Source organism: Thamnophis elegans, chromosome Z (genome assembly GCF_009769535.1).
Source record: "Thamnophis elegans isolate rThaEle1 chromosome Z, rThaEle1.pri, whole genome shotgun sequence".
Taxonomy (NCBI): Eukaryota; Metazoa; Chordata; class Lepidosauria; order Squamata; family Colubridae; genus Thamnophis; species Thamnophis elegans.
The window spans coordinates 128,093,990-128,159,491 of record NC_045558.1 but is presented as its reverse complement, the minus strand read 5'-3'; the positions used below and the strand labels follow the sequence as shown (position 1 = coordinate 128,159,491).

The following is a 65,502-nucleotide window of genomic DNA, read 5'->3' as shown; positions in this document are numbered from 1 at the left end:
TCTATTTTTGGCTCAGGAAAAAAAACCTTCTGTGTAAATGTACCCATTGCATTAAATGAGAATTTCTCTTTTCTTTTCTTTTCTTTTCTTCTCTTCCCTTCCTGTAGGAAGTTAGCACCCATCCCCCTCCTAGAAGAATGAAATATTCTAGAAAATATTAAAAAGGCAGAATATTATACTTCCCTGGATGAGAAAAGATGAAACATGCTCTTGAAAGCAGCTCCCCCTTTTGCTCATGACCCCAGAATGACTGGTGCCAACCTATCTACAAGACAAAAGGTTGGGCCATCTTATCTACAACACAAAAGACATTCACCCTCAGGACATAGTAGGATTAGCCCTCTACCCATCTCACCACATGCCACCTGGGAAGATTACATCACCCAGCAGGATTCAACCAAGCCTGGCACTCAAGACAACCTACAAAGTTGCCCCTGCATGGCCCCATGGGAGTCTGACAACCAATCAGAATACATTTCTTTCATAGGAATAGGAAACAAATTCAAAGCCCAAGATAAATATATCTCACGCTCCACTCCATGCAGTCAGCTATCTAGGACTTCAAACCATGTGATCCTCATTAAACCATCTTTCCAAGCAGTCTTCATGTTTCCAGTGTCTTTCTCCCCACTTGGAACTGGACCCAGATGGACATTTTTTCCAACACTTCCCTTCCCTTTTTCTTTTTTGACTTAGAATGGTTTGATAAACCTATATAAATTGTGAATTGGTAAACATGCTGGCTGGGGAATTCTGGGAGTGGAGGTCCACACATCTTGAAGTTGCCATGGTTGAGAAACACCGGATTAAGGAAACAACGACTTAGCACAAAAGTGGGAAGCTGTTGACAGCTAAAGCCTGCATATTGTTTTTGTGTGAATGTGTGTGTTTCGTCGTTGCTCCGCAGAATGGCAAAATGGGAAACCATTGTTACATCCTACATGGAAGATATAGGGTCTCCTCTCCTGCTTGAGCAGAGGATTGCATTAGAAGACCTCCAAATCATGGGGTCTCTTAATACTATTGGTATTTTTTTCAAATCTGAAAAAGGGGCAAATCTGAAAAAAGCTCATAAGGCAAAAAAAAAAGGTTTATGCTTATAACTTTGCTACACAAAGCAAAATTCAAGAATAAAACCAAGAAAAAGATGCATATTTTAAATTTTAAAAAGTATCTAAAATCAAACAATATATCAGAAATATCTCTATCTAAGAATGGCTATGTGTGTGTGCACGCACGCACGCGCATGTGCGTGCATGGGTCCATGCGTGTGGGTGCATGTGTTCAAGCATAACTCTGGAATGCCTTAAGCAATTTCAACTAAACTTAGTACACAAATGATCTACTCTCTGGAAACAAATACTGTGGGGGTAAGACACCTCTAACACCTCTCAGGGTGTGTGAGTTTTGTTAAGATACAGCCTGTTGTACCTTAAAATGGCTTCTACCATACTGCCATAAAATGGCTTCTGCTGTACAGAAGCCGTGGTTAAATGCAGCACTGCAGGCTGACTGCTAGATCAGCAGTTCAGCGGTTCAAATCTCACCGGCTCAGGGTTGACTCAGCCTTCCATCCTTTCGAGGTGGGTAAAATGAGGACCCGGATTGTTGTTGGGGGCAATATGCTGACTCTGTAAACCGCTTAGAGAGGGCTGAAAGCCCTATGAAGCGGTATATAAGTCTACTATTATTGCTATTATTATTATTACAGTGCTGTGGAGTTACCATGGTAATGGCTTCAAAATACTCCACAAGGGGTCTCCCTTTGGTAAGGGGGAAAAATCCAACATTAGAAATTGGGGCATTCATGGAAGGAGAGTTGGAATAAATAAATACCTGGACAGCACGGAATTATCAGCTAGTTCATTTTTTAAAAGACAACTCCATTTTTGTGTTTTTCACATAAATGGGAAACACTGTGCATAAAGTGCCTCCACTTCAGTGATGAGTTTCAAAAAAAATTAGAATCTCTTCTGTAGGTATGGCCTGCTTTGTGGGAGTGGCTTGCCAGCCATGTGACTGGGTGGGAGTGGCTTGCTGGCCATGTGACAGGGTGGGTGTGGCCAACTTGTAAAATGTGGTTAAACTCACTTAACAATGTAACTTGCTTAGCAACCAAAATGTTGGCTCAGAAACTCTGGCATTTGAAGCACGCAAGTCTTAAAGCTGTCAAGTTACAAGATCCTTGTCCCCCTAACCCTTTAGGAAAAAAAAACCCAGGAGTGTTCAAACTTGACAGCTTTAAGACTTGTGTACTTCAACTCCCAGAATTCCTCCTCTCGCTCTTCATCTTGATGATGTGCAGATAGGCGGGGGGAGGGAGCTGGAACCGGTTCTAAACAGCACTGTAGATTTATGGAACCTCTTCTATAGAAGAGGTTAGAACCGGCAGGAACCCAGCCCTGCCCCACTTGTACATTAAAAGTTCAATGATCGAAATATAGGCAGCTCTTCACTTGCAACAGTTCATTTAGTAACCTCTTGAAGTTACAATGGCGTTATTAAAAGTGACTTAGGACCGTTTTTCACATAACCATTGTAACATCTCCATGGTCACATGATCAAACTTCAGATGCTTGGCAATGGACTCGTATTTATGACGGTTGCAGTGTCCCGGGGTCACGTGGTCCCCTCTTGCGACTTTCTGACAAGCAAAGTCCACGGGGAAGCCAGATTCACTTAACAAACGTGTTAACAACTAATTTAACAGCTGCATTGATTCACTTAACAACTGCAGTGATTCCCTTAACAACAGTGGCAAGAAAGGTTGTAACCCGGGGCACAAGTCACTTAAAAAACGTCTCACGTTGTAACAGGACATTTGGGCTCAGTTATGGTCATAAGACTACTTTTAAAGCACAAAAGTGAGGTAAAATAATGTAAAGCAGTGGTCACCAACTGGTGGTCTGCAAGAAAATTTTGGTGGTTCACAGAAAAATTATTTGCAATTTTTATATTGAACTAAGTCAGGGATCCTCAAACTCTGACCCATGGGACGGATACGTGCAATGAACGCTTGTGTTGCTGCAGAGAGTCTCCCCTTCCAGACTCTTTTTATGTAGGTTGGAGGGGGGCAGAAATTCCAACTTGAGGTCTGCTTTGGCCGCATTTGAACCGCCGAACTGCCGACCTTCTGATCAACAAACTCAGCATCTTAGCCACTGAGCCACCGGGTCATCTTCTTCAACATTAAGAGTCACTATAAATGGGCACACATCCGGAGATATGTTTTCACTGCCCACGTTCAGTAGCCAGGAGGCCTACGAGGAAAGGGAAGATAAAGCTGCAGAGAAATTAGGCAGGTTAAGAAGAATGAGTCAGTTTGGTGTAACAGTTAAGGTGTCAGGCTGGAAACTGGGGGATCCTGAGTTCTAGTCCTTTGTGCTTTAAGCACAAAGACAGCTGGGTGACTTTGAGCCAGTCACTCAGTCTCCACCCTAGAAAAGAGTCAAGGGCAAACCATATCTGAAAAACACTGCCAAGGAAACTGCAGGGAGTTGTACAGACCGATGGTCACCGAGAAAATATTGGTGGCCCTCAGAAAAATTATTTGCATTTTTTATATTGCACTAAATCAGGGGTCCTCTAACTACGACCCCTGGGAAGCATACGTGCAATGAATATTTGTGTTGCTGCAGAGAGTCTCCTTCTTCAGGGTCTTTTTATGTAGGTCGGAGGGCAGCCTCCCTTCAGCCTCCTGGTGTGGGGTTTTGGGCAAAGGCTGGAGGGAAGCACCACTGATGGCAAAGAGCCGAAGGGCCTTGTTCCAATAGGACTGCATCACGGCCTGGAACTGGCTGACCATCTCAGCCCGCTGAGCCTCCAGGCACCAGTACCTGGCCTTGCACTCCCGCAGGTCTTCCCTCTGCTTGGAAAGCCTATGCTCATAGTCCTCAGTGAGGTGCTTCTGCTGAGCCTCCTTCTTAGTCAGATCCAATTTGAACTGAGCTGTTTTGCCAACTCTTTCTCATAGTGGCTGCTTAGCTCCAACAACTGCTTCCTGTTGGGACCTTAAGGAGCCCGGGCAGGGAGGCAAGGAGTGGGTGGGAGGAGAGGAGTGAGTAGAGGCTAGTGAGGCACCCCTCAACTTGAGTGACATTGAGTTGGCCATGCCCACCCATTGACATGACCACCTAGCCACACCAGTGGTGGGTTACGACTGGTATGTCCAGTACGGGCGTACCAGTGCCTGCCAGGAGAACCAGATACCATTCTGGTACACCCACACTTCTTAACAGTATTTGAAGTTTTTGGGCCTTCCACGCAGGAGCATGGAGTGCACGGCACCTGCGTGACTCTCCACTGAGCAGCTGAGGCTTTGCAGAGCGTTGTGGGCGGTAAGTACGTGTGCACATGCGCTGCACGCATTCATGTGGTGGGCACCCGGCCTTGTTTCACTGTACCGGTTGCAACAGGATCTTGAACCCACCACTGAGCCACGCCCACCCAGCCGGTCATTAGGCAGATCATATTATTGGTCCCCAGAAGTTAAAATTATGAATTTAGTGGCCCCTGATCCAAAAGGTTGATGACCCCTGATCTAAAGGACAGTGAAATAAAGGAGTGTCTGTGTTAATAAAGGATGTAGGGTCACTGTATCTGTAAGACATAAAAAAAAATAGTACATCGGTAGAGGTATTGGTAGCGGTATTGGTAGTAAAATAGTACACTAAAAAAAGTTAGCAAAGCTCGCCCACTTCATCGTGTAAATGCACAGGGAGGGAAAAACAGATAAATGTTTGCCTGCGTGCCTGGTGGAGTTTGGTTTTTCAGCTTCCCCCAGATAAAGCTCTGTGGTTTGAGTCCCTTCCTTCTGAAGCAAGGCAAAGGGAGATCTCTGCGAAGGAAGGGATGACACAGGAAGGGATGGTTGACAGCTGAGCAGAAGGGAAAGGAAGGAAAATGAAAAGGAAAAGAAGGATACACACATGCATGCACTTCCAAGTTGGGACTTGTTGGAGCAGGAAAAGCCAGGGGTGTGGTCTTCATTCCTCCAGCAAGTCCCAACTTGGAGGTTGCCTAGAGAATCCAAGGAGTGTGAGTTCATGCCTGCAGGCTGAGCCAGCCTCCCTGACACTCCCCTGCTCTTCCATTACTCAATCTCATTCCAGCTAGTCTAGTCTAGACAAGCAAAGGAAGAGCACTAAGGGAAGCAAACTTTTGCAATGAAAAAGGATTGGTTAGGAAGGCATTAATCCAGCGAAGGCAGGAGACACTGGCCCGTCTGTGAGCTGAAGTGTATGGCTATCCCTCCATGTAGGTATTTTTTTTTAACTTGGGGTGAGAGAATTTTAAGTGGTACTTGAGGCCCAGATCAAGTGAGGGAGGTGGGGGTGGAGAAAGGAAGTGAGGTAGGTAAAGAAGCAGTTCCATTGTATGAAATATTGGGGTGGGATGGGGGGTTCCTTGAATTGTTCTGTTTGGAGATTTGGAAATGAAAGGGGTTAGCAGAAATGTATGATAAGAATCCGAGAGAATATTTATGTTTGCCAGTTATGCTGCTATCCAAGCAGTCGCAATTCATCTTAATTTATAGATAATGGTAATAGCAGTGGAAATCACATGCAAAGGATTAAAGCAAAATTCCACAAGGGAGGGAGGGAGGAGAAAGAGAGAGAGAGAGAAAGAGAAAGAAAGAAAGAAAGAAAGAAAGAGAGACAGAGAGACAGAGAGACAGAGAGAGAGAGGGATGGAAGGGAGGGAAGGATGGTGGGAGGGAGGGAGGAGGAAGGAAGGAAGGAGAACGAGAGAGAGAGAAAGAAAAAGGAAAGAAAGAAAGAAAGAAAGGAAAGGAAAAAAGGAAGAGAGGAGTGAGAGGAGAGGGAGAGGAGAGGATCGAGAGAGAGAGAGAGGAAAGCGATCCGCCAGTTAGTCAGTCATTCAGGAAGAACGAAGCAATTAAAGAAAGAAAGAAGAAAGAAAGAAAGAAAGAAAGAAAGAAAGAAAGAAAGATTTTATTTTTCCATATTCTGGTTAGCATTATCATTTATTTGTGCATTTCAACTGGGAGACGCAGAAAGGTAAGAGACCTACATTCCACTGCAACGGAAACTTTCTATGGAAAATTCAGGCATTAAGGAGGAAAGAATTTGAAAATGAAATAACAGGAGTCAGTAAGGACTTTCCCGCTTGATAAATACTAAAGTGGTGGAACACTGTGCTGGATCTGGATTGCTTTGTTTCAAAACGGATAGCAAATTCAGAAAATTGTTGGAGCTTCTTTGATAGGTGGGAACACTAAAGAGATTTCAAAAAGGAGATCCGCCACAACTTAAAATTTTTTAGTCAAACGGGGAAGTAAATAGACGAAGAGAATAAAAATAGAGCGAAAATGATGGGTGAAGTGTTTTTCCTCCCTCGTAAAAGAACTTCACAGCTGTCAAATGCGAATGATTGGCAGAGAAATAAGCAAGATAAAATAGAACCCCTATTTCCTCACACAGATACTTTAGTGCGCTCTGAGTTTGGTTGTTTTCTTGCAGATGTTTCATTACCCAAGCTAGGTATCATCATCAGTGTTAGTCATTATTCATGACTAGTTATTATCAATCCCTATCACCAGCAGTCATGATGTTACCCAGTTTGGGCAATGAAATGTCTGCAAGAAAATCACCAAGCTCAGAGAACACCAAGGACCCATCATTTCAATGCCAAACTACAATTATTCTCCTTTATTAGTCACACAGAATGTGCTGAGGCAGTGAAACTCATGGCTACTGGACATGCAATAGCCAGGATTTTTAAAAAGGTTAAAAGATAAAGGAATCTCTGCAGATTTTACTCCACTAGTCATTGCCGACTATAGGGGATGGGGTGCTATCCCAGTTTCAAGGCCATTTGTTGTGACCCACCAGTGGCCAGCAGAGCTGGCAGCAGATTCAGACAATGAGGAGGTTGGGGAGGAACATGGACCAGTCCTGGAGTCTGGGGAAGGCTCTGATGAGTGCTCTGTGTCGGAGGCAGAGAGGGGGGTCAGGGCCATCTGACAGTTATCAGCTGCCTTCAGAGTCAGACACCAGTGAGGCAGATGAACAGCTTGAGCCTGTCCCCAGTGTGCGCATGCACAGAGTTGCCAGATGAAGGGAACAGCTAAAGAACAGGGTCAACTTGGGAGTAAGGCCACAGGGGGATGGTGAATAGCTCTTCCCAGAAGAAATAAAAGAGGAGCGAAAGGGGAGTGGAATTTGCAGGAGAAAATTAGTTCGCTTAATTGGTTCATGACTCTCCGAGACTCCTTGCCAAGTTTTGTAGATATCGACTTGTCAGTTCTCCAAGCCAGATAAGGTCTGTGACTGTAAATCCTCCCTTGAAAGACTTTGCTGGATGTGAATGAGCAGAATTCACTGTCAATTAATAAAAGGGTTTTTTTTTTTGTTGGGACCAGAAGTTTGCTTCATGCTCTTGGGAAGCCTGGGTCAGAATACCATTGAGCTAGTTCTATCTGAAGATGCTTTCTATGGTCATGTGATCAGCATGACATCACAGAGAGCTGCTACCTTTGTTGAGGACTCAGAAAGTCCTCAACTTACGACCTGGTGCCCCAGCCGTGGTTTGTTGCTAGCTGCCAGGTCGTAAGTCGAGGACTTTCTGAATCCTCAACAACCTTCCCAATGTAGTGGCATCTATTTATCTACTCACATTCACATGTTTTTAAAGGAATTGGGGTGAGAACAGAAGCTCATCCTATCTCATGGTGCTTGGGTCTCTAACCTGGGCTGCCAACTTTCGAAACGACCCTAGTATCTTAACTGTTGAGCCACCAGACTCAAAATAGTAAAAGGTATGGAGGCAAATGTTTATGGAGAGTCTTAGTCATCCAGGTAATGGTTGTTCCGAAAGGTGCTTTTTCAAGAAGCAACTGGACTTCCTTTGTTTTATCCCTGAAGAGGTTTCGCTTCTTCTTGGGTGAGAATTGAATTGAATTGAATTGGTTTATTTATAGGCCGCCCTTTTCCCTGAGGGGACTCAGGGCGGCTAACAACTCATAGGAAGGGGGATACAGACAATAACATATAACATTACATATAATTAAAAAGTAAACAACATTCATCCAACATTCGGGTGGGGGCAGATCAATCTCTACCCCCAGGCCTGGCAGGATAGCCAGTTCTTGAGGGCTGCGTGGAAGGTCTGAAGGGTGGTGAGGGTACGGATCCCCACGGGGAGCTCGTTCCAGAGGGTCGGAGCTACCACTGAAAAGGCTCTCCTCCGCGTAGTGGCCAGCCGGCACTGGCTGGCAGATGGCACTCGGAGGAGGCCTAATCTATGAGATCTAATCGGTCTCGAGGAGGTAATCGGCAGGAGGCGGTCTCCCAAGTACCCAGATCCACTACCATGGAGGGCTTTATAGGTGGTAAGAAGCACATTGAAGCGCACACGGAGATCAACAGGTAGCCAGTGCAGCTCGCGGAGGATAGGTGTTATGTGGGTGAGAAGTGAAATACCTTCAAAGAAAAACCAGAAAGTCCAGTTGCCTCTTGAAAAAGCCCCTTTGGTATGGGGGCAAAATTCAAGAAGCAACCAGAAGTCACCCATTTGTGTAAGAAATCCATTATGAGAGGTAGCACAATCAAAAAAACAAACAGAACAAGAAAAGAATATGGCCAACATGTCCCAGAGATTAGATCTTGCAAGACCACCAAAGGTGCATTTCCACCTTTGGCTCATTGCAACTAGGTGACTGTGTTGGCCCAATGGTTAGAATGCAGTATTGCAGGTTAATTCTTCCCACTGCCTGGAGTTTGATCCTGACCGGCTCAAGATTGACTCAACCTAAAGAGCAAGAGATGATGGATAAGGGGGAAAGGTTAACAGAAGAGAGGTATAATTGTAGGCTAAATATTAGTACATATAGTGTGTGTGTGTGTGTGTGTGTGTGTGTGTGTGTGTGTGTGTGTATACATATATACATATATACATATATACATATATACATATATACATATATACATATATACATATATACATATATACATATATACATATATACATATATACATATATACATATATACATATATACATATATACATATATACATATATACATATATACATATATACATATATACATATATACATATATACATATATACATATATACATATATACATATATATACACACACACACACACTGAATTAGATCAGTAGATGGGAATGTGAAAGTAGATAATTAAATAAATACTATTCATCTTGAATGTAATTTAAACAATGTTGGGAATTTAAAATGTTAATGATTGGGAAAGGGGAATTCATGAGATATTTTCTGGGAAGAAAAAAATAGGGTAAATAAGTGAAAAAACTAAAAAAAGGTGAAATACAGGGCGTTCAGTGATGTTAACTCTGTGTAAAAATTGAATAAGAAATGATAAAGAATTATGTAAAGAGAATAATACTGTGGAAGTTGGAATAGCAAAGCTATGGTTAAAAATGGTTAATTTGTAAAGATGAATTAATAGTAATTAGTTGAAGACAAAAAGAAAAAGGTGTTTAGTAATGATATGCAAGCTTAAATGAATTAATGGAAAAAGATTATGTAAAAGAGATGAATATTGATAAAAGTGGGAAGATTAGAATATATTGAAACTATGATTATAAACATGATGCATAAGATGTGACCTGGCCCACACTCTGTCCATAAAGTATGTATGATGGAAAAAAATTGCAATAAAACTTGTCTTTAAAAAAAAAAGATTGACTCAACCTTCCGTCCTTCCAGTATAATGAGAACCCAGATTTTGGGGGGGGCAATATGCTGATTCTATAAACCACTTAGAGAGGGCTGTAGAGCACTATGTAGCAGAATATAAGTCTAACTGGTATTGCTAGTGCTAGGAAGCAGAACGCTGAACAAAATTTAGTTTTGGTGGTAGGGTGTAAGCATAATCCGTCTCTTGACATCTCAAACTTCTCCATTCCTTCCTTATTAACAGGGCGCCCCCACTCCATTTGCTGAATGCAACCATCAATGATTGCCTATTCACATCAGGAAACAGCACCCTCGTGAGCTCCGCCACCTCCAGCATCGCTGGCATTGTGTTTCTCCTCCTGGCTGCCCTGATCGGGCTACCTGGAAACTTATTTGTGATTTGGAGCATCCTATGGAAAATGAAGCCAAGCCATCGCTCAGTCACCTGCCTTCTGGTCCTAAACTTGGCAGTGGCAGATGGAATAGTTCTTCTCCTGACACCCTTCTTTGTCCTCTTCCTTATCTTCAAGACCTGGGTGTTTGGCTTGGCCATTTGCAAAGGGGTGTACTACCTGTGTTGCATCAACATGTTCGCTAGCATCTTCATCATCACCCTCATGAGCGCAGATCGCTGCTTGGCAGTCAACCAGCCCTATTATTCCCAAGCCATACGGAAGAAGAACCTGGTGGTCAAAATCTTGGTAGGGATATGGGTGGGGGCCATTTTGTTGTCTCTGCCAGCTTTCTTCTTCCGCCAAGTCTTGCAGGAACCCTCACGAAAACTTCTCATTTGTGAGCCTTGTCACTCCAGGAAGAGCCTGACCATCTTCCACTTCACCCTGGAGTCAATGGTGGCCTTTGTGATTCCATTCACCATTATTGTTGGCTGCTATTCCGCCATTCTTGTTCGCCTCAGGGGCGTACGGAAGAGAAAAGGGGCTCGGACTGAGAAACTGATCGTGGCCATTGTGATCTGTTTTGCTGTCCTATGGATACCCTACCACATCATCAACATGATCCAGGTGGCTTCCAATCTAACCTCAGGGAAAATGGCAGACCGACTGGGACAGGCCTGGAAGAATGGGCGAGCAGGAGCCACAGCCTTAGCCTTCTTGAGTAGCAGTATTAACCCGGTGCTCTATGTCTTTGCCGCTGGGAATCTCATTAAGACTTCGGGTGCCAATTTCATTGCTCAGTTCTTCGAGGGGGCATCTGAGGGGCTTGGTCACAGGTCTCAGTCTCAGAAAAACTTGGACAAAGACTTAATACCAGCAGCTGGGGCATCCATGAACCTGGACCAGCAGTTATTGGGAAACTGTGATAGGGTCGACAAGGACAGAGAGTGTAGGCTGAAAGATGGCACAACACATAACATTTCCTAGACTGAGTCACTACACAAGAAATTCCAAAACTGCCTTAGGCAGGACCAGTTCCTCCAGCATATGACTGTCAACACTCATTGGGTAGTTCTTCAATATTTCACACAGAGGCTTTACGAAGTCAAGAATTGAAGCTGGGGTCATTTGCCTGCGAAATATGGATTGCAGTTCTGCTACTTGCCTGCTCTCCGTGCAAAACCCAGATTCAGAGAAAAGCATCAGTAACATTTCTACACTACATGACATATGCAACTATTTTTCCCCCTCTCTTCCACCTTTCCCCTTTGCACCAAGGTTAACGGCAGTGTTGTTTATTTCGTTGCTAACTTGCTTTTTCATTGTCTCTTCTTGCCATTCCATTTGAAGAAATGCAATACATTGATTTCAGAAGTGTTTGTGTGTGTTTGTGTGTTTTTAATTTTCATAGCTAGGCTTTAGGCTCAGTGGTGGGATCTTACCAGTTTAACAACCGTTTCGGTGATCGCACACTTTGCATGCACGCGCATAGTTTTGAGAAACAGTACCTTCCGCTTTACTTCTGGGGAGGAAAACAGCTGAGGCGCAGAATCCTGCTCTGCCACGCAGCTCAGCTAAAAATATATAGGTGAGTTAAGCGCAGGGGCAGGTGAGCAGGCCCACTTCATTGTCGGAGTGAACAGGCTTGCTCCCAGCTGATGGTCGGAGCTACCTGTTCACCTGATAGAAACCCACCCCTGTTTAGACTTGACTCTTATGAAAAAAGCAAAGACCTGTGGTTGATTTTGTGCATGTACAGGATGTTTATCTGTTAATAAATAAATTGTTCATGAATGGTTGGATGCCAGTAGCCTCCCTCCCTCTCTCCCTCTCCCCCCCTCTCTCCTTAGAAATTGCATACAGGTTTTTTTGCAGGGAATATTTGGATGAGAAAAAAACTACTATAATTCTCAAATATCTTAAAATTAAGTGCAAAGTGAAAAAGGGGAAAAAAGATTGACGGAAGCTAGTTGAATAAACTGATACACACAAGCATATAAACATGAACTTGAGTGTATGGGCTGATGATTTAAAAAAAAAAAACATACTAGGTTTTTTTCACCATGGAATATTTGCAATTAGTCTTCTGATAAGCTAAAAGGAATCAGGAGAATTTTTGCAGTAAATTCTTTCACTATCTGCTTGCAGGCGTAATTCCTCCAACATAAGATATTTTCTAAAAGCAGAGAAAGGAATTTGGTCTTTTTTAAGATAAAAGGAGGAGGAGGAGAAGGAGAAGGAGAAGGAGAAGGAGGAGGAGGAGAAGAAGAAGAAGAAGAAGAAGAAGAAGAAGAAGAAGAAGAAGAAGAAGAAGGGGGAGGGGGAGGGGGAGGAGGAGGAGGAGGAGGAGGAGGAGGAGGAGGAGGAGGAGGAGGAGGAGGAGGAGGAGGAGGAGGAGGAGGAGGAGGAGGAGGAGGAGTAAAAACCAAAAATAGAATCTCTTTTTACTTCAGGCAACTTATAACCTCTCCTTATAGTAGCCAGTAGGAATGCAAGAACTGAGGTTGATAATCCCCAGTGCATAAGTACATAGACCAACAATATTTGTCTTGGGTAGTTTACAATAATAAACTGTTTATTATATACAAATGATTGCATGAGTTCCATTTATGCCCTTGTGTCCTTTTAATAATAAGCCAGTGGGAACATTCAGATAGCTGAAAATTAGCATGCCTATCGGTGACAAATATGCTTTTCTTGTACAGGAAGAAGATCTACATTTTTTTTAAAGTATTCAACCCATTTTTATGGGGAGGATATTTGTCTGAAATGCCTGTTAAAAATAGGCCTAGACAAGATAAAGCAAGAACTCTTCCTTGTGTGGGTGCTTGCTGGCAGAAACACAATGTGGTTCACCTCATTGAAGGATGATGATGATGATGATGATGACGATGATGACAATAACATGGTTCTTCTGATGAATGCATTCTTCATTTTTGGTCTTGGGCTCCTCCAACACAGGGAAATAAGTTGAGAGATCTTCATGAGGTCAAGACCCAAAATAAAATCAACTCAAATAATTGAGTTCAGGAGGGTTGGGGAGTGACTGCAATGGATTTAAATTGTCATGTCTACAGGAGGGAACTGTACCTTCATGCTGAACAAAAACAAGTACTCAATGGGACTTCGATTGAGCTTGCAGAATATTTTTTTAATTTATATTTTTATTATTTACATATAAGTACATCGAACACAGTGTGACCGTCCTGGCATCTCTCTCTCTCTTCTCTCTCTCTCTCTCTCTCTCTCTCTCTCTCTCTCTCTCTCTCTCTCTCTCCCTCCCTCCCTCCCTTCCTCCCTCCATCTCCCTCCGTCTCCCTCTCTCTCTCTCTCTCTCTCTCTCTCTCTCTCTCTCTCTCTCTATATATATATATATATATATATATATATATATATATATATATATATATATATATATATACACACACATACACATATATACACATATACACACACATACATAAACACACACACACATATGTGTCAGTCTTGTAAAATTATTTTTGACTATCATTCTAATACATACGTATATAGTATTCCAGGTTTACTTAGCATAATTTTTTCATATTCCGACTCCCAGCTCCTGCTTCTAGCCATTGATAAAATCTGTTCCATATGTCATAATATTCTGTCTCTCCTTTGTCTTTTATTTCTAATGTTAACCTATCCATTTCTGCGCTGACTAATATCTTCCTCGTTATCTCCTTTTCTGAAAGGGTGTTTTCGCTTCTCCATTGCTGCACATACACCACTCTCACTGCGGTCAGGGTGTGTAGTATTAAGTATATTGTCCCTTTGCTATAGCCTTCTGTTATAATACCTAATAGAAATAATTCTGGTTTGAATTCTATACGCCCAGTCATTTTTTCTAGCCACATATGAATTTGTAACCAACATTTTCATGTTTTTTTTTACAAATCCACCATATGTGGTAGTATGTGCCTGGTGTTTGTTTGCATTTCCAACAATTTGGGGATATGTTGCTAAACATTTTAGCCAATCTCGCTACCTGTTCTACAGAAGATTCTTATCCTTTCATGACACATCAAATTGTCTGAGAGTTCAAAACCAGCAGTCTTCAACTTTCAGCCTTGCAAAAGTTGAAGGATGAGGCAAACCCTGATCCTGGAACTCTTGGCATCATCCTGTTTTGCGAAACAACAAAGGTGGGGGGCAGGTAGCTCTATGAACCCAATTTGAAGTGATGCCATCATAGCAAAGCTTTGCGCAACTCTACCTCGTCCTGCCTAATTATGGAAAGAGACGCTCACAGATTTTATGAATGCATTCAGATTGCCCCTCACACCCAAACACACCCTTTCTAATTTGTCAACTTGCTTAGATTTTACAGATGTCCCTTTAAAAACTCAGGAAATCCTGCTTAGACTTGTAGCTTAGAGAAGGCTAATTACATGAGGTTGGAACAAAGAAAAAAAAAAACCATCTCTCCCAAACTGGAAAGAAAGATGCCGGAAATGACATGGAAGCTGATTATAAATAAATAATCTCTTTATTGGTGAATAGAACCAACACACACACACAACGTGGGTGTGCTGGGACAGCTGACAAAATGGAGTTGAGAATGGGTGGGGTTTTATACCTTCTTGATTCCTATGGGGTCATATTAAGGGTCATAGCTGGCTCTATAAGAGAAATGTAAATCCTACATGTTTCTCTGAGCTAATCTTGTCAATGTTTGGCTTGCCTAATTGTGTTGCTTATCTGGAGTCTCTGTCTGATCCAGTATTTCTGAATAGATGGTGTGATTTATTCTTGCCCTCTTCTATTTTTTTTTAAATCAATTCTCTTAGGATCCCCCCCCCATTTTTTATTTTTTAATATAATAATTCCGTCTTCAATTAAACAGGGTGTCATCTGGGTACAAATATCTTTCTAACATAATAGTCAACATTTACAACAATGTTCATTAAATTAGCATTAATTCCATAATATTAAGATGATAATGTTAAACTTTATAATCATAATATTTGCTTCTCTCTCTTAACATCTCTTCTTTATTTTCTTTTGTTTCCTAGTTTCTAACTTCCATGCTTGTTATCTAACCATTGATAAAATAAAATAAGTCCCATGTCATATAATACCCAGTTTGTTCTTTCTCCTTAATTGCTAGTGTTAGTCTATTCATTTCTGCACATTCTAACATTTTCCTGATCACACTCTCATCTGTCGGGATCTTGTTACTTTTTCAATTTTGTGCAAATACAATTCTCGCTTCAGTTCATATGTGAATAATTAAACATGCATTCCCCTTACTGTAATTTTCAGGTAAAATCCCCAGCAGGAATATTTCTGGTTATAAATCAATATGCTGCTTTATCATTTTTTCCAGCTATGTATATATTTTTGACCAGTATTTTTTTTTTTTTGCTTTTGAGCATGTCCACCACATATGATAATATGACCACTTCCAATGGTGGCACTTCCAGCATTTAGATGACTTACCTTTAAACATCTTTGCCAACCTCACTGGCTCAATAGCCTAGGATTTACTAATGGGTCCCTGTTGTGGTTCAGCAGGTGCCGTTGGAGCTGTCACCAGACTCTGACAGTGAGGGGTCCTCTGAGTCGGCTCTGGAGGAGGTAGAGGACCCTGGATAGGGTTCCAACTCTAAGCAGGGCGCTGAGATGCTGGTTGGCCACCAGGAAGCACCTGAGCCTTGGACCAGTGGGGAGGAGACAAGGGAGAGTGAGCCAGAGGCCAGTAGTGAGTTGTTCCTAGATGCACACCATCAAAGAGCTACTAGGCATCAGGAACAATTGTGCAATTACAGGAGGTAATTGTACTCAGCTGATGGTCATTAGGCTCCTCTCTAAACTATATAGGGAGCTGTCAGACCCTTCGACCAATGAGATTGAATTTCTGTTCCTGCCGGAACAGAGGACCTTGGTGGAAACCATTATAACAGTTGCTAATATCTAACAAACCTGTCTTATTTTCGCAAAAACACGGTAGCTTACTGAGCCAAATATGGTTAATCATTCCCACTACCAGTTGAGATTTCCTCCCACTTAACTGGCCTTAAGGAGATCTGGAAAAATTCAAAGACAACCAAGCCATGACCATTAATGTTGATGTTTGTTTCTGAACCCAAGCCTCAGAGCTGAACTAGCAGCTGTGTAACAGTAGTAGCAACAGAGGAAATTACTTTTCTGTTGTGGCCAGCAGGATCCATTTGAGCTGCACCTGGAGGGGGCCAGGCATCAAGTCAAGGTCCGGATGGACCATAGGAATCTAGAGTTCCTGACAACGGCTCGCAAGTTAAACCAGCATCAGATCCGGTGGTCTTTGTTCTTTGCCCGGTTCAAATTCAGAGTGACCTACATTCCAAGTGCACAAAACTAAAGGGTGGATGCCCTGTCCTGGAAACTGAAGTACTCTGACACTACAGACTCACTTCCACCCCGGACAGTTTTGCCCGTCAAATCCTTCGCTGCAGTTCATGAGCCCATGGACTTACGGTCACAGATACGGGATGCACAGCAGTGTGATGAGTGGGTGGAGCAACAGAGGGCAGAGGTAGGGCTGGCCTCCCCATGGATCTTCGACAATGACCTCTTGAGGTACTGGGACCAGCTCTACATGCCCGCGGGGCCCCTCCGGGGACTTATTCTCTTCCAATGTCATGACAATCTGGCGGTGGGACATTTTGGCCTTTTTAAGACTTTGAACCTGGTCTCCTGTAGTTTCTGGTGGCCCCGCTTGCGACACAACGTACAGATGTACGTCACCTCTTGTGTACAGTGTTGGCAGGCCACGTCAGCGATGGGAGCTCCTCCAGGCCTGCTTCAGCCATTGCCGACCCCGGACAGAACCTGGGGAGCCATTTCCATGGACTTTCTTATGGAACTGCCTCTGTCTTCAGGGTTTACCATGGTCCTTGTGGTGGTGGTGGACATGCTCACAAAGATGGTACATTTCATCCCATGTCAGAGATTGCCGACAGCCCATCCCACATGTTGATCCAGCATGTCTTCTGGCTGCACGGCCTACAGATTGGGTCGTGTCAGACCATGGGAGACAATTCACGGCCCAGTTCTGGAAAGGACTGATGGAGGCTCTGGACGTCCAGGTTTGCTTGTCCTTGGTGCACCATCCCAAAACTGATGGGGGGACAGAGAAGGTGATTGGGATCTTGGAGCACTACCTGCACTGCTTCGTGAATCAGCAACAGAACAACTGGGCAGACAACCTGGCTGTGGCGGAGTTTGCATTTAGCAACTCGCAGCATACCTCCACACGAATGACACCCTTCATGGCTAATGTCAGGTATCACCCTCATTTCTTCCCTCTTACCCCAGTCGACTCCCTGATCCCCACAGCACATGACTTCCTCTCACAGCTCCAGGCAGTCCACCAAGTGGTGCGCTGCTATCTGAATCAAGCGAAGGAGGACTACAAGAGGGTGACAGATAGGTCTTGGCGTGCACTGCCAGAGTTGGCTGTGGGAGATCCTATGTGGCTGTCCACATGGCATCTTCCATCCCACCAGCCAGCTAAGAAATTGGACTACTGGTATCTTGGGCCATTCCCCGTGGAGGCTGTCATTAACCTGGTGGCCTATTGCCTGACCCTGCCATGCTCAATGCGAGTGCACCTGGTGTTCTATCACTCGTTCCTGATCCCTGAGTGGTCAGCTTGTCCTCTCCGCCAACCGTCTCTGCCCCAGCCATCACTGCGTGAGGTGGAGACGCAGCTCCTACATGAAGTGGGCTGGATCTGAGGCTTGAGATGGCTAAAGGGACATTTCCAATACTTGGTGGACTGGAAGGATGACGGGTCGGATGGGGGGACTTGGGTCCATGTGACTGGCATACATGCCCCAGCTTTGGTGCCAGTCTACCATGCACAATATCCCTCGAGGACGCACCCTGAGCGTCAGACCCGGGGGAAGGGCCATGCCATGTGGGTTAGTGTTGTGGCCCAGCAGGATCCGTTTGAGCTGCTGATGGACTCAGATAGTGAGGAACCCTATGAGCCTGCTATGGAAGATGTGGAGGACCCTGGGGAGGGTTCAGACTCAGAGCAGGGACCAGAGAGGTTGGTTGGCCACCAGGAGGTGCCTGAGGCATGGAGCAGTGGAGAAGATCAAAGGCAGTTTGTGCCTGACGCCAGGCAAAGGAGGGCGGAGAAACAGAAGCAGCAGCTCAGGAGGCAGACTCATAAGAGATAATCAAGCCCAGGTGGTTGTTGCTTGGCCCCTCCCAAGAGAGTATATGTGAGAAAATGGGAGGGGTCCTTTTGCAGGACACAACCATTCATAACAGTCTTGAGGAACTCTTATCTGGTCTGTTTTGTATTTTCGTTCTGTTTGGTTTGGGTTGCTGCCAACCCTTCTTGCATGAGAGTGTTGTTTGGGCTTTCAGCCAATGGAGTTGTAATTCCTGTGATTAAGCTTGTGTCTGTGTTATTCACAGGCTGGAGTGGGGTGGGTGTCAGAACACTTTTCTATCCATGTTTGTTAGTTACCCAAATAGTAACTGGGTGATTTTGAATTATGGTCTTACAAGGGTACAACTATCAACATACAGTGTTTCTTAACTTTGGCAACTTTAAGACTTTAAGTTCAACTCTCAGAATTCCTCAGCAGGTTATGGATGAAAGACACTGTCCTAAATTAACTGGCCTTGTAAAAAGTCAGCGCCTACCCCTCCTAGAAGAATGAAATATTTTGAGAAATATTTAAAAAGGGCAGAATGTTATATTTTTCCAAAAGGAGAAATGAAAAAAAATGTCTTTAGAGGCAGAAGGCATCCCCCACTTTTCTTAATAGCCCACAGCAGATGTCAGCACTTAAGAGGAAAAGAGCTTATTGAAAGAGGAAGATAAGTATTTAGGTAGCTCTATTCATAGGCAATGCAAATACGGCAGGCAAAAATCCATTCAAGACAGGCTATTTTGAAACTCCCTGCAGCAAAGTTTGAACAAAGGCAGAATGGTAGGATTAAAAGCAGCCCCCTCACCCAAGATCCAAGACAGGACAAAAGCCATTAAGACACAATAGGAATTTCCCAACATGCTTTCAGAACTCAAGCTCCTTCATTGCACCATCCATCCCAGAGCAGTCCAAACTTCACCTGGGAGCTCAGATAAATAATAAGTCAGAGACTGACCAGATTAGCTCACACAAACATTTATGATTTACATTTCTTCTTTTGCCTATAGAGCCAGTTATGACCCCTATATAACCCCTACATGATCCCATACGAATCTGACAACAGCCAATAGAATACATGTTCTTGCATAGGAATAGGAAGCTCGTGCAAAGGCCAAACAAGGTATAAAAACCTTCCACACTCAACTCCATTTTGTCAGCTGCCAGGAACCACAAACTCATGTGGTTCTGCTTCATCAATAAACCTTTCCAATCAGCCTCCATGTTTCCACTGTCTTTCTCCCAGCTTGGAACTGAACAAGATGGATATTTCTTCCCACAGACTGTCACTGCACAAATCCTATGCAATGCTGGTTGAGAAATACAAGAAGAAAAACTTGCTTAAGGGTAAACTTTTAAAAGAGGGGGATGCAAAAAAAAATGTGTTTCTGCCCTCACTCTGGCCCTACCATTAGGTGTTAAGCTGATGAGTTTGGAAGAAAATTCTGTTTTCGTTGTTTTCTGATTCGGTTTTATTTGTCTGTTTCTTTTCCCCCAGCCAGCCATAAACACCAACATTTTCAATTGAAGGGGAAGTTGGCAACTTTTTTTGATTTCATTTTCTGTGGAGTTTCTGCATCCCTCCTGGATATTTCGACAGTGCCTGCATCTCCACCCACCCACCACAGATCCTGTGAACAGCTGCAAAACATTTTTTGAAGCTTTAGTATGGCTAACCAATGCAAAGGATTGTCTCCAGGACAGGAAGTGAATCAGCTACGATGTGACATAATACCAGTAGAGGGAGCTAATTAATCAATCAGAATAGAGCTGGAAGAGAGGTCTTGGAGGTCTTCTAACCTAACCCCTTGCTCACGCTTGAGACCTTATTTGGGACAAGTGGGTACCCAGTCTTTTCTTAGAAACCTCCAGTGATGAAGCATCTACAACTTCTGAAGGCAAGCCCTTCATGGCAGGGAACCAGATTATCTTAGAAACTGTCTCACTGCCAGTGTTATCAGCCCACCACACTTGATCTGGTAAAAGGAGTCTACTGAGGGCCTGATTAATCATGCTCGCCCCACCTGCCCACCCAATGCTTGCCGCACCCATCCCATCTGTATATATGTTGCCTTTTCCAAGCAGCCCAGCTAATCACCTAAACCCAGTCTGAACATCTGACTGACTGTGCAAATAATGATGATGATGATGATGATGATGATGATGATGATGATGTGAGGCACCAGCTTGATGTAATTGTGGGAAGATGAGAGGCATGGTGGTGCAGTAGTTAGAGTGCAGTACTACAGGCTACTTCTGCTGATCACCCACTGCCAGCAATTTGGCAGATTGAATCTCACCAGGCTCAAGGTTGGCTCAGACCTCCATCCTTCCGAGGTGGGTAAAATGAGGACTCAGATTGTTGGGGACAATGGGCTGACTCTGTAAACTGCTTAGAGAGGACTGAAAAACACTATGAAGCAGTATATAAGTCAAGTGTTATTGCTATTGCTATGCCAGATGTTCAAATGTTAATCTACACTGAACAGGTCTCATCAGAGATGTCAGACAAAGAGTGTCTCTCCCATAAAAAGGTAAACCTTAAATTACAGAAGCCCACATTGGTTTGGCCCTTGCCTGGGTCAACATGGACCACGCAATGAGTTTGAGTTGCTGGATATTTGGTGAAAAATAGGATACAGGACTCAGCAACCAGGACCAGTAGCTCTAGAACTACTGGAAGAAAATGTATTTTACCTGTTGCAAATACAGATAGTCTTCAAGTTACAAGAACAATTGAGCCCCAAATTTATGCTGTTAAGTGGAACATTTGTTATGTGAATTTTGCCCTTTTTTATAAGCTTCTTTGTCTAAGTGAATTACTGCAGTTGTTAAGTTAGTAATATGATTATTAAGTGAATCTGAACTCCCCATTGACTTTGGTTGTTGCAAAAGGAGATCATGTGATGCTGAGACATCAACCATCATGAATATGAATTGGTTGCCAAGCATCTGAATTTTGGTCATGTGACCCTGGGGATGTTGCAATGGTTGTAAGTGTGAAAAATGGCCATAAGTCACTTTTTTCACTGCTGTTTTAACTTTGAACGGTCACTAAATGAACTGCTGTAAGTTGAGAACTGTTTGTATACAGAGACAGAAAACAAAGAAACAATGATCTGTTATTAAAGATCAAGACCATCAAGAAGAGGGCCACCTAAACACCATCAGCATTGACAAATTCACCATGAGTCAATTGCAAAAGGCAGCTCTACTTGGAACAGCTTACATCCTGCAAGGATACCTCTGACATTTTATTTTAAATTTCATTTCATTTCATGTGCAAGATAAACAGGTATAAGTAGAAAAATGGACATGAATAAGGGAAATGAGTACAAATATATGGGGAAAGTAGGACGGGGACAGTAGGGACGCTGCTGCGCTTATGCACACCCCCTTCACGGACCTCTTAAGAATGGGGTGAGGTCCATAGTAGACAGTTTAAGGTTGAAGCTGTGGAGGTTTGAGGATGTAACAATGGAGTCAGGTAGAGCATTCCAAGTGTTGACCACTCTGTTGCTGAAGTCATATTTTCTGCAATCGAGTTTGGAGCGGTTTACCTTGAGTTTGTATTGATTGTTTGCCCGTGTATTATTGAGCTTGAAGCTAAATTAGTCATTGACATGTAGGACATTGTAGCTGATAATTTGTGTAGTAAGCTTAGGTCAGACTGTAAGTGGCGTAGTTCCAGGTCAGTGGTGGGTTTCAAAAATTTTTGGAACCTCTTCTGTAGGTGTGGCCTACTTTCCAGGTCCACTGGTGGAACCATTTGTAACCAGTTTGGTAGATTTGATGAACCGGTTCTACTGAACTGGTGCGAACTGGTAGGAACCCACCTCTGTTCCAGGTTGTCCAAGGCCAAAATTTCAAGTCTGGTGGAATAAGGGATTCTATTGTGAGCAGAGGAGTGGAGTATTCTTCTCGTGAAATACTTCTGGACCCGGTAAAGATTCCCAGCCATCCAGGTCATGGTTGTCCCAAGGGTGCTTTTTCTGGAGGAAACTGGAGTTCTGGAGGCAACAAGAAATCCAGTTGCCTTCAGAAAACGCACCCTTGGGACAACCATGACCTCCTGAATGACTGAGAATCTCTACAGACTTTTAGCTATACAATTTGTGATTAACACCTTATGAATGGTGTGGGGTTAGGAATGGATTTTCAGGGAAAATTTGCAGACTACAGGAATCAGGAGCATTACTCAGGTGACCCTGAGGACACAGATAAACTTCCAAGTGTTTCAACAAGCCCCTAAGAATGCAAATGACCAGCTGTCTGCAAGGAATATATATCCTTCTTTTTCCACTGTCCTGTCAGAGCTGAAGAAGCTTCCTGGATGAGAAGCAAAACGACTTCAAAGAAAGAACAAGAAGTCCAGTTGACTCCAGAAAAAGCACCTTTGGTATCTACATCTGCCTGTTTCTGGTCTTTGGAAAGGACTCAATAGGTGGATAAAAATGTCAAATCCAGTCTTAAACATCTGGCTGACTATGCAATGAACCATAATAGTAAAGCAATCCCAGAGCAATTAGTTGATTATCTGTTTTAGATTCTTAGAAACCACAAAGATGGGTTTTTCTCCATGAAAGCAGAGTACTCTTGATGTACATTTTTAAAGAGGGAAGTAAAGTAAAGAGTGTTGGCAGGAATAGCCAACACTCCAGAAGATAGGCTCAAGATACAGAAGGATCTTGACAAACTTGAACATTGGGCACTATCTAATAAAATGAAATTCAATGGTGAAAATAGTAAGGTTCTATATTTAGGCAACAAAAACGAAATGGACAGGTACAGTATAGGTGGTACCTTGTTCAACAGTAGTAACTGTGAAAGGGATCTTAGAGTCCTAGTGGACAACCATTTCAGTATGAGCCAGCAGTGTGCAGCAGCTGCCAAAAAAGCCAACACAGTTCTAGGTTGCATAAACAGAGGGATAGAATCAAGATCACATGAAATGTTAATACCACTTTATAATGCCTTGGTAATGCCACACTTGGAATACTGCATCCAGTTTTGGTCCCCACGATGTAGAAAAGATGTGGAGATTCTAGAAAGAGTGCAGAGAAGAGCAACAAAGATGATTAGGGGGTTGGAGGCAAAAACATGAAGAATGATTGCAGGAACTGGGTATAGTTTAATTAAAAGAATGACTAAGGGTGACATGACAGCAGTGTTCCAATATCTCAGGGGTTGCCACAAAGAAGAGGGAGTCAAGCTATCCTCCAAAGCACCTGAGGATATGACAAGAAGTAATGGATGGGAACTAATCAAGGAGAGAAACAACTTAGAACTAAGGAGAAATTCCCTGACAATTAGAAAATTAATCAGTGGAACAGCTTGCCTCCAGAAGTTGTAAATGCTCCAACACTGGAAGTTTTTAAGAAGATGTTGGATAACCATTTGTCTGAAGTGATGTAGGGTTTCCTGCCTAAGCAGGGGGGTGGAGTAGAAGACCTCCAAGGTCCCTTCCAACTCTGTTATTCTATTCTATTCTATTCTATTCTATTCTAAATCTCTGTGAATATGTATTTGTACAGCTGTACACTCTGTTAAGGGTTTAAAACAAAATGGGGAAAAAGGAAAAAACAACAACCAGGCAGCTTGAATTCACAAACTCCAGAAGCCAAAAAGTACAAGAAAGAATGCAACATCAGTGCACATGAGCACCCACAATCACTCATGCGCACGCACACACGCACGCACACACACACACACACACACACACACACACACACACACACACACAATCAACCCCAATAGCTGACTTTATCTATAATAACTCATCATTTTTTTAAAGAAATCTCTTACCCAACTTTTCTGAGAGTTGCTATCACTTCCTTTTTAAGTTAGTGGAAGGTGCTATGACCAAAAAAAGAAATTGAGCAAAGAAAAGGAGAAAAAAAAACACCTCCCCAAAGGACAAGACAGAGAGAGAGAGAGGGAGGGAGGGGGAGGGAGAGAGAGAGAGAGAAAGAGAGAGAGAGGGAGAGGCTGTTCTGAAGACAGAAGCAAGAGCTTGAAAGAAGAGCTGAGAAAGAAAATTGAAGGGTAAGCATGCTATTCTCATCTCAATATAAAGAAGTTGTGTGAGACGAGCTAGATTGTGCACAGAGCTTCTGAAGGCTGCTTAGCCACGCTTAGTTGAAGAAGGAGGGTTTTATTTTATTTAGCTTGTCACCTATGTGAAAGATAGCAGAAATAAGAATAAACACGAATAAGAACACACGGAATGTGGGATGTCAAGGAACACTGCTCCTCGGGGAGGAGTGTTGGGTTACGAATAAATCATGGTAGCATTTACAGCTTATACTTCTTTCTAGTTTCCCATAATGGTCTGTGACTTCTCTCATATGACCCCATGACAACTTTATGAGATAAATCAGTCCAGGGCAATAGTGAAAGTCTTTGTGAATTACCTAGTGAGGAAAACTGTTTTATCCCCAGCAATTTCCCACCGCTTCCACATTTTGTACGGTCAGGTTCCTAGAGCTGAGATTTTTGAGGGGAAAATGGGCAGATTCAGATTTATTTGACCTCACAGCTTCACAGTTTGCTCAGCTGGTGACTTCAACTATGTATTTATTGCTGTTGTTGTTGTTGTTGTGATGATGATGATGATGTTTGGTAGGTAAAAGAGCATGTTTGTTAGATCTCCAATGTAGAAAAGTTGAGAGACAACATTTGTTAGGGGTTGAATGTAAAGAGATATCCCCTCCGCTTCTTTCTTTTCCTGAGGTGATCTCTGTTTTTGAAAAGCTGTTCATGAGAAAGCCTCTTCCAATTTTCTGGAAAATGAGGCGCTTCCTTTGCCTACAATAATCATGTCATAATTAGGGCAGTTTTGCAAAACACATCTTTCTGCTTCTCCATAGATGATGTTTTTGTTCTGATTTGGCTTTCTCTGTGGGGATAATCGGTTTAATCTGCATAAATGGGCATGTGAGAGAAATGGGTCTCCAAATTTTGATTGTTGATTTTAGATAAGGAGTCTGCAGATTCCTCAAACCATAATATTAGAAGAGATGTTTTCCTTTCACAGATCAGCAAAATTTTTAATCTTGTGGCATTTTCTTAGCTCATTATTACTTTCTAACATCACCTTTCCTGCATGACAGATATTAACTTAAGATATTGGACATGCATTGGCCCTAATCATCCTCTGTTTTTTGATTAATGCCTTCAGAGGCGGGCAGGCAGGGAAAGGGAAGGGAAATGGAGGGAAGGAAGGGAGGAAAGAAGGAAAAAAGGAAAGAAGGAAAGAGAAAGGAAGGAAGGAAGGAAGGAAGGAAGGAAAGAAAGAAAGAAAGAAAGAAAGAAAGAAAGAAAGAAAGAAAGCCGGTCAGGGTAAGCTTAGCAATGGTCTTCATTTTCTTTCCTTTAAATAAAAGATGGCAGAGTTTAAGGAACTTAATAACACCAAAAGCTCGCTGTCTGTCTTAAACCTTGCACATTCAGCTCTAGATTTGTGTAACATGTTGTTGTTGTTGCCAATTCTTATGCATTAACTATGATTCAGACAACCTGCAGATACAGTTAGTCCTCGATTTATAGCCACTTGGGGCTGGAACTTCTGCCGCTATCATTAAATGTATCATTGCTGTGACCATGCTCAATTTTATAACTTTTTTTTGTCATTAAGTGAGTCATGCAGCTTTTTAGTGAATCAGGTCTCCCCATAGAATTTGCTTGTTGGAAGTCAGTGGAGAAGGTCGCAAGTGGCAATCACATGATCTCAGGACACTGTAACAGTAATAAAATATATTGTTGTTGGCAAGTGCCAGTTGGTACACCATGACAGACATAAGTATAAGGACAGTCAGAAGAAGTATTTTTTTTCAGCAGCACCAGAAAAGTAAGAACAGTTCTTATCAACTGTCAAGGACTGTACTTCAGGGTACAGCTTTAGGCAGCTAAAAAAATCCAATGCAATCCTTGACTGCATATCAAGATCACATAACGTCCTAGTTTCGCTTTACAAAGGATACTGCATCCAGTTCTGGTCACCACAATATAAAAAAGATGTTGAGGCTCTGGGAAAAGTGCAGAGAAGAGCAACAAGGATGATTAGAGTGCCTCAGGCTAAAACATAGATGAAGAACAGTTGCAGAAATTGGGTATGTCTAATCTAGTGAAAAGAAGGACTAGAGATGACATGATAACAGCGTTCCAATATTTGAGGGGTTTCTACAAAGATGAAGGAGTCAAACTATTTTCCAAAGGACCAAGAGGCAAGGCAAGAAACAACGGATGGAAACTAACCAAGGAGAGAAGCAACCTAGAACTAAGGATTACGTTCCTAATCAACCAATGGAATAGCTTGCATTCAGAAGTTATGGATGCTCCATCACAGGAGGGTTTCAAAAAGAGACTGGACAACCATTTGTCTGAAATGGTATAGGATCTCCTGCCTGAACAGGGGTTGGACTAGAGGACTTTCAAGGTCCTTTCCAACTCTATGTTCTATGGTCTCAGCCTTTAGCAACCTATGGTGGGGAGCATACTGAAAAGCCACACACAATTTGGAAATATGTGGTTAGCTTCCCCTAATGCTCATGGGAGCAACTGAAGGTTGTGAAAATACAAGGTACCCAGATGTCAGGAAATTGAAATAATGCGTTTTTCTTGCCCTGTACAAAAGTAACTGTGAAGAAACATAGGCCATTCAAGTCCTAAATGTGCTTTTTTTTCAAGAAGCAACTGCACTTTCTGGTCTTCCTTTGAAAGTAATATATCTGAAGACATTTTGCTTCTCATCTAAGAAGCTCCTTCAGCTCTGACTGGATGGTGGAGAATGGAAAGATTTATACTCCTTGAAGACAGCTGGTCATTTGCATTCTTTTTAGTCAGTTATTAAGGCTATTTGGAAGTTTATCTGGATCCAACACAGTCCTTCCAACAGTTCCAAGAAGGCTCCACACCCATTTGCACTACTCAGGTGACCCTGAGGACATAAATAAACCTCCAGGTGGCCTTAACAAAAGACTTCACTAAAAGAATGCAAATGACCAGCTGTCTGCAAGGAGTATAAATCTTTCCATTCTCCATTATCCAGTCAAAGTTGAAGAAGCCTCTTGGATTATCTTCATAGACATAGGCAGTGGTGAGATTCAAATAATTTAACAACCAGTTCTCTGCCCTAATGATTTCTTCCAACAATCAGTTCACCAGACTTCTCAGAAAGTTAACAACCGGTTCTCCCAAAGTTGTGCAAACTGGCTGAATCTCACCACTGGACATAGGTCATTAAAATTGAGCATTTGCACTCCAGCAGTTTCATTGGGGGGGGGGGTGGTTACCCAATGCACATACTTACTTACTTGGTCAACTGCAGTGATGAAAATTTCTCTGTGGATGCTGTTTCAAAAAGGCAGCCCTACCAGATGGGATAACAGAAGAGAAACTGTTGTTCTAGTTTTGGTTTCTGGTTCTTCAGAATATTGTTTCCCCCCCTTTTTTTTCCTGGGCAAGTGGACACATTCCTAAATGAACAGCAGAGTAGAACTTTTCCTGGTGTTCTTGGAGCCTCACAGACATTTTTGAAAAAGAAAAGTTATGCTGAAGGTTGGCACTATGCTACCATTTGAAGTTTACCTAATTAGAATTTAGAATAACAGAGTTGGAAGGGATCTTGGAGGTTTTCTAGTCTAGCCCCCTGCTTATGCAGGAAACCCTACACCACTTCAGACAAATGGTTGTCCAACATCTTCTTTAAAACTTCCAGTCCTGGAGCATTCACAACTTCTGGAGGCAAGTTGCTCCACTGTTTAATTGTTCTGTCAGGAAATTTCTCCTTAGTTCTAGGTTGCTTCTCTCCTTGATTAGTTTCCACCCATTGCTTCTTGTCCTACCCTTTAAAATAATCTAAGCTTGTGTTTCCCCACCTTAGCAACTTTAAGACTAATGGACCAACTACCAAAATTCCTCAGCCAGCATAATCTAATCTGGTGGGGGACCAGTGAAGGTTATTCTTACATAAGCTTTGATTATATGAAGATTTTGGACTCCATTGGTTGCCAACAAAGAGGCACACTTTTTGGTATCCTTTCACTGATAATAAGTAGTTGTCCAGATATACGCAGATGAGTTGTTGCTTATCACTTGGGTTATGTTGAGAACATGACCCAATTGGAAATGGAGAACAATCTGTTCCATCAATATTAAACCACAATAAGGTACAAACCCAAAAAATGTGTATGCCCTAAAAAAATGCAGTTCCTGTTATTCTAACCTTGACTGAAAGGAAAGGAGGCATCATCATTTTTCTGGAAATCACACAAAATCATAAAATTTCCTTACACTTCGATTTACCTGCTTCATGTAAGGAAGCAAATGAGAGAAAGAGAGAAAGAAAGATAAAAGGATAGGTGGAGGGAGGGGGAAGGAAGGAGAGAAAAGAAAGAAAGAGAGATAGTGAGAGAGAAAGAGGAGAGAGAGAAATAAAAAGGGAGTGAGGGAGAGAGAGAGAATGAGAAAGAGAGAGAGAGAAGGAAAGAAGGAAAGAAAGAAAGTCACTCTAAGAAGCAATTTCATATCCAAAGTCTACTTCCCATTATTTCCACACCATTAAATTGTTGCCCCATTTGTGTAACAACTTGTGTAACTTTGTGTAATTTGTGTAACAACGGCAAAGGAAATTGCTCCACCAGCATAGGAGAACTAGAAGTTTGTGTACTTTTAGCTCACAGTGATGTCGGGTGCCACTGTTTATTCTTAAAACGCTAAACTTCAACTGGGATGGGAAGCCTACCCATAGGGAAAAATCTTCTGATAGGGTGCAGTGGAAACAAAGAACAAAAACAGGTTGCCGTGTCATACAACTAGATCAAAACCAGTTATATTAGAAGAGTTGAGCAAAAGATTTCTGTATTGTTCAGTATTCAGGACTGAAGCTGGGACGATAGCAGGGGTGGGCTGCTACAGGTTCGCCCAGGTTTTGGAGAACCTGTAGCTAACATTTTGGCCAGTTCTGAGAACCTCCAATCCCATCCCTGTCTGGCCCCTCCTACCACTCCACACCCCTCCCCACTCCTCCCAGGAGTCTCCACACAGCCCATTTTGGATGCAAGGTCTGCGTGGAGGCTCAGGGGGGGGGGAAATGGGCCTCCTGGAATGGGTCTATTTCCAGCCTCCGGAGCAATTCCAAAATCCAGGGGAGGCAGTTTTCGCCCTTCCAGAGGCTCGAGGAAAACCTCTGGAGCCTGGGGAGGGCAGAAATGCCCCCCTCCACCATGGTGCAAGAGGTAGACTAGGCCACACCCATCATGGCCACGCCCACCAGGCAACCGGGCAGAGAACCCATTGCTGAAATTTTTGAAGCCTATCCCTGGACGGTAGACCGAGATGGGTGTGGAGGGGGGACACCTTACAAGAAGTGAACAGCATACCACCATCTTGCTGTCCATAGAACTATAAGTAGTCCACACTTACGAACACAATTGGGATTGGAACCCCTGTCACTAAGCGATGAAATCCTTAAGTGAGTTGCACCTGATTTTATGATCTTTTTTGCTGTAGTCATTAAGCGAGCCCAGTTTCGTCCTTTGATTTTACTTGTCAGAAGCCCCTGGGAAAGGGTGGGAAAGGGAAACACGTGATACAAGGACGCTGCAACTACTGTAAATAAAGTTTTTTCCCAAGCACTTGAATTTTGGCTATGCGAGGATGCTTTAAATCAAGTGTGTCAAACTGCTGGCCTGTGGGCCAGATGCGTCACACACAGGCCATCCTCCCCCCCCCCCCAAGCCTCTTGAAGGAAAAAAAAACGTTGTGATATGTCACGTAACAGCAATGTGACACCGCGGGTTTGACACAGGTGCAAAGACTGGTTGTAGGTCACTTTTTTTCAGCACCACTATCAGTTTTGAGAACTTACTCAATTCTGACTGACTCTGGGACTCTGACTCTTTGTATATCTTAGCCTTCAGTCCCCTAATCATCTTTGTTGCTCTTCTCTGCACTCTTTCTAGAGTCTCCACATCTTTTTTTTTCTTCATAAAATGATGAGCAGAACTGATGCAGTATTCCAAGTGTGGTCTTACTAAGGCTTTGTAAAACAGTACTACAACTTCATGTAATCTTGATTTTATCCCTCTATTAACGCAGCCTAGTACTGCATTGCCTTATTTGGCTGCTGCTGCACATTGTTGGCTCATATTCAGGTGATTGTCCACTAGGTAATTACAATTACAACATATTCCCATGGTGGCAAACCTATGGCCTCTTTGAGGGCATGCTAGCTGTCACCCCAATTCAACTCAACTATGCATGCACTTCCCACCAGCCAGCTGGTCTCCTGGTCTCTGACGTGTGTGCACGAGTGTGTGTGTGTCTGTGTGTCTGTGTGTGCAAGGGGGACATGTGTGCATGTGTGTGGGGTGGGGGCATGTGAGGGTGAGCACATGCATGGGGATGGGGCACATGCATGGGGGGGGGTACATTGCGTTTTGGGGGTTTGGGCACTTTGTGCACTTCGTCCAGAAAAGGTTAGTCTTCACTGACATATTCCATCTAGTAGCTTTATAAGAATAGTGAAGGTAGGATGTAAATACATAAATAAATAAATTCCCCCAGGGTAACTGTTGATGAAAATGTAGCATCCACTATTTGTATGTAATTTGTTTTGCAAAGATGCAAACTTCTGGACTTGGAGACTACTGTTCATGCTGCTAAAAATAAAACCCAAACAATACAGCTTATTTCTGAAAAGAATATTTTTGCTTTAAGATCCGTTCAATTAAACCAGATTGCAAACTTGGATAGTTGTAACTCCGGAACAATCAGTAGGATTCGATGTTTATACCTACTGTGACATTTATCCCTACAAATATCTCAGCACCCAATCTCGCCTTGTCCAGGAGTAAACTTAGAACTTGCTTTTAGCTTACCAAACTTTCTTTTTTACTTTTCGTTTTTTCCCCCAATATGGTTCTTCTTAGCAATATTGAGCATGAAATCAATTTTAATTTCCCTTGATGAAGTCCCTCTCTCTTTGTGGGAAATTAACATGGTAACCCTTAACACGAGAGTCTGTGCCCAGCATCTGATAAGCCTATAAAACACATCAAGAAGAGATATGACTCACAACAAATTACCTTACTCATTATGAACTATTAGATGCAGGAAAGTTAAATTGTTGTGTCTCTCTTTCTTCACCAGGGGTGGGATTAAGCCAATTTGGACCGGTTCCGGTGAACCAGATGCTAATTTTGCATTTGGTTCAACGAACCAGTTGTTGCAGGTACTGGCTAACCCTCCCCTCCTAGGAGTCTTCACGTGGCATGTTCATCATGCCTCATAAGTACAAGGGCCACGTGGATGTTCTGGGAGGGTGAAAAATGGGCATACTGGAAGTCCAGAAATGGGCCCATTTCCAGCTTCTGGAAGGCCTCCGGAGCCAGGGGGAGATTGCTTTCACCCGCCTGGAGATTCGGAAAAAGCTTCCGGAGACTGGTGAGAGCAAAAAACAGGCCTACTGGAAGTTCTGGAAGTTTAGAAACTGGCCCGTTTCCAGCTTCCAAAGATTCTCCAGAGCCCTGGGAGATCATTTTCACCCTCCTGGAGTCTCAAGGAAAGCCTCAGGAGCCTGGTTGTTACAATTTTTCAATCCCACCCCTGTTCTTCACTAAGTATTGGCCAGCCAGATTTTTGTTCAGCTTAGGTTTGGTAGGCCTGTCTCAGGAGCCTCCTTATACTTGGAGTTGCCCCTGACTATTCACTCTTACATAAGATATCCTTGAAGTTTCAGGGGGGAAAGAATCATAGAAGTCCTACCACATTCAAACAAAAGCCTAATGCTATTGGACAATAAAACAGAGCACTATAATTGGGCACAAGAAGGAACCTTAATTTCTGGGTGGGTGGGATGATTTTGTTTCTTTTCCCAGTTCTTCCGCTAGCTAGGTTTTGAGACACTTCATTAGGCCATTTGGCAATCCTCCCAACACAGGCCTCTTTTGAATGTTTATTTTAATGTTTAATTTGTTTATTGGAATTTGTCAAACAAAAATGAGAACAAGAATAAGAGAATAAAAATACAATGACAGGGACGATAGGCACGCTAATGCACTTATGCACAGCCCAGAGGTGGTATTCCGCCAGCTCAGATCCGTTTGCCTGAATCAGTAGCGGAAGTCACAGGTGGCCCCACCCACCCACCTCGGATCTATGCCATCCCATTTAGGCACTTTGTTGAAGCCAAAGCGCATGCATGGAAGGCTCAGTGCATGCGTGGACAGGGCGTGCTTACATTTGCTAACTGGTATGGAAGGTAAGTGAATAGCACCACTGGCATGCCCTCTCTACTGACCACTTAAGTATGAAATAAGGTCCATGGAAGTCAATTTGTGACTGAACTGTGAAAATTTGTAGCTGAGACAACTGAATGTTCTTGGCCCAAAAATTATCGTCGTAGAGGACTGAATTACAGTCAGTTGTTGACAAGCTAAGAACTATGTGGCTTTTAAGATGGAGGAAAAGAGTGGTACCTGTTGTGACCCAGCAGGAGCCGTTGGAGCTGCCACCAGACTCCGACAGCGAGGGGCCCTAAGAGTCGGCCCTGGAGGATGTGGAGGACACTGGACAGGTTCCAACTCCGAGCAGGGCGCAGAGAGACTGGTTGGCCACCAGGTGGCGTCTGAGCCTTGGATCAGTGGGGAGGAGACAAGGGAGAGTGATCCAGAAACCAACAGTGAGTTGTTCTGGGATGCACGCCGGCGAAGGGCTACTCGGCGTCAAGAACAACTATGTAATTACAGGAGGTAATTACACTCAGCTGATGGTCATTAGGCTCCTCTCCAGACTATAAAACAGACTGCTTGTCCCACACCCTTCTTGCAGAAGTCAACGCTTTGACTAAAGAGAAACAAACTTGGCAGGCTGGATTGCTGGCAGAGTTTGTCTGAATTGCTCCCAAGGTTTGTTAGCCTTGCTTCCAAGGTCCTTATCTGTTTGTTTACTTGGCTTTCAGCCACCGAGAGTCTGGTCTTGTTATTAAAGGACATTCTCATTAAGCGTGTCTTGACTTTCATTACTGGACAGAGGAGGGGGTCAGAACAGTACCTAGGATTCTAACAATGTTTTCTGCTTCTCTTCTTTTTTTTCACAGTGCCTACTCTACCTTCTGACATCCAAAGGGACCATGGCTAGTTGTATTGAAACCCAAAACATTACTTCCAATTCTACCCGTCCTACCAATCCTTTGGCAGGAGCATCAATAGGCATAGGGGTACTATCGCTTGCCTTCATCGTGGGATTCCCTGGCAATGCCTTCGTAGCGTGGACGGCCATCTGCTGGGTTCACAAGCGGACGGTCACCTGTCTCCTCATTCTCCATTTAGCCATTGCTGACCTGGCGGTGCTCCTCACAGCCCCTCTCTTCCTGCGATTCCTAAGTGCCAAGAAATGGGAGATGGGTCAGGCCGTCTGCCAAATCTGCTATTACATCTGTGGGGTCAGCATGTACGCCAGTGTTTACCTCATTGCTCTCATGAGCCTTGACCGTTGCCTGGCAGTTTCCAAACCTTTCGTCTCGCAGAAAATCCGCACCAGGCGCACCATCCGGCTTTTGGTGTTGGCAATTTGGGTGATGAGTTTTTTCTTAGCTGCGCCTTCTCTCGTCTACCGGAAAGTGGTTACTCGCAACAACACGGAGTACTGCATATTGTGTCACCAAGAAGACAAGGAGTTGGTCTTCCACAACCTCTTCGAAACCATCACTGGGTTTCTGCTGCCTTTTGCCATTGTCGTCTACAGCTACGGGATGATCAGCCAACGACTCAAGGAGACGCGCTTCCGTCAGAAACGCCGGACCAGCCGACTCATTAGCCTCATTGTGATCGCCTTTGCCCTTTTCTGGCTTCCTTACCATATTGTCAACCTTTTAGATGTGATTGGCCTGTGGAGCAACTCGTTAAAAAAAGCAGGGAAGATGGCTAGGCCCATTTTGGTGGCTCTTGCGTTCTTCAGCAGCAGTGTCAACCCCATCCTTTACACGTTCAGTGGTGGCTCCTTAATCCGATCATCTGGTATTGGTTTCATGGCCAAACTCTTCGAAGGAACAGCCTCGGAGGTGTCCAGCATAAAACATGGTACCTTCCGCGACCGAGATCTCAAGACAGAACCCTTAAATAATGGGAAACCGGACTCCTTAACTATGTCTACTAACCCAACAGAGAGTAGCTCACCTCAAGAAGGTGGAAGAAGATTGAAGCTGCTTTCTTCAACTTGAAACAACAGACAAGGGTGGACATTCAGATTTTTTTTTTTTGCCAGTTATTTTTAAGGTCTTCTGAAGTGCTATAGAAATGTTGTTTCTTACTTTTCTCTATATCTTCTTCAATTATATTTTGTACAAGGTAGGCAGTTTCATTTCTTACTCATTTTGTTCTGCAATTCCTTAATTTCAGGGACTAAATATGAGGGTTTTTTTTAATCTGTCATCATATTAAAATATTATGTTTAGGAAGGATTCCAAGGATTGTTGCAAGAATGGTGAAAATCTCTCTGAACATGTGAAAAGATGGATTGATGACTTTATGTTCATTAAGCACTTACCTTTAGAGACCATGAAACTTGCATAGAGTCTGTCCCCACCCCAATTCTACATCTAAAATCAGAGCATGGTTTGTCCAATTTCAGTTTTAGACAAACAAAAACTGTTGTTTCTTCTTTTTTCCACTTTCAAAACAATTGACATAACTTTTGTGGAACACTTCCCTCCCTGTTTTTAAGCATTAGTTAGTTTGCAATTGTCTTGAGAGAAGAAAAATGTGTTTAATGCTTTGTTTACCATTGATATTCTCTCTTGAAACGTTCCCTCTTTCATCTTCTATTTAACTACTTCTGTTAATATTTTTGTTAGTATTATTGAAGTGTTTTGTTGCCCTGAATCTTATTATTTCATCTCTCTCTCTCTCTCTCTCTCTCTCTCTCTCTCTCTCTCTCTCTCTCTCTCTCTCTCTCTCTCTCTCTCTCTCTCTCTCTCTCTCATCTCTCTCATCTCTCATCTCTCTCATCTCTCTTCCATCCATCCATCCATCCATCCATCCATCCATCTATCTATCTATCTATCTATCTATTTATCTATCTATCTATAATGCGGTGGTTCAGTGGCTAAGACACTGAGCTTGTTGATCAGAAAAGTTGGCAGTTCAGCTGTTCAAATCCCTAGCGCTGTGTAATGGAGTGAGCTCCCATTACTTTTCCAAGCTTCTGCCAACCTAGCAGTTCGAAAGCAAATACAAGCAAAAATACAAGCAAAAAAATAGTGACCAACTTTGGTGGGAAGGTAACAGCGTTCCATATACCTTCGACATTTAGTCATGTTGGCCACCTGACCAGGGAGACATCTTCAGACAGTGCTGGCTCTTCAGCTTTGAAGTGGAGATGGGCACCACCCCCTAGAGTTGGCAACAACTAGCACATATGTGCATGGGAAACCTTTACCTCTATCTACCTATCTACCTATCTACCTATCTACCTATCTACCTATCTACCTATCTACCTATCTACCTACCTACCTACCTACCTACCTACCTACCTACCTACCTACCTATCTATCTATCTATCTATCTATCTATCTATCTATCTATCTATCTATCTATCTATCTATCTCTATATTTCAAGAGAAAGAGGGATCATAAAGAGCTTAAGTCCTGAAATCTGCAAAAAAAATGTACCCCTCTAAGTGGCCAATCTGAAAAGTTAATGCTCAAACATTTTGAACTGTATTTCATAGCTGCATTACAATAAAAAGACATTTATTATATATAATTAGCACCTGGCCATAGAGTTACATACAAGGGCAAGTATTTAAAATATAGGATGGTAGTTGGAACTGCATACATTTGAAATTTGGGTGGCATTCATTGTGCAACACTGCAGCAGGATCTTATGGTGGACTATCAACATACAAACATTTTGTTTGCTTGTTGGGACTATGATTAAAAGACATTTTGCTAAAAGGTAATTGAAAGTTTTGAAGTGGAAAGGCAGAAGACCAACACATTGCAAAACAGATTAATTTGTGATCTACCATCCTTCCATGTCCTAAATTACAGGTAGTCCTCAAATTATTGGAATCAGAATTTCAGTACTATTGTAATTTGGTTGCTAAATGAATAGTTGTATGCTGAGGACTGCCTGTCTTTTCTTCAAGGAGGGGTGGAGGGAGGCTGTCTCTTAAACAGCCCTAAAACATGACACAACTTACCATCTAGCTTTGTTATCTTGTTCTTTCCTTGGTAGCAAGCATTGGGACAGCCCCTACTCCCTGAATCGAAATAATCAGCTTATTTACTCCTTCAAGGAGGTCAATGATGCTTTTGAGATTGGATAAAAGTAAAGGTTCCCCTCACACATATGTGCTAGTCCCCTGACTCTGGGGGATGGTGCTCATCTCCGTTTCAAAGCCAAAGAGGCAGCACTGTCCGAGGACATCTCAGTGGTCATATGGCTGGCCAATGCTAAAGGTGAACGGAACACTGTTACCTTCCCACCAAAGGTGGTTCCTATTTTTTCTACTTGCATTTTTACAGGCTTTCGAATTGCTAGGTTGGCAGAAGCTGGGGCAAGTAATGGGAGCTCACTCTGTGACATTGCACTAGGGATTCGAACCACTGAACTGCCAACCTTCTGATCCACAAGCTCAGTGTCTTAGCTACTAAGCCACCATGTCCCCACCTGGAATTGGATAGTAGTTTGATTTCACAAAAACATTTCAGAATACTAAGAGATACTGAAACAAAACTCTTGAAAGCAGCTGCATCTTTCCCCAGGTTCCCATGACCACTGCATGAGACAAGACACAGCTGCATTCAAGAGCTGCAGTTAGGGCCTATCTTTCCCTTCCTGTGCATTGGAAAACATACTTTTCAAATTACAGGTAGTCCTTGACTTACAACATTTCATTTAGTGGCTGTTCCCCAGTGTCTTGTGATCAAAATTCAGATGCTTGGCAACTGATTTGTATTTATGATGATTGCAACAACCTGGTCCCCTTTTCAGGCCATCTGACCAGCAGAGTCAGTCAGGAAGCCAGATTCACTTAACTACCATATTCTTAACTTAACAACTGCAGTGATTCACTTAACAAATGTGGCAAGAAAGGTCATAAAATGGAGCAAAATTCACTTTTGAGAACTGCCTCATTTAGCAACAGAAATTTTGGGCTCAATGTAAGTCGAGGACCACCTGCATTTTCAAACCTTACGCGCCCTCCCCCCCCCAAGGTGCATGCAACACTTTGCAATTTTATCAAAGCAAATAAATATTTATTTTCCTTTGTAAATGAACCCAGGAGACCCTTGGGAAATCTGTTTCTGCACTAACTCTTTGTACATTCTGAAAGCAGACCCCGGGGGGGGGGGAGAAGTGGTGGGTTTCAATTTTTTTAAGAACCTCTTCTGTAGATGTGGCCTCACTTTGTGGGAGTGGCTTTGCTGGCCATGTGACTGGGTGGGAGTGGCTTGCCAGCCATGTGACTGAGTGGGAGTGGCTTGGCAGTCATGTGACTGGGTGGGCATGGCCAACTTGTAAAATGTGGTGAAACTCATTTAACAACGCTCTTGCTTAGCAACCAAAATGTTGGCTCAGAAACTGTGGCATGTGAAGCACGCAAGTCTTAAAGCTGTCAAGTTACAAAACCCTTGCACCCTTTAGAAAAAAACCCAGGGATGTTCAAACTTGACAGCTTTGAGACTTGTGGACTTCAACTCCCAGAATTCCTCCTCCAGTCATGTTGGCTGAGGAACTCTGGCATTGAAGCATGCAAGTCTTAAAGCTGTCAAGTTACAAGACTCTTGCACCCCTAACCCTTTAGAAAAAAAAAAAAACCAGGGGTGTTCAAACTTGACAGCTTTAAGACTTTAAGGTTTACATAGGACTCTTAGAGGTGGGCGGGGCGATTGGTGAGCCAGCCAATCTGTGAGCAGTGGGCGGGGCAAGCGTGGTGCGGACGGGTGGGGGGAGGGAGCTGGAACCGGTTGTAAATGGCACAGTAGATTTGTGAAACCTCTTCTATAGAAGAGGTTAGAACTGGCAGGAACCCACCCCTGGGGGGAGGAAATATTTTTGTCAACTCCCCGATATTTATGTGAATCACGCACATTTATAGAAATTCTTTACGTAACTCCATCAGCAGGTGAATAATTCTGTGGTGGGAATCTGAAGAGATTCTCAGAACGAATGTTTGAAGCCTGACACAGTGGAATTAATTTTCTGATAAGAAGCAACCAGAAATTCTGTCATGGCTGCATCACATCTATCCAAATGTCATCAGCTGACAGCCTGACAGCAGGCTGTGGGGAGGAGAGATTAGAATATAAAGAAGGAGGTGGGGGGAATGGAAACCCAGCTTATCCCTGTGAGAAACCAGTTAAGATCAACTAAGGATATGCAGAGCTGGGGACCGTGGAACTGAGCACCTGTTTCCTAAACAATATACAGGAACATGATTGGACATTTGCAGATAACAAGTGAATAACCAGGGAAAGGTGGGCGGGGGGAGAGAGGAGAGGAAATGTTCCTTTGTGTTGTTTGCCCAGGAAAACTTCAGATTCAGTTTGCGCTACTTCTGCAACCATCTCAGTTTCAGTGAAGTATATTCTTGGCAAAACAAATTGCCAGGAGTCTGCCTTTGCTAGATGACTGAATGGAAGGGTTGACAGATTCATGCAAAGGCCCCATATAATGGACAAACTCATCCTTCGTGGGTATATTGAATGCAGAGCAGTTTTTCAGGAATTGAAATACAGTGACCCAGATGGTTTTGTGCAGAGCTCAGCATGCACATGAGCCAGCAGTGCACAGTGGCAGCCAAAAAAGCCAACACAATCCTAAATTGCATTAACAAAGGGAAACAATCAAGATCAAGTGGTACTAATACCACTCTATAAAGCCCTAGTAAGACCACAACCAGAGTACTGCATCCAGTTTGGTCTATAAAAAAGATGTTGAGACTCTAGAAAAAGTGCAGACCAGGATGATTAGGGGACTGGAAGCTAAAACATATGAAGGACAGTTACAGGAACTGAGTATGGCTAGTCTAGTGAAGAGAAGGACCAGTGGAGACAGGATAGCAGTGTTCCAATATATGAGGGGCTGCCACAGAGAGGGTCAGGCTATTTTCCAAAGTACTTGAAGGAATAATGGATGGAAACTGATCAAGGAGAGATTCAATCTAGAAATAAGGAGGAACTTTCTGACAGTGAGAACAATCAACCAATGGAACAGAAGTTGCCTTCAGAAGTTGTGGGAGCTTCATCACTTGAGACTTTCAAGAAGAGATGGAACTGCCATTTGTCAGAAATGTTGTAGGGTCTCCTGCTTGAGAAGGGAGTTGTACTAGATGACCTATAAGGTCCAACTCTGATAATCTGTTAAAAAAACCTCTCCAGTGGGAGCTGCAAGGGGTTGCCACTTTGCTATTAGGTACAATTCAAGGTGTTGGTTGTCACCTGTAAAACCCCTCGTGGCTTGGGACTAATTTACCTGGTCACATCCACCTGAACCACTAGAGCGGGGAGGCAAGGAATGTTGTGGGTCCTGTTCCCTAAATAAGTACCTTTGGTGGGACCCAGAAGGAGGGCCCTCATTGTGGTGGCTCCCTCTCTTTGGAATCTCATCCCTTCAGAAATTAGGTTGTCCCGGGATTTGACTAGAAGTTCTCCAGCTGGACAGACAAGGAAAGTGTGAGCTCTGAAGAGCCTCACGTGAACTTTGTCTGACAAACCAATGCTGATATCCTTTTTGTATCAGAACCTCCCGGTTGTGTGTGTGTGTGTGTGTGTGAAGAAAGGACAGTGTCTCATTAGACCCAGAGGGAATGCAACAGGTCTCTCATAGGTCAGAGATTTGCTCTCTGAATCAGCGTCGGGGAGGCAGCATGGCAACATAGCTTCACAAGAAGCTGACCAGGCCAAAGCAGCTGAGCAGTAGCGTGCAGGAGACAGGATGAAAAGCCTGGTAAGAAGATCTAATTAACCCACAGTCATAAATCAGAATTTGGAAAATGCAAAAAACCTTGAGAGTATAAATAATATTGATGGACAGATCGGGATTTTGGCAGAAAGAAAGAATGAAGAGGAAAATGGAGGGTTAAATCACTAGCCCAAAAAGAACCATTTGCTTTAAACAATTTGGAGACAGACAGAAGAAAGCAGAGAAGTGAGAAACCCATTCAAACACAAACTTTAAATTTGGATTTGAAAAGATTGTGTTTTTAAAAGAGATTAGGAGGGTGAAATGGAAACCAAAACATACTGATTTGCTTTGTTCGGGTTTTTTCTAACTTATCTTAAGCAACTCCAATTAATGAGAGGTGGAATGTAACAAGGGAAAAAACCCAAGAAAAAGCACTATTTTCTCACTGATAACCTAATCTTGCCTATGTATCAAATGGAATGTGAAACTCTGAGCAGGAAGTTTTAATTAACCAATTGTCATAAATCAGAATTTGGAAAAAGCGGAAGGCAAAGAGAAACATACCGGAAACTTGCTGTGTTCGAGTTTGTTCCAATTAATATATTTTAAGCAACTATAACCAATGGGATTTAGAGGTTAACAAGAAGAAAAATAAAATAAAATCAAGAGCTGGGAAAATACAAAGATTTTTTTTTTTTTGCCGAAGGAAGAACAAAGGATCAAGATGGTTCCCGCCTCTCTTCCTCTCCACATCAGCTGAATTAGCTAAATTTAAGGTGGACCAGAACTCTGAAATAAGAACTGTATAACTAACTGTAATTTTGAAAATGGACATTATGGCAAGATGGGAATTTGAAGAACTACGTGAAATTATAAAAAATATGCATAAATCATTTAAAACAAGTCTAAATAAAATTTTGAAGTTAGATATTGAGAAGAAGCAGGAAGTGAAGGAAGATGTGAAGGAAGAAGAGGGGGGATAATGAAGGGGTAGAAATGGTGGAAAATAAAAAGCAGACAAAAAACTTCATTGGGTTTGACAGTGGCATAGGGAAAACTGAAGGAGGAGAGTAATGCCTCAACAAGGGGAAATATAAAAGATTTCACTGGGTTTGACAGTGACTTGTGGAAAATTGAATGCCAAAGCAAAAAAAGAGAGAGAAGATAGGAATAGAGAAATGGGACAAAAGACTTACTAGGAAAAAAATCAGACAATTAGAAATTGTTATAAGGGAAATATAAGGCTGAGATACGTAGTTTACTCCTATATATGATAATAAAAGTGAGTTGTTAACTGATTGAATATGATAATGGAAAGATAATTAAATAAAGGTCAAAATATGTGGAATGTGGACAAATGTGAAACTCTTATATGGAGAATGTAAAATAGAGGTATGTGTCACTTTTATACATGATAATTAAACTGAGTTGCTAATTGATTGAATATGACAATGAAAGGACAATTAAGTATAGGTTAAATATTATAGAACTCTTAAGATGATGAACAAAGTGAGATGTGTTATTCTATATAGTAGATTAGTGAAATTGTAATGAACAGTAAGGATTGTTATTTAAAGACAATTAAGGGTAAGCAAAGTTAAGATATGGAAAAATGGAGAGGGAACATGAAATATACTTATAATGGAAAATTATTGAGATTATAAAGACAGTATTACAAATTTGGGGCATGTAAGGATGCATAACTATATAAATATAATGATGAGAATAGCTAGGAATCATAACCAGGTCTACATCTTAGCCAAAAATAGGTGGGGGAGGGGATGCTTAAGAATACCATTATTATATATGTATACTTTTTTTCTTTTAAAAAAGGAGGAAGATGTATGTTAAAATTAAATATGTATATTGAAATGGAATTATAAATACCATCAACATAAAACGGAGCTTGATCAGAGGCTGAAATACACCAAGTAAATGGGATGAAGAGTGTGAAGTAGAGGAGAGAGGTAAGGGAAGACGAGAGGGATAGGAGAGAGGGCAGGGGAAGAGAGGGGAAGAAGGGGTGGAAAAGGGAGAGAGGAGAAGGAGAGAGGAAGGGGAAGTAGAGAAGGATGACAGAGGGAAGAAAGGATTTAGGGGAGGAGGAGGAGAGAGGGAGAAGAAAGTGATGGATAGGGTAGAAATCCGGTGTATGGAGAGCAGAAGAGCCAAGAATCGTTTTTGGGAGTTGATGGTAAGATGAATTGATGTAAACATTTAACAATATAATATGATCTTGATTATGTAATAGTATACACGTGATCATTTGTTATGAAAATGAAAAAATAAAAAACTTTGTAAGGAAAGAAATTAGATTGGCCTCCACTTTGACACTCTTTCGTAAAGACCTGCAGAGTTGGTTTTCCAGAAGTGGACCTGGACAGCAGTGGGTTTCACATTTTGTTACCACCAGTTTGTGGGCACATGCACCCCTTCTGTGCCAGAGGTGGGTTCCAGATTTTTTTTTTTTTACTGCTGGTTCGCTCAGAGATGCACTTTGCGCATGTGCGCTCTTGAGGCGCACAATGCGTGCATGCCCAGTAGTGAAAAATTGCTTCTGCACATGCACAGGAGCCAAAAACAAGGTGGCGGCAACTACAACACCACCAATAGAACCAGTACAGTCACATGTCCACCAAAGTTACTACCTATTTGGCCAAACCGTACCCTACTGGTAGGAACCAACCCCTGTTCCATGCAATGCGCTTTGCTTGCACATGCATCTTCCATGCATGCACCGTAAACGTACTTAAATAGGACAGCACAGAGCCAGGGTGGGTGGGCGAGTGGGCGGGCCCAACCGTGATTTCCGCTACTGGTTTGCTTGAACCTGTCTGAACCTGTCTGATTAGCACCTATAGCAATAGCAATAGCAGTTAGACTTATATACCACTTCATAGGGCTTTCAGCCCTCTCTAAGCGGTTTACAGAGTTGGCATATCGCCCCTACAGTCTGGGTCCTCATTTTACCCACCTCGGAAGGATGGAAGGCTGAGTCAACCCTGAGCCGGTGAGATTTGAACAGCCGAACTGCAGATAACAGTCAGCTGAAGTGGCTGCAGTACTGCACTCTAACCACTGCGCCACCTTGGCTCTCGGCACCTGTAGAAGTGGGGAACCCCGAATGAGATGGAGTCCATCAAATGGCTCATTTGACTGTGTTGTCACCCAGGTTTATTGTTTTGTTATTTTCATTTTCTATGCTGTGTTTTTATTGCTTGTCAGCTGCCTAGAGTCGCTGTGAGCATAAATAAATTATGTGTTTCATTTGGCATCCTTCAGGTCCATATATAACTCATCTGTATCTCTTTAAGGCAGCATTTAAGGGAGGTTTTCTTTTTCTGGTAAAAACAAAGCTTTTATACTCCCCTGGCCAAGAACTGCAGTTCTTAGGAGAAAGGCCTGCAACCCTGCAAATGTTTACAGAAAAGAGGCAGCACAAAACCAATTAAATAAATCCTTGGACAACTAAAAAGGTAGAAATAAAATAGATAACACTGTTTATTTTTTGCAAGAATTTAAATATGCCAGCTTTGGTTGTAAAGGACACACACACAGAAAGAGAAAGACATGCGCACACACAGACAGAGTGAGGGTTGGGGGGGCTCTCAGAACTGGAATAGAGAGACGTTTTTTTCCTGGCAAGGCCTCCTTATACATCAGTAAAGGACACTGCATAACACAATTCCTGGAAAACTTACCATAGATTTCAAGTATTTGTTGTTGTTGTTTTTTTTTTTTGCTTTTACTCATTGCAAATGACTGGAAATCTCAGCTAAGGAGATTTCAGGGAGAAGTTGCTTGTGTTGTATTCAGGGCAGGTAAAGATCAAGGCTCCCCTTGCACATATGTGCTTGTCGTTCCTGACTCCACGTTCCTGACTCCAGGGGGCAGTGCTCATCTCTGTTTCAAAGCTGAAGAGCCAGCGCTGTCTGAAGACGTCTCTGTGGTCATGTGGCTGGCATGACTAAACACCAAAGGCACACAGAACGCTGTTACCTTCCCACAAAAGCTGGTTCCTATTTTTTTACTTGCATTTTTCAACAGCCTGGCAATATTTTTAATACAATACAATAGTAGAGTTGGAAGGGACCTTGGAGGTCTTCTAGTCCAACCCCCTTCATAGGCAGGAAACCCTATACCGTTTCAGACAAATGGCTATCCAACATCTTCTTAAAGACTTCCAGTATTGGGGCATTCACAACTTCTTTAGCAAGCTGTTCCACTGTTCCTCTTTGTGGCAGACCATGAGGTATTGGAACACTGCTATCATGTCTCCCCTAGTCCTTCTTTTCATTAAACTAGACATACCCAGTTCTTCATATGTTTTAGCCTCCAGTCCCCTAATCATCTTTGTTGCTCTTCTCTGCACTCTTTCTAGAGTCTCCACATCTTTTCTACATTGTGGTGACCAAAACTGAATGCAGTATTCCAAGTGTGGCATTATAAAGTGGTATTAACACTTCACGTGATCTTGATTCTATCTCTCTGTTTATGTAGCCTAGAACTGTGTTGGCTTTTTTGGCAGCCGCTGCCCACTGCTGGCTCCTATTTAAATGGTTGTCCACTAGGTTTTCCTTTTACCATTAGCTAAGGAATGCTGAAAGTAGTAGACTAGCCTCTGGAAGGTCATGGATTTTCCATTCCTGCTTTAAATCCCGTGCCATAAGTTCACTGTGTGTGTTTGTGTGTGTGTGTGTTTTTGTGTGTGTGTAAAGTTTATGCTGCAATTGTTTAAAACACATTTGCCATCTCCTTCCACTGTACATTGATTTCGATGGATGAAGTGACTGAGAAAAGAGAAAGAGGGAGGGAGGGAGAAGCAGGCGGGCAGGCAGAAAGGAAGGGAGGGAGGGGTGAAAACATCAGTGTTCCAATATTTTAGAGGCTGCCACAAAGAAGAACGAGTCAATCCATTCTCCCACGAACCTGAAGGCAGTCCAAGAAGCAATGGATGGAAACTAATCAAGGAGAGAACCAAGGAGAAATTTTCTGAAGGTTATAACAATTACTCAGTGGATTGACTTGCCTCCAGAAGCTGTAGGTGTTCCAACACTGGAAGTTTTTAAGAAGAAACTTAAATAGTTCCCTGCCTGAGCTGTGTGTGGTTTTTTTTTTTTTGGATTAGAAGATCTCCAAGGTCCCTTTTATTCTTTTACTCTGAAAAAAGGAAGGAAAAGAAAAAAAAGGGGGAGAGCAAGGAGATCCCCTTAGTTGTTAAGCTCATTTTAACCACACAAACCTGCTTTTAAACTTGGCAAACATATGTGAGCATTGCAAAACACACAAACCACAAAAGAAAGAAGAAGTGTTGCTGGGGCACAAAGCAGGAAGTTGACCTAGAAACAAAGGCAGGAAACGGTAGCATTTTCTGTTGTTAATCTACTTCCATCAGATATATCTGAGTCAATACCCAACCAGCTCTAAGCAAAAAGAGAATACCCCCGTTATGCCCGTAGAATAATAACTTCTCTACTGCTCTCATTCTCAAATTATCCTTATATGTTGTTGTGGCCCACCAGCAGAGCTGGCAGCAGATTCAGAGAGGAACGTAGGCCACTCCTGGAGTCTGGGGAAGGCTCTGATGAGGCCTCTATGTGAGAGGCAGAGAAGGGGCCAGAGCTTATGCCAGCTATTAGCTGCCTTCAGAGTCAGACATCAGTGAGGCAGACGAACAGCTGGAGCCTATTTCCAGTGTGTGCATGCACATAGTTGCCAGATGAAGGGAACAGTTAAAGAATTTGGGTTGACTTGGGAGTAAGGCCACAGGTAGACGATGAATGGCCCCTCCCAGAGAAAATAAAAGAAGAGCGAAAGTGGAGTGGAGGTTGCAGGAGACAATTAGTTCGCTTAATTGGTTCGTGACTCTCCGAGACTCCTTGCCAAATTCTGCAGGTATTGGCCTGTCAGATATCCAAGCCAGATAAGGTCTGTGACTGTAAATCCTCCCTCGAAAGACTTTGCTGGATGTGAATGAGCAGAATTCACAGTAAATTAATAAAAGGGTTTTTTGTTGGGACAAGGAGTTTGCTTCATGCTCTTGGGAAGCCTCGGTCAGAACAAATGTCATCTGCCTGTTGAGATATCTGCACAACCCATAACAACACCCATGTCATGTATTCAATCTTCAAAGGCTCTATGAAGCCAATCCTCAATTTTGTTTGAGAGTGGGTTGAGTTTAAAGGTCTTCTGGGCATGATGGTTATGGATTGGTAATACCAGTACAGATCAGATTGAAAGAAGTTTGTGAACAAGCCATCATCAAACACTGCAGATTAGCAAACATGTAGAACACTGAAGGTCTTCAAAGGAGGATCCATTGCCTCCAGGTGGACTGGAGAATTGCAGCTTTCTTTTGTTGGATCAGGATAAAGATCTAACTTGTCTTCTCAAGAGGATCACCCAATGTTCTTAGTGGCCCACATCTGCTCACTTGCAATTACAGTCAAACATTGGCTTGCTGTGGTGATGGAGCTGGAGGTTTCCTCATAGAAGACAAAATGGGACTTCCTTGGACTCTGTCTCTCCCAATTCTCATGGTAGGTGCCTCTTCCGGCAGAACCAAAAAGGTCTGTTTAAATATGACACTTGCTGTCCCCCAACTACCCAGAGGAATTCATCAAGAATTCCAACCCTCAAGAGTCTCATTTCATGATATTTAGCTCAACATTGGTGCTTGGGAGCAAGAACGAGCTGTTTCTGTGCAGACAAAGTAAGTTCTTAGTTCACCTTTGCCCTTGACCTTGATAACTCCACGAAGGGAGCAAGTGTAGCCTAATGTCTCCAAAGCTTTAGCCGTCTCTTCTGTGACCTAGGAGGAGAAAGAAGGAGAATGTAAAGGTGGGTGATATAACCACAGCTAGACGAATGAGTCTTCATTTACATTAGCAATACGTTTGGGGGGAAAAACTCCTGCAGTTGGTATGGGAAGAGATAGTACAGGAGGGTGTGGCCCTCCCAAATTTGGTTTTTACTGGCATAGGGCGGCAGAAGGCTGTCGCAGCCACCACAGGCACCCCCGACATGAATGATGTTGAGCTGGCCGCACCCACCCTGGCCACATCCACAAATACTAAGTTAGGCAGAGTCAAAGAGTCACTGGAATGTACTAACTTGATGTGCGTCAAATTCGATTTCATTGAGGGCTGCATCAAGATTCTTTTTGACCTCAATGAAATCAAGTTTGACACACATCGAGTTAGTACATTCCAGTGACTCTTTGACTCTGCCTAACTTCATATTTTTTTTCATTCTGACTGAAGAAGTTACTTGGATGAGTAATGAAATGAATCAGTATATTAAACTTTGGCCTAGTTGCCACGATTTAACCTTTTTAGATACAGCTATACAGTTATTTTTGTCCTCTCATTTGCCAGTTTTAAATTATTTATTACTGTGCCTTTCCAAATGAATGGTATAACATTTTATTAATAGGAGAAGATACTTTAGATTTTATTTGGCCCGAGAACATGTCAAAAGTTTCAGCTAGAATCCCAAAGACTTCAAAAGCAACAGGATTTTCTTATTTTGCTTTGCTTTTCGTTGAAAACATTTTGCTTCTTGGATGAGAAGTGAAATGTTTTCAAGAAAACAACAACAGCAACAAAAAGAAAGTCCAGTTACCTTTTTGGGGAGGAGGGGCGGGGGGGGGAAGCATCCAGGACAATCATGACCTGGATAATTGAAAATCTTCATAGATTTTCAGGCAAAATGCCACCACAGAAAAATGAAAGCAGGTTCAGCAAGCTATCTACATAGCTGTCTTCTTAGTCAGGTTGGTTCAGGGGTGAGATTCAGCTGTTTCGGACCGGTTCGAGTGAACTGGATGCTAATTTTACATCTGGTTTGCTGAACTGGTAGTTTTAAGGACTGGCTGGCCCTGCCCATGAGTTTCCCAGGAGTCTCCATGCAGCCCATTTTGGATGCCAGGTAAATGCAGGGCCCATGCAGAGGCTCTGGGAGGGTGAAAAATGGGCCTCCCAGAAGTTCCAAAAGTCCAGAAACGGGCCAGTTTACAGCCTCCAGAGGGCCTCCGGAGCTGGGGGGGGAGGCCATTTTCACCCTCCTGAAGGCTCAAGGAAGGCCTTTAGAGCCTGGGGAGATTGAAAAGCCCCCCCCCACCTCAGCAGGGTGCAGGAGGCCAAGTAGGCCAAGCCCACCATGGCCAAGCAGCCGGGCAGAGAACTGGTTGCTAAGAAGTTTTGAATCCCACCCCTGGATTGGTTTCAACTAGATTAAGCAAGTAAAACTAATGTAGACATTAAATGGATTTGTTATGGTGGGGTGAAACAAGGTAAATAATTACAGCCTCAGTGCCATAAATGGAATAGTTGCTTCCTCTTTCTGCAGTCCCTAAAACTCCTTCTGATCCCGCCCTGCTGAATTTCAGCAGCACAATTGTTTAAAGATAGAATGAAAATGGAAAATCATCTCGGGAGCTTAATATATCTCTAGAGATTTTGCTCCTTTTGATTATGGTTGTACTGTGGTTTCAAAGACAACCAAAGAGAGAGAGAGAGAGAGAGAGAGAGAGAAAGGTATTAAATATATTGTCGTTGGTTTAAATTAGAATTGAATAAAAAAGGCAAAAGGGAAGCAATGAACTTGGAGGTGTTAGATAGACTGGTAGCCTGTTTCCGTGGCCCAACAAAACCACGCTCGTCAAAATAGCGGCGACAAATAAGTGCCGACAGGTATGCGTCATCATTAGCGCACCCACATTACCGCGTCGATATCAGCGCGACGCCGAAAGCGCGAAGGAAGAAAGGTTTTTGTATTTTGAATGTTTTGAAACAGTGAAATGTAAATAAAAGTTAGGTTTAGGTTTAGGTTTAGGGGTTAGGGTTAGGGTTAGGTTTAGGGTTAGGTTTAGGTTTAAGTTTAGGGGTTAGGGTTAGGTTTAGGTTTAGGGTTAGAGTTAGGTTTAGGTTTAGGTTTAGGGTTAGGTTTAGGGGTTAGGGTTAGGTTTAGGGTTAGGTTTAGGGGTTTGGTTTAGGGTTAGGTTTAGGGTTGCATTTTGCTGATCACTTTGGAAGGCACGGATTTGCCCTCCGCGCTTATGTCGGCATTTCATTTAGCGCTTCCGACGGCGTGGATTAGCCCTTCGCGCTTATGTCGGCGTGGATAAGGACTTCGCAGTATTGTTGGTGAACCACCTGTTTCCCTGAAAATAAGACTTCCCCGGATAATAAATCCAATCTGGCTTTTCAGCATATGCACTAAAATAAGCCCTCCCCAAAAATATTGCAACACGGCAGCAGCCGCGAGGTGACCACGTTCGCTGCCTCCTGCACCTCAAAAATAATAAGACCTCCCTGAGGCCAAGTGCTTATTTCAGGGGTCAAGACCCTGTCTTATTTTCAGGGAAACGTGGTACAATTACTAATAATCATTCTAATGCATTTCAGACAAGGTCATTCTTTTAACTTTCCTGCAGAAGACAGGAAACAAAGCATGGATTGATTCCACAGAAGATGTATCTGGGGTTTTTTTAGTTGGGGAGGGGGTACTTTCTCAATTATGTTTTTCTTATCTGAATCAAAAAGTGGTCCATTTTGTGGTATCATATTTGCATATACTCTTATCACTTGCAAGCATGTGGATAGTAAACAACTGTTAGTCCGTACGCATATGCCTCCTGACTATAGTAAGTGTAGCTCAGGGGCCTCCCAATCTGGCAACTTTAAGAATTGTGGACGTCATCTCCCAGAATTCCTCATCCAGTAGTTGCCAAGTTTGGAGACCTCTTGTCTAGGTTATTGTGTAGAATATCAAATGATGGCAAGGAATTGACGCAGTTCTGATTTGCCAAGCTGCAGCCCACATGAATGAAGGCCACAAACAAGGCCAAGAAACAGGCCACGCTACTCCAGTCCTTGATGTGTGATTCCAGGTGGGTGGGTGACGCTTCATAAGCACGTCAGGCATAGATTATTTTCTCTCCTACTCTAGTGGCGTGGTCGACCTTGATGCAATCAGCCACAATGTGAACATGCACTATGTTCCTGTAATCTATTGGCATTCAGCTCAAAAACCTTGAACCAAAAGTACAACTGCATTGTACACCTCCCTGTGCAATAAGGATAAAAACAAGATCATTTTCCTATCACCATTTCACTGACAGAGGTAGACATTTTCAATAGCTTGGCAGCCTGTCTCCAGCAGAATTCAGCCAGAGGTTTTTGGGATAAACATATGTAGATCTTCATCTCCCTTCCTTTGATCCATGAATTCCAGGAACAAAGGAAAGGATGCTTCCTTTCCATATTACTATTAGGATGAAAAAGGGACACAGTGGCTCAGTGTCTAAGATGCTGAGCTTGTTGATCAGAAAGCCGGCAGTTCAGTGGTTCGAATCCTTAGCGCTTCATAATGGAGTGAGTTCCCGTTTCTTGTCCCAGCTTCTGCAAACCTAGCAGTTCGAAAGCACGTAAAAATGCAAGTAGAAAAATAGGGACCACCTTTGATGGGAAGGTAACAATGCTCTGTGCATCTTTGGCCTTTAATCATGGCAGCCACATGACCATGGAGATGTCTTCGGACAGCGCTGGCTGTTTGGCTTAGAAACAGAAAGGGACTCTGCGCCCCTAGAGCCGAAAATGACTAGCACACATATGAAGGAGAACTTTTACCTTTATCTTATTAGAAGGAAGAACCATGGTAGATGTTCCTTTCAGGAACTTAGCAATAGCAATAGCAATAGCAGTTAGACTTATATACCGCTTCATGGGGCTTTCAGCCCTCTCTAAGCGGTTTACAGAGTCAGCATATCGCCCCCACAGTCTGGGTCCTCATTTCACCCACCTCGGAAGGATGGAAGGCTGAGTCAACCCTGAGCCAGTGAGATTAGAACCGCTGAACTGCAGATAACAGTCAGCTAAAGTGGCCTGCAGTACTGCACCCTAACCACTGTGCCACCTCGGCTCTTCCGACTCCTGTTATATTTACTATAGGCTTATTTCATCTAAATCTGTTGAATGGTTGCAAAGATAGAATCAGGAGTTCTAAGACCCAAAACACAGAAAAGAGAAATCACAGAAAGGTTTTGTATCTACCTGTATCTTCCCCAGAACTCCTGTGCTCTCCATTCGACTGGCTACATTCACAGTGTTTCCCCAAATATCATATTGGGGTTTCTGAGCTCCAATGACACCAGCCACAACAGGTCCATGGTTGATACCTGCAAAAGTTTCCAGAGTTTAACAGTGGTCATCTATTGAATCAAGCAAGGGTATAAGTCGTGTTAGATCAAAAGTTCGTACCAGCTCTTCATAATCAATTCGCTTCTCACATTTGTGTTGCTATCTCCTTCATTGCTCCATTTCCTAAAGCGAGTGTACATCAACAGTCCAAACTCTGATCCAAAAACCTAGCCTTTGTGCCTTTTCTAGGTTTTGAGGAAGAGGTTTCTCTATAGCAGGGGTGTCAAACTCGATTTAGTTGAGGGCCGCATCAGGGTTCTGCTTGGCCTCATAGAACCGGGGTGGGCATGGCCAGGGGTGGGTGCGGCATGAGTGATGGGTGGGGCCAGCTTGATGTCATTCATGTCAGGGGTACCTGTGGTGGTCAAGTGCTAAGGCAGGATTTCCCTGAGACCCCCCTCACTCTTATAATCTTCCTTCCTTCCTTTTATCTTCCTTCTCCTTCCTTCTTCCTTCCCCTCTTTCCTTATTTTTCCTTCCTTGCTGTCTTCCCATCTTTCTTTTCTTTGTCTTTCCTCTTTCCCTTTCTCCTTTCCTGTTCCTTGTTGCATGCTCAAATGGAAAAAGGAAAACATTTCTCCTTTTGTTCCCTTTTTAGTTTGTTTTGCTAGCTCTCTTCCAGAGAAAATGGAGCTGGGGTGTATCCCCCCCCCCGTGCCCAGTTTTCAGCCACAACAGCCTCCTGCAGCCTTCTGACAGCAAAATTACAGCTCGGGGGGGGGGGGGCTGTGTGTGGCCCCTCCAAGCTCCATTTTTGCTGGCAGAGGCACCATGGACTGGTCATATCCCTCACATCTTGGACATAAATTGTTTCAACTTCTACCCTCAAAACGACGCTATAGAGCACTGTACACCAGAACTATTAGACACAAGGACAGTTTTTATGTGAATGCCATCACTTTGCTAAACAGCTAATCCCCACACCACTGTCGAATTATCTACTAAGACTGTATTACTATTATTCTTTTCTTTCTTCCTAGTAACTATCTCTTTCCACTTATGACTATAACCATATTGCTTGTATCTTTACAATTTATGTTGTTTTATTTGTTTCCTAATATAACTTGATTGCTTATTAGTAACCTATGACTATCTCTAAGTATTGTATCTTATGATTTTTGATGAATGCATTCTATTTTTCTTATGTACACTGAGAGCATATGCACCAAAGACAAATTCCTTGTGTGTTCAATCACACTTGGCCAATAAAGAATTCTATTCTATTCTATTCTATTCTATTCTATTCTATTCTATTCTATTCCTTTACTGTTTCTAGGCCGTCTCCACGGACCTTGAGTTTGATACCGCTGCTCTACAGCACCATGTAAAATTTTAAAACATAATTTGTTCAATTGTAACATAAGCACTTTTTTTAAAAAAAGTTTTCACTCTAAAAATTCAAAAACCAGTTGGTGAGACTTAGGCTGAAATCACCATGCTTAAAAGTGGTGAAGGCATATAAGCAGGCTGGAGAAAAGCCAGGAAAAGCTCCCTCAGATAAAGGATGCAAGTCATTAAGGAGACAAAAAGTTGGGCCTGAGCATATGGCAAGACCCCTCTTCAAGTCTCACCAACAAAAGAGTTGAGCCCCTCCCCACAAACAAAGCAAGACCTTTGTAGGGGTAAAAGGGGTTCTGGAGCCTGCCCACTCTTTGAGTCATGTTTGGATCCCACTGTTAGGGTTCCAAGTAACACCCCCCAATGAAAGGCCCAGTGTAAAAGATGGCTTCCAGGTCTGACACCCAGGCTTGGCAGCTTCCGTCCCTCTGGCTAGTGCTCTGGTAGCCTAGTTGTAGACATTGGATAAGTGTGAATGAAAGAGAGTGTGTAAGATGACGTACTGTATTTTTCAGACTATAAGACACACCGGAGTATAAGACTCACCAAGATTTTGAAGAGGTTTTTTTTTTTTTTAAAAAAAAAAAAGTTTTTGCACTCTGCAAGCCTCCCGAATCCTCTGCACTCCTCATTATAGGGCATGCAGAGAATTTTAGAGGCCTGTAAAGTGCTCCTGGGAGCTGGGGGGGGGGGGGGGCAAAAACAAGCAAAAACTGCCCCATTTTTCACACATTTTTTGAAAGAAACAGGGCAACAGGGCATGCATAGGCTTTGGGAGGCTTGTAGAGTGCTCCTGGGGGCTGGGGGGGGGACAAAAATGAGCAAAAAAATGACCCTTTTTTTGAAAAAAAAATGGGGCATGCAGAGGCTTTGTCGAGTGCTCCTGGAGGCTGGGGATGAAATGAGCAAAAAACGGGCCGTTTTTTGCTTGTTTTTGCCCTCCCCAGCCCCAAGGAATATTTTGCAGGCCTCCCAAACCCTCCGCATGTCCATTTTTGTGAAAGGGGCGGGTTTTCGGGAGGCTAAAAATGCTATATTCCGTGTATAAGATGCACCCAGATTTTCACCCTCTTTTTTGGGGGGGGGGGAAGGTGTGTCTTTCATTCTGAAAAATATGGTAAATATATATCTTATAATCAATAAAAGTTTGCTGTTGTTTTAAATTCACTGGATCTCCATGTATTTTAAAGAACTATTTGTGCCTCAGTGTTCAACTGAAAGTGATTTGTGTGTGGCCATTTTCTTGGCCTGTGTGTACGTGAGTGAGTGACCATAACCGAGACAGACCTGCTTTTCTTTTGTCACTCCTACCTGGCTCCAGCTGGAACAATTGAGCCACCACGGCAGAAACAGCTGGGAAGTGCATGCACATTGAGGCAGCTAAATCAAACAGGGATCGTCGAGAACAGTTGAGAGGTGGCCGTATGCGCACTGGGGCGGCTAAATCATACAGGGACAACTGGGAGGTGGCTGCATGTGCCCAGGACTTGTTTCCTGGTGTTGTGTGGGGGATGACATGTGTGTGGGGGGCTAAGGTGGGTCAGCGGGAACATTTAAAGGTGATGGGGAGCACTGGACAGATAGCCCTGACTATATTTCATTGCTTTGTTTTGTGTTCATTGTTGGTCAGTTCATGCCAGAGCGGGGGATAAAATTTCTACAAACTGAGACTGTGTTTGTGGTGTTTTCTTCCGACCTACCGGAACCTGACACTGAACCTGAGAGCACACTTGTATAATAGTACCAACATTTTTCATAACTCAGCTCCCGAAGAAAAATAACGTGATTTGCACACCAGCTTCCCCTTTTCTCCAAAAAATATATGCCCTGTTTTCATCGTATCGTGAATTCATACCCAAAGTATGTTTATACGGGAAGGAATTTTCTTAGTTCATGCTCAGTTTATTAACACTCACCCACACGGAGTTTGAAAGAGTTGAACGAATGCTTGTTGATAATGTCCAACTTGGCTACCAATGCCATGGCAAACTCCACCATGGTTCCCAGGTGAGTGTAGCTCCATTCAATGTCCTGCACAAATTATCCGTGTAGATGGATGTATCAATGCAAGCCAATGGATAGAAAATGTAAAAAAACAAAACAAAACAGAGACACAGATTCACACAGGTAAATATTAAGAGGAAAGTGGCTTAGCACAAATTGATCAAGTAACAAAAGTACCAAAGATGTGTTTTCCTAATATTCTCCTGCCTCAAACTCAAAGTGAGCCTGTTGTGGCCTGCCAGCGGCCAGGTGAGCTGGCAGCAGATTCGGACAGTGAGGAGGTTGGGGAGGAACATGGGCCAGTCCTGGAGTCTGGGGAAGGCTCTGATGAGGGCTCTGTGTTGGAGGCAGAGAGGGGGCCAGAGCCATATGCCAGTTATCAGCTGCCTCCGGAGTCAGACATCAGTGAGGCAGATGAACAGCTGGAGCTTGTTCCCTGTGTGCGCATGTGCTGAGTTGCCAGATAAAAGGAACAGCTAAAGAACAGGGGTTGACTTGGGAGTAAGGCCACAGGTGGATGATGAGTGGCCCCTCCCGTAGGAAATAAAAGAGGAGCGAAAGAAGAGTGGAGTTTGCAGGAGACAATTAGTTCGCTTCATTGGTTAGTGACTCTTGGAGACTCCTTGCCAGATTTGCAGATATCGGCCTGGCAGCTCTCCAAGCCAGATAAGGTCTGTGACTGTAAATCCTCCCTTGAAAAACTTTTCTGGATGTGAATGAGCAGAATTCACAGTAAATTAATAAAAGGGTTTTTTTTGTTGGGACAAGGAGTTTGCTTCAGGCTCTTGGAAAGCCTGGGTCAGAACAGAGCCCTTCAAGTTAGATGAGACTAGGAAACCATTGCTGTCGCTTGTAAAGTGAGTCACACCTGATTTAAAAACCTTTTTTGCCACAAAAAATGATTAAGTGAATCATTAGGTAAATCACACAGTCATTAAGTGAATCTAATCTCTCCCCATTGACTTTGCTTGTCAGAAGCCAGTTGGGAAAGTCACAAATGGTGGTCATATGATAGAAATAGCAATAGCACTTATATGCCACTTCATAGTGCTTTTACAGCCCTCTCTAAGCGGTTTACAAAGCTTATTGCTCCAAATAATCTGGGTCCTCATTTTACCCACCTCGGAAGGATGGAAGGATGAGTCAACCTTGAGCCTGGTGGGATTCGAACTGCCAAACTGCAGCTAGCAGTTAGCTGAAGTAGCCTGCAGTACTGCACTCTAATCACTGCGCCACCTCGGCTCTCCTAAGCCCCTACAACCATTGTAAATACACGGTGGTTGCCAAGGAATCCCATTTTGATCACATTAATGTGGGGGTGCTGTGAGGCTCATAAATGTGGAGACTGCTCATAAATCACTTTTTTCAATCATTGTAAAGCTTGATTGGTCACTAAACAAGTGGTTGTAAGTCCAGGACTACTTTTCTTGTGGTGCTATAGCGACAGAGTTTTGCAAATTTGAATTAGCTTCTCCCCTCCCTTTATCTTCAGGTTCTTCATGTGAACCTAGGGAGGTACCAGTCTGGGATGTTTCCTGATGCTATATTCTTGCTGTGGCCTCATCCACCTCTTATCTAATCCTTGCTTTGGTAATGATTCTTTCTCCTGTTCCTCACAGTCATTCCCTCTGACCTCTACAGATTCTTTATCATACATATTCCATTCAAGTGCATATATACCCTACTTTCCCAGGATCTTGAAGGGCTAAATTATGGAACCATTCCAAAATTGAAAGATCCTGTATTCCCAAATAATTCATACAAAAAAAAGATGCAAATAATAAGCACCAAATCTATGCCTGTGAATATGCTAATGTGGAAACAGAGCATGAAATCTCATTCCCGTTGAAAGATTCAGGATGAGTAGAGTCATCCTAAATGAAGACATCACCTGTTGGCTATCCTGGCCAGCTGCCACGTTTAAGCCAGTAGCTGCCATGTAAGTGCTGCCAATGGTTTTGATCTTCTCAACCCCACTGAATTTCGGTTTCAGAAGCAGCTATTAAAAGAAAGACAGGAAATTGTTTATTCCGATAGTTCAAATGCTAAGACATTTTTGTATATCAATCATTTATCTAGCTTAGCATTTTCTCTGAAAGATATTTAGTCAGATGCACTATGAGTCTGAAGTATGATGGCGATACAATCAGGCCGAGGTCATCTCCAGGCATGGATGCTTCTTACAATTCTGAGACTGAAATAATGAATGTTATACAATTTATTGCAACAAACTCCTACTCCCTTCTAATATTTATAAGCTTAGTTTGGTAATGAAGCATCTGCTAGAAAACCACCAACTTCAGAGAGCACCAAGGACCCCACAAATTATAGTTTTACAATTGCAGAGTTTCTTCAACTAGATATCATCCATGGTGATATTAGGTTTCTACAAGTCATATCAGGGGTGGGGCCAGCCAGTGGTAGATCAGCCAGTTCTCTGAACTGCACACAAAGTTAGCATTATTTATTCGTAACTGGCTGACCAACTGCACTCAATGTGTAGTCCTCAATGGAACTGCATCTTCATGGAGGGAAGTATGCAGTGGAGTACCCCAAGGCTCTGTTTTAGGCCCAGTACTCTTCAACATCTTCATCAATGATTTGGATGAGGGAATAAATAGGGAACTCATCAAATTTGCAGATGACACCAAGCTGGTAGGAATAGCCAACACAGAAGATAGGCTTAAGATACAGAAGGATCTTGACAAGAACATTGGGCACTATCTAATAAAATGAAATTCAATGGTGAAAAGAGTAAGGTTCTGCATTTATGCAACAAAAACGAAATGCACAGGTACAGTATAGGTGGTACCTTGCCCAACAGTAGTAACTGTGAGAGGGATCTTGGAGTCCTAGTGGACAACCATTTAAATATGAGCCAGCAGTGTGCAGCAACTGCCAAAAAAGCCAACACAGTTCTGGGCTGCATAAACAGAGGGATGGAATCAAGATCACGTGAAGTGTTGGTAGCACTTTATAATGCCTTGGTAAGGCCACACTCGAAATTCTGCATTCAGTTTTGGTCGCCACGATGTAAAAAAGATGTGGAGACTCTAGAAAGAGTGCACAGAAGGGCCACAAAGAGATTAGAGGACTGGAGACTAAAACATATGAAGAATGGTTGCAGGAACTGGGTATGTCTAGTTTAATGAAAAGAAGGACTAGGGAGACATGTAGCAGTGTTCCAATATCTCATGGGTTGCCACAAAGAGGAAGTCAAACTATTCTCCAAGGCACCTGAGGATAGAACAAGAAGCAATTGGTGGAAACTAATCAAGGAGAGAAGCAACTTAGAACTGAAGAGACGTTTCCTGACAGTTAGAACAATTAATCAGTGGAACAGAAATTGCCTCCAGATGTTGTCAATGCCCCAACCCTGGAAGTCTTTAAGAAGATGTTGGATAGCCATCTGTCTGAAACGGTATAGGGTTTCCTGCCTAGGCAGGGGGTTGGACTAAAAGACCTCCAAGGTCCCTTCCAACTGTGCTATTGTATTGTATTGTATTGTATTGTAACCGGTATTGTAACCGGTTTGGCTGAACCAGGCCGAACCAGCTGAATCCCACCTCTGGTAATATACCCTACTTAAATAAACTGATTTATTTAATGCTTACTTCCTAACCTAGCACTATACTAACATTTCTCCAGATTATAGATTCCTCAAATCCCATCACTATTCTACATCTTATTATTTTAACCTGGAATTAAAAGCCGTGTTTTTGAGATCTTCAGAACTCCCCTTGATCAACACTGTTGGAACATAGTTTCCACCATTTTGGCACAGGGAACAGTTGGAAACAGGGGTGGGATCCTACCGGTTTAACAACCTGTTCGCTGTGCACATGTGCACAGTTTACAGAAAATTCACCTTCCTCATTACTGCTGCCAAGGAAAACAGCTGAGGTGCAGCAATCCACTCTGCCACTCTGGAAATATAGGATAGGGCTGGGCGGGCAGGCCCACTTCAATGTCAGACCAAACCGGTTCGCTCCCAGCTGATAGTCGGAGCTACCGGTTTTCTCAAACCAGTCCAAACCGGTGGAATCCCATCCCTGGTTGGAAATTATCGTTAAAATCCAAAACAAAAAATATCACGATAAAAAGAATCCCTGTCAGCATTGCAATAATTCCTCCCTTCAAATTCCAGCCTAGCCCACAAATTATATAGCTCCAACCAGCTTTTGGATCTAAGTCCCTCCCAAATGATAACTATGATCTTTGATGACCCAAAAGGTAGTCCACTTGTATTTTCAATAATTATTGGCTGCTGGCTTTGATTGGCTGATGTTTGGTCGCTTGAGTATGAATTATTTATTTATTCAAACATTGTATTTCCTAGAAATAAACAAAGCTGTCACAAGATCTATTGGCTTTGATTATATTACGGCACATGTAAGTATGGTTTTCCTTATGCACAATTACTATAACTCTATGATGATTTTTTTTGTCTTACGAGAGGAAGATGCCAGTGTAAGGAAGAGTGAACCTATTCAGTATAAGCCGTTCAAACAAGTTTTTATGTGAACTGGAATAAAAATGTAATTGAGAGGGGTTTTTTTTGTTGGTGGATGAAATGGAATAACCATATTCTTTTGCTTGTTCATAAATCTATCTCATCTTTCTACATCCATCTGTATTTTGATTATCTTTCATATTTTATTGCATTTTGTATGGAATTTCTGCTAAAATAAGGTGCATCTGTTTTCTTCATTTTGACTTTTTAAAACTTTTTATTGAATTTTTACAAGTATGAATGCTTGTGGGAATAATTGGAAAGCAGTATCAAAATTCTGCAAGTGTATAATATTTAAGTGCAAGCAATGTAGGTATACATGCACACATATATACACAGAGAGACAAGAAAGAATGAGAAGGTATAATTGTACACATCTACCAACAGCTACTGTACATATATTTTCCCATACCTCATCAAAGTCAGCAATGATCTCGTTGAGCAGCCGGAGGCATTCAAGTCCCTCATGGTTGACGTTGGATTCAGAATAAAATTCTTTGAAGTCCGGGATCGAAGCGAAGAGAACACAGACACAATCATAAGATTGGTGATAGAGATCCTGCTGGCAGAGAAAGACTGAGAGTCATCCAGATTCTGAAACCGTAACCCTTAAACTTCAACACCCAAAATCAAACTCCAAACATCAAACTCTACCACCTACAGAGGGATAGGAAAAGATTAAATTGGAATTTGCCCAGAGTCATTTTTTCAGGAGATGCATGGCAAATAGAGGATGGATGGATGGATGGATGGACGGAGGGAGGGATGGGCTGCTGTGGGATTGCATAAGTTCAGGCAATCCTCTAACTAAGGATCTGCCCAGTTCGATAAACCTGCAAATTCCACCTGTGGTTGGCCCTGCCCACCCCACCCCACCCTTCTCAGAAGTCACCCTGCAGCCCATTTGGGATGCCAGGTAAGTAAGTACAGGGCCCGTATGGAGGCTGGGGGAGGATGAAAAACCGGCCTCTTGGAAGTTCTAAAAACAGGCCCATTTCTGGCGTCCATAGAGTCTCTGAAGCCCTCATGAGTTCATCTGTCCTCAAATGTCTACAAGCCTGCTAGCATAAGCCATTCTTGAGATACCTTCAAAGCTCAGGGGTGATAAGGCCAACCTCATCTCTGGGGAAGAAGTTTCTACAATGTAGATGCCACAGCAGAAAAGAGGCCACCAAATGTAGTTCCCTAGATGAAGGAACCTTTAACCTGCTTTGTTTCTGTAACCCAATTCAAGATCCAAACTTTAGCAGCCAACCTCTAGGTGGATTAGTTGTCCAGAAAGACACAAAAAAAATCTGATAGATGAGCAAAATCTTTCTTCCTGCCATCTTCCTTCCTTCCCTTCCAACCTGTGTTGGCAATGTGTCAAGAACCTAGATAAGTAACATTAGCATAGTTTGGCTTCAGTTCTCTCTTTCTGGCATCATGAGTAGGAGTGGTATCCACTTACCTTCCCTACCAGTTCACAAATGTCCGCGCATGCACTCAGTCTTTCGTGCAGGAACTTTGGCTTGAAAATATGTCTAAACAGGAAGTCATAGAGATGGGATGGATGGGCCCAACCGGGATTTCCCCTACTGGTTTGGGCAAACCAGTCTGAACCGGCAGAATACCACCTCTGATTATCAGTGAAATATCAACCTTCAGGTCTCACCGTATTGCGCCGGTTCTGGCGAATGAACTGCTGGGCTACATCAGCTGGGAGAACGTTTTCCAACAGGACCCGGTTGAGGTTCTCCATGGTTTCAATCTCTTCACGTTCTTTCTTGAACTTCTTCTTCCAGAGAAAATCTAAGCGGCAGTAATACTCATTCTGAGGTAAAAGAAGGTTCAGTTTTGCAATGAGGATCTTTCCTTTCGCGAAGCAATATTTTAACCCAAGGTTGAATTTTGGGTTTTCTTGATGCTCTCTCCGAGCTTGATGGTTTTCTCACAGACATTTCATTATCAACCTAGGTCACATCATCAGTATTAGAAGGGTCTAGAGTTTCATTTTATTTTTATATATTAGGGGTTTGCCCTGTCAGTGCTGGTGGGAATGTTTTTGGCAGTCCTTTGATTGAATAAATAATAAACATTAGGTGGGTAAAATGAGGACCCAGATTGTTGGGGACAATATCCTGACTCTGTAAACCGCTTAGAGAGGATGGTAAAAGCACTGTGAAGTGGTATATAATTCCAAGTGCTATTGTTATTTTTTTATTGTCCACACAGCAATCCTGTGAGATGTGTTTGGGCTGAGAGACAGTGATTGTCCCAATGTCGCACAGCCGGCTTTCATATCTAAGGCAGGATTAGAACTCAGAGATTTCTAGCCTGGTGCCTCAACCACTAGATCATGTCTCAGAAGAAATTGTTCTGACTGAAGCTTCCCAACAGCATGAAACAAACTCCTTGTGCCGGCAAATAACCCTTTTATTAATATACTATGAATTCTGCTCATTTACATCCAGCAAAGTCTTTCAAAGGAGGATTTAAGGTCACAGAACTTATCTGGTTTGGAGAGCTGCCAGGCTGATATCAGCAAAACTTGGCAAGGAGTCTCTGAGAGTCACTAACCAACTAGCGAACAAATTGTCTCCTGAAAACTCCACTCCACTTTCGCTCCTCTTTTATTCCCTTTGGGAGGGGACATTCATCATCCACCTGTGGCCTTACTCCCAAGTCAACCCCTTTTCTTTAGCTGTTCCCTTTATCTGGAAACTCTGCACATGCGCACACTGGGAACAGGCTCCAGCTTTTTTTCTGCCTCACTGATGTCTGACTTTAAAGGCAGCTGACAACTGGCATATGGCTCTGGCCCCATCTCTGCCTCGGACACAGAGCCCTCATCAGAGCCTTCTCCAGACTCCAGGACTGGCCCATGTCCCTCCACAACCTCCTCACTGTCTGAATCTGCTGCCAGCTCTGCAGGACCCTACTGGGCAACAACAGAAGCATGCAGAACAAGATAAGGTTATATCGATGCGACATGTACTGTGAGTGTGGTATATAGTGTGGTGAATTTGTGGTTTTTATTAAATGGTAAAGTGATTACAAAGAAAAAGAGTTCAATAATGAACCAAACTAAGTTCCAGGAAAAACCATTCTAAGAACTCGATATTTTGACGAACTAGTTCTTACATTATCTGGAACATTTTTTCCCCTACCGTGCTCTATTTTTCATCAAATCAGTTACTGACTACGTGAAAACTCCCTCATTCACAAAAAAAAGGAGAACAAAACCAGATTTTTGTAAAACACACAGCCACATGAAATAGCTTTTTTGAATGCTGGTGGACAAACATGAGCAAAGATTTTCAAAGCCTCAAGCCACAAAAGAGGAAAGCATGCGGCAGGATGTGAAGAGGTGACTTTGAAAGAGTGATAGGAAACTTGCCTTGCAATTTCACTCAAACCAACTTCCCCAAGGTGCATTTCGTGAGTTCAATCCAGAACCTGCCCCACTTCTCATCTGTCATAGAGGAAAACTTCCTGGTAGGACCAACGCATGTATAGCATTGTCACCTAAGCTTCGGGTTGGAGATATCAGAATAATATATTAATATAAGACACACTGCAGTACAGTACAAGACGCACCAAGATTTTGAAGAGGTAAATTTTTTAAAGAAGTTTTTTTTCCCTCGCCAGCCCCCAGGATCACTCTCCGGGCCTCCCAAATGGAAGCGGAAAAAATGGAAGAGACAGAAAGAAGGTTTAGAAATGAAGGATGATAGTAAAAGGCATATATAAATAATATGAAATAATGGAAATGAAATGTAATATTTAGGAGTAATAAGATTATGTTTATGTGTATTGAAATGTACGATACCCAGATACATCACCATTGATGCATTGATATGTATAAAAAATATAAAAATAAAAATTTGATTTTTTTAAAAAAGGATGACAGATGAGAAACGGGGCAGGCTCTATATTGTCACCCAGCCCTAAGCTCAGTGGTGGGATTCAAATAATTTAACAACTGGTTCTCTGTCCTAATGACCAGCTGGGTAGGTCATGTGACCATGTGGGCATGGTCAACTCAACGTCGCTCATGTCGATGGGCGCTTCGCCTTAGCTGTTACAATTTAATAAGGCTTAACCAGAGAGGCAGTTTCAGTAATCAGGGAAATAAGATTAGGCTAGAAACAACACCAGAATGTTTCCTTCCTGCCTTCCTTACAGGATTAGCCCGGTAAAGTGGGAAAAAAATCAAAATGAGATTTCTTCCAGCAACCGGTTCTCTGAATTGCTTAGGAAGTTAACAACCAGTTCTCCCGAATGGGTGCAAGCTGGTTGAATCCCAACACTGCCTAAGCTTATGTCACCCAACCCAAAGCTTATGTGATAATCCTGTACTTGTGTTGGTCCTACCAGGAAGTTCTTCTCTATTACAGATGAGAAATGGGGCAGGCTCAGTATTGTCACCCAGCCAGAAGTGGTATTTTGCCAGTTCACCCCCGTTCGGGCGAACTGGTAGCGACAGCGATGGGAGGCTCCGCCCACCCACCCACCCATATGTCATCACAGATGCTCTGCGCATGCGCAGAAGCACTGCGCGTGAGCGAAGCAAACATGTGCGTGGTCCTGGTTCCAAACCAGGTAGCGAAGGTAAGAGGATTTCATGCCTGCACCTAGCCCTAAGCTTATGAGACATGGAGATCACTGAAAGACAGCAACCAAAAAAAATAGTTTTCACAACCTGAATTAAAGTGGAAACTGGAGGGAACTCACCTGTCTAGCCAGACCCAAGAGGGTGAAGAAGAAAATGAAGAATGAGAATGCTCCCATCACCTTGGGCTCCTTCAGCACCCCAGGTCTGAAAGAATGGAGTTACAGAGAACATCATTCCTCCTCTAAAATGACCTTCTGGAGCACAATATGTTCATCGAGAGTTACCATAGCAATTGCCAGGGGTGGGCTCCAAAAATTTCAGCACCAGGTTCTCTTCCCGATTGCTTAGTGGGTGTGGCCTATTTGGCCTCCTGCACCATGGGGCGGGGAGGGGGGATTCGCCTTTCCCAGGCTCCAGAAGCTTTCCTTGAGTCTCTGGGAGGGCGAAAACTGCCTTTCCCGGCCTCCGGGAGGCCTTTTGGAACTTCCAGGAGACCCATTTCCCCCCTTCCCCGAGACTCTGCCCAGGGCCTACACTTACCTCACATCCAAAATGGACCATGCGGAGACTCCTGGAAGGGGAGGGGTGAGAGGGGCAGGGTGGGTGGGGCCAGCCAGGGGTGGGATTTGGAGGTTCTCCGAACTGGCCATAACGTTAGCTATGGGTTCTCCCGAACCCAGGTGATCCCGTAGCAGCCCACCCCTGGCAATTGCACACACACCCTCAGATAACCTTTGCCAAAGTAACAGGAATCCATTTCTAAATGGGCCGGGTCTTTACCAGTCTAGCGGTGGGTTAAATATTTGAATTTGAATTTGAATTTCCTTTATTTGTATGCCGCCCTTTTCCCTGGGGGGACTCAGGGCGGCTCACAATTCAAAAGGGAGGGGGGAAAAGACAAACAGTATTCCAATATGGAAACAATACAACATATTAAAAGAGAACACAACAGTCACACAATTCAGGTGGGGTTGAAATCTTAACCCCAGGCCAGCCGGGACAGCCAGATCTTTAAAGCGGCGCGGAAGGATTGAAGGGTGGTGAGGGTCCGAATCTCCACGGGGAGTTCGTTCCAGAGGGTCGGAGCAGCCACCGAGAAGGCTCTCCTCCGGGTAGTTGCCAGTTTGCACTGGCTAGTAGATGGAATTCGGAGGAGGCCTAATCGATGCGATCGTATTGGTCTAGTGGAGGTAATTGGCAGTAGGCGGTCTCTCAAATACCCAGGCCCAAATATTGCTCCATATCCAGTTTTTTTAATTTGACAAGAGAAACCAATGGCAGGGGTCCCCAGCCTTTTTGATTCTGTGGGCCGGTGGGGGGCAGCCAAAGCTTCAGTGGCAGTGGAAGGGATGTTTTTGTATGCATAATCAAAATCCAATAAAGGTAAAGATAAAGGTTCCCTTTGCACATATGTGCTAGTTGTTCCTGACTCTAGAGTGTTGTGCTCATTTCTGTTTCAAAGCCAAAGAACCAGCACTGTCTAAAGATGTCTCCATGGTCATGTAGCCAGCATGATTAAATGCCAAAGGCACACAGAAGGCTGTTACCTTCCCACCAAAGGTGGTCCCTATTTTTCCACTTGCATTTTTTAGGTGCTTTAAAACTGCTAAGTTGGCAGTAGTCTCTCCTATAAATTAACATGACCAAACCTAGACACAGTATGGTGAATGGCATCAGA

At 43.1% G+C, this 65,502-nt stretch overlaps 3 protein-coding genes across 4 annotated transcripts in view; 2 read left to right on the top strand and 1 right to left on the bottom strand.

Moving 5' to 3' along the window:
• Positions 1–5,024: 5,024 nt before the first annotated feature.
• LOC116520433 (leukotriene B4 receptor 2-like) lies at positions 5,025–12,297 on the top strand. The gene is made up of 2 exons (XM_032234624.1): positions 5,025–5,256; positions 9,932–12,297. Coding segments are annotated over exons 1-2 (1,140 nt in total). The 5' UTR covers positions 5,025–5,254; the 3' UTR covers positions 11,070–12,297.
• An 8,260-nt stretch (positions 12,298–20,557) lies between these two features.
• On the top strand, positions 20,558–35,196 carry LTB4R (leukotriene B4 receptor). 2 transcript variants are annotated; one of them, XM_032234708.1, is made up of 2 exons: positions 20,558–20,593; positions 33,357–35,196. In XM_032234708.1, exon 2 carries the CDS (start codon positions 33,390–33,392, stop codon positions 34,476–34,478), a length of 1,089 nt encoding a protein of 362 aa, XP_032090599.1. In that variant the 5' UTR covers positions 20,558–20,593; positions 33,357–33,389; the 3' UTR covers positions 34,479–35,196. The 2 variants fall into 2 exon arrangements, with proteins under 2 accessions (XP_032090599.1, XP_032090600.1); XM_032234709.1 differs by lacking the exon at positions 20,558–20,593 and adding an exon at positions 24,245–24,301.
• Positions 35,197–46,159: 10,963 nt separating this feature from the next.
• Positions 46,160–65,502, bottom strand: part of ADCY4 (adenylate cyclase 4) — a 57,668-nt gene continuing 38,325 nt past the window's right edge. Inside the window, exons 13-19 of the mRNA XM_032236393.1 lie at positions 63,944–64,028; positions 60,882–61,040; positions 59,640–59,786; positions 56,606–56,713; positions 54,627–54,741; positions 51,226–51,350; positions 46,160–46,982 (exon numbers count right to left, since the gene is read on the bottom strand). Of these exons, the coding sequence (XP_032092284.1) occupies positions 46,830–46,982; positions 51,226–51,350; positions 54,627–54,741; positions 56,606–56,713; positions 59,640–59,786; positions 60,882–61,040; positions 63,944–64,028 (892 nt within the window). The 3' untranslated portion in view covers positions 46,160–46,829. The remainder of the gene's footprint in view (positions 46,983–51,225; positions 51,351–54,626; positions 54,742–56,605; positions 56,714–59,639; positions 59,787–60,881; positions 61,041–63,943; positions 64,029–65,502) is intronic.

Bases quoted from the DNA above. Each gene is read 5' to 3' on its own strand.
- LTB4R (XM_032234708.1), top strand. From the start codon at position 33,390: ATGGCTAGTTGTATTGAAACCCAAAACATTACTTCCAATTCTACCCGT.